Genomic DNA, 72,089 nt, shown 5'->3' with positions numbered 1-72,089 from the left:
TCTTCTACCTTCGTCATCTTTTTTCTTTTTTCACGTGTTCATAAAGTTCTATTGTTTTCTCCTTATTAGGAAAACAAAATAAAAAAAATTTATATTTAAATTAATTTTATAATTTATTTTAATCGTGTTTAATGTATGAAAAACTATTTGTATGTTTAATTTTTAATTTGTACGTAAATTTATCTTTTAATCTTAAACTATTTTGTTAATAAATTATCCAATAAAATTTTGTTTTCAAATATTTTGTTAATTATTTAATGAAGTAGTTAAAAAAATGATTTTAATTTATTGTAGTCTTTAAATTTTGATATATATTTTTTACATGTCAAATTTTTTTTTATTTTAAAATTTTTAGATAATTTAGATTCTTGATATTTACCAATTTTAGTTTTGTAAGAAATAAATATATATATATATATATATATATATATAATTTTAGTTTTTATTTGTTAATAAAATTAAAAAAAAATTATTAATAAACATCTAAAAATTTAAAAGTTAAGAATATATAATTGTATAAAATTTGAAAAAAGAAAACAAATTTATTAAAAACTGTTACCTATATTAAAAATATGTTCATATCAAATAAACCAAAAATTTTATACTTCAAAAAGTACTATTAAAACCAAGAAAATATAAGACGTAAATAAATTATTTCCCATAAACATTAATTTGGTAAATATAAAATTTAGTTTCATACCAAATAAATTTTATTATTCATTTTTTTATAAAAATATTTTTTATTATTTAACATAGTCAATAAAAATTAAATAAATTATTCTAAATCATTTATATAGCATTTTATATTACTTTCAACATTAGAAATATTTTGGTAATCTCATTTTTTTATCTATTAATTTTTTTTAATATGTCACATCACTCATTCAATCACAAATTTTCACTAATTTTACTCTCTAATTCACTCTAAAGTTACATTCTAATACCTTAAAAATAACAAAATCAATTTCACGCTCTAATCATTCCAATCTCTTTTTCTAATCCTTCGTCTCAAAAGAACACGACTTAGTATTATAATTTAAACAATTAGAGGATATCTCAAGGACTACCCTTAAAGTATTCTTACTTGTACAACCTTTAACTTATTTTATTATCTTAATAATAAGTATGAAATAGTAAAAATTAATATTATCTCATAAATTTATTTTTCATATATTTTTAAAATATAAAAATATGTTTATTTTGTTATAATTATTTATTATTTTTAACATTTAATTAAATTAATAAGTTATTAAATAATATAACATGCTTTATAAAAAGTTTTCATGAAATGTTAACCAAAATAGAATATGTAGCACAAGATAAAAGAAAGACAAAAAACTTAAAAAAATTTCATCACTTTTTCTTGAATTCAAATTTTATTTATTTACTATATTATTCTCGTATTTATCTCTCCACTTTTAAAATGCAACATTAAATTGATAGTATTGTATTAGGGCATGAGTTTTGTCCACGGGCGCGCACGTGCGACTGTAATTATTACACACCCACATTCATATACGCCATGCTCATCTCCTCTCCTGTAAAAGAAAAAAGTCAATATTAATTAAAATTAGAATATTGATATTAATAAAATAAAAAAGATACCCCAAAGAAACTTTTCACCATCTCAATTCTCAAATCAAACCCTGGGTCCCTCTCATCCCAATAACGTCATCCGTTATTTTCCCTCCCTTTCCTCAATCTTATAACGGATTTTCCCACCCTTCAAAACCTCCGTCCCCACCCTCTTCCTCAATTACTCTTTTCTCCTCCTCATTTCTTATTCTTCCCATCAATGTACAAAAACAGCGTCAAATAAATCACCTAAATTACTGCCTCATTTTCTTCTCTCCTCCTTTTTTATAAAATCAATTATTTATTTCCTTTTCAAATACAGTAATAAAACAAATAATTATGAGCTTCAAAATTTAAACACTGCTACTTCTATATGCTTCAACTGAAATTTCGAATATAATCCAATTAGTATAGAAGATAAAAAAAATAGATATTCTTTCTGTTATCTTGTTGCACGCTCTGATATTTTATTACCGTGCTAATTGATTAGTGTGAAAATTTTTAACTTAATTAATATATTAAATTTAAGTGTTAAATATTTACATAGATTTATGATTGAAATAGTCTTAATATGTGGATGATAATTATATCCTATAAAAAAATATAATAAAACGACCAAAAAAGTTAGGAAGTATTATTCTAAAATGAATATGTAATTACTGTATGATATCAGTTTTGGTTAGTACTAAAATAGAAAGATTGAGAATTCTGAATATTGGGAAGGGTGAAGTGGTAATTTAAAGTGGTGAAGTTGTTTATATATAGCTCCCGCTACGGGAATTCAGTCCTAACTCGTTCTTTCGTCACTACACGATCAAAAACAGTTTCCTTCCTCCTTCTCTTCTAACCGTAACTGGTTCCTTCTCCAATGGAAGACGAAGTTAACAGAGAACTCGACCTTCTCCCACCGTCACGCTCCGATTCCTCTCTCCTCCGCCTGCGGTCGGCGGTGTCCTCCTCCTCCACCACAGACTGCGGCGGCGCCCCGTCGCTGGACCTGCAGCTGTCGATCAGCGTGCGTCCGCCGGCGGCGATGCTGATGTGCGACGGCGTGGAGGCGCTGAAGTGGCAGGCAGCGGAGCAAATCCGGCTGGCGGCGTTGGAGAAAGCTTACGCGGAGCGTATGCGGGAGCTGACGCGGCGCGAGATGGAGATGGCGCAGTCGGAGTTCGCACGTGCGCGGCAAATGTGGGAGCGTGCAAGGGAGGAGGTAGAGCGAGCTGAGAGGATCAAGGAACGCGCGACGAGACAGGTGGATTCGACGTGCATGGAGATCACTTGCCATTCCTGTAGGCAAAGGTTCAGGCCCGCTTGATCCCACAAACACCACTCCCTTCCATCATCGCTTTCTTTTGCCTCTGTTTCCGTTTTCTGTTTCTCTAACAAACCAACCACAATAACACTTCCCTTGATGAATTAACCGTTTTTCCCTTCCTCACAATAACACTTAACTACATGCGTGTGTGTCCTCTGTAAATCGTTAATTTGATTCCATGTTTTTATTTCCAATTAGAGCAGACAGCACAATTAATACTTACGTACGCGAGTGAGGTCCCGTGAGAGGACGGAGATTGAAGACTGAGCACCCAATCCTGTTTCCTTAAATTATTTCTGCAAATCTGTTTCTTTTACCCTTTTCAGTTAAAAGGATAAATCACAGTCCAGAAATGAACCAGCGTGGTGGTAACCAGTGCCGAACCTGTAGTTTTCAACTTTTCATAAACGTCTGTTATATAATTATTGCTCTTATTACATATCTCGAGGATTGAAACCCAGTTATTACCGCAACTTCTGTGTTTCTGCTCCTAATTGAATGCACAAAAGTAATGTTGTCTAAGAAGGGCGATCTTCCCTCTAAATCATTACATTGCTGTCCATTCTATCTTATTCACCTGCGCTATAGTACAGTGCGTTACTATTGTATTGCTATTGCCATTGCCCTTTAAGGCAAAATTAACTACATTCTATATATGTTAATATCTGAGTTTGGATATGCTTAATTAATTATTGTATAAAAATATAGAGTGCTAGCTGAAACTGATCGCGAATAACGGAGTGGTGATATAAACTTGGTGAGACAAGAGCCAAGTTGGGAAGATGGATGACGATAGAACAAATGAATCGGAACAAAAAGCATAGTATAGCACCAATCACAAAGACTAGATAGCTGTATCCACTTGTATTCAACTTCTTAACTTTTGCACATCACAGACCGAACACCCACTATCCCTGTCTATTTTGGATCGGATTACTGACTAAAAGCATCAATCAGAACAGTGAACAGTAGTCCTCCTTTTCGAAGATGTTGCAAGACTGGAATTAGCTTGATATGTCGGCAACCCCTTTTTTCTCTGTACGAAAAAAAAAAAGGTTTTTAGATTAGGGAAAGTAAGGAAAGAAACACTACAATTTTTTATCTTATGAGATTTTCTATAAATATACATATCATTATCTACAATCCTGAAATCCAATTCTCAAGTTGAACTTTGCAACAAGTAATAAAGCAAGAGAGTGAATTATCGTAGTCTGCAATTGTGAAGCAACCTCTGATCTGAATAATATAACACTCAGATACGTACAGTGAAAAGGGTCAAGGGTGTCACACAATAATACAGTAGCCACTTTGATTCTATTATGAACTGAAAAAGTATCCAGTGGGCGCAAATCATAGACTTTGCGAAAAGTACGTTTGAGAAACGTTAGGGAAGGCATGAAGTCGCAATCCTGATAAGTCAAATTTGTATCTAGTCTTCCATTTATTCCCATATGATTTTATTTTATTCAGTAATAATCTAGATATTATGGGTTCATGAATTGCCTTACTAACTACTAGGGGTCTTTGTTACCAACTATTGCACGACAAGCTTCAAAAGTAAGTTACTGCCTCCGTGTCCCTTTTCTAAAACAACAATGCTATTTTCAGGTCATTTTTTTTTCAAAATAATAAAAATATTAAACATACATCCTATATTTTGATATTATGTCCCAACCTTAATTGTTCTGCCTCTTTATGGATGTTTGATTTAACAAACAAAATGGCTTCTTTTTTGCTCTAGGGTACTGAAATCAGCATTGTTTAATTCCATATTTTAGGATCAGTATCACCCGTAAACTATTTTCATCAAAATGAGATGTTTGTTTTGTTTGCAGATAGTTGCGCAACAGCCTCAATTATGAGTATATTTTTCCTTTGAAAATTCAAAATGATCGGAGAATGATGGGATATATATAATCAAAAGGGTTTCTGAAACAAAATAATTATAGTCTCCTCGTCCACGAGGAAAAGTTGGGTCCTTCTAGGTTGTTTTTGAAATTCGGAACGGGGGCAAAAACTACAATACGAACCACAGAAAAACAATAATGCTTAATTTTTGAATCCAAACTTAGATAAAACATTGATGAGCTCGGTGATGAATGATGATCAAACCGTACTCCGACATATGTCCAGCTGAATCACAGTTGCATTGTCTTATATATTTTATTTGGTTACAATCATAGAAATGCTAGAACAATCAATCAATTTCGTTCAGAAAGTCGATAGCACGGTAAAGATGTAGGACATGTTTTCCGATCCATCAAACTAGTCATCATGACAAAACCTTAACATTTGTCTTTTCAGGTTGTCCGCATATAATTGTCAAGCGATACTGTTTTGCTTGGATTGGGGAAAATTATGTGTGCATATACACGATGGTTACACATGCATGAACCATCATACACACAAGATATCTCCTTTTATTATTTCATTGTTAATATCTGGGACAACCAAATCTACATCGGCATTGCAGGGATATGCAGTGCACAGTACACAACAACCCGTACTTATGATTAGTGAATTTTTCGTAGACTGTGAGATTCATCCACCCCCGTTTTGGTGTGGATTGAGGTGCAAATAAAGGAAACCAGGTTAATAATGAATATAAGTATATATGACATTTGAGTTCAATCAACTAATAATTTGGTTTAATTATTCAGAACTACTTTAACTACTAGCTAGGAAGTTGAGAAAAATATGTAGCTACAATCCAAGCTTGTCAATTACTTTGAAGAGGAGAGGAAAATGATAATAATATAAAAATAAAAAAAGAAAATAGTGAATGTTGATGTTGTCATGTGAAGATTGAGGTTGAGCAAAGTTGATATAAAGTTGTTCCTGACATAAAGGAGAAATATTTCCAAAAATGAGGGAACCGTTTTCCATGTCTATCTAGGCAGGAAGAAGAAAAGGAAAAAAATGGAATGGAATGAGGAAGATTGTTGAATCAATCATTTAACCAATCAGGTAAAAAAGGAAGCTAGTTTTGGAAAGTATAGGAAAGTTCTGATCCTGCTAAACTAAAACGCTTGTAGAGTCACACCATGTGAGATTATTGTGGAGCACCCTTTAATATTCCATTATTGGACTTTGCGAGTATCTGCTCTACAGATGCTTGATTACCAAATTCATCAGGAAAGAGATCAACTCAAGTTCTTGTTACGCCCACGTACACATGTTGTCGTGACTTCATTTTTCTTATACAATTCATCATACAGAATAGGATCATGGGGCAGAAGAACATGATAAACAACTAAAAGCATCGCCTTCACTTTGCCCTATTAATCATACCTAAAATTTAATTATATATATATATATAGAGTATAGTTTTCCCCGTCGGTTATCAGATATCAGGTACATACTATGTATATCATCTGAGTTTCACAATTCCTTCTTCTGCCCAGAATGTCCAATTCCAATGTTGGGTGGCTGAGATTTTAAGTTGAGCAGCCATAATTTGATTATATTGATTAGATGAATCAAAAAGTTTATTAGAACAAATATATCATACTAATTACTCATTCATAAAGATTGTAAATATTTTCACCCGTGTAACATGATTATTAAGAATCGTTAATTTTTATTAGATAAATAATGTCACCCTAACTATTACCTTACATGGGGGCGAATCTGTCCTTGGCGTCTACTAATCATAGATTTTATTTTTCTTTACATATATATATATATATATATATATATATATATATATAAGATCAATGTTAAATTAATTAAGGATTCAATAATCTTCCTCTTCGATTGTATATGTAACCTTTATAATAATTTAATACTTATTTGATCACTTTTAATTAAACATAAAAATAGGTATTTTGAAAATGAATGTGATATTTTGACGATGGTTATTCGAGGCTCATCAATCTCTCTTGGTTATTCAAGGCTTATTCAAGTCTAGAGAAAATAGTAAAGGTCATCAATCTCTCTTTGTATACTTGTGTTTTTTTTTTTTTTTTGAGTATTATTTTGATTTTGTTTGAGATATTATATCAAACTTTGATAATGACATATTCTACTTTTTTTGTGTTTTGACTTGTGTTTTAATTTAAAGGTGAAATATGTTTTTATTCCCTGTACTTGGATGCGAAATTAGAATTCGTCTTTGTCTCAAATTTTGATATATTTTTGTTTCTAAACTTTCAAGATAAATGAATATAGTCATTTTAACCCAACATTATTGATTTTTTTTTTGACATATTAAACAATATTTCAGGTTGACATTTGAGCTTAAACATGTTAAAATGGTGTAAGCAACTTAAACGTAATCTTGAAACGTGTTTAACACGTTAACAAAATTTAACGCAATTAGGTTAAAAAAAAGTATATCTATTTATTTTTAAAATTTAACGCAATTAGGTTAAAAAAAAGTATATCTATTTATTTTTAAAATTTGTAGACTAACATGTATCAAAGTTTGGGACAATGAGGAATTCTAATTTCATGTCAAGTTTATAAACTAAAAACATATTTAATTATAGTTTTAATTGGATGTGTTTTAAAGTTTATGATCTAAGTTCATTTTCTTGCTTTGATCATGTTGCAAATTTTAATAATTTAAAATGGAGGCTTTAGTGATTTTAGTTGACTAAAAGCTATTTGAATTGGCTAAAATGAACTCGGAAGCAAACTAAAATATTTTTTTCACATTGCTTAATTAACTACCTTGATTTTGATTTACTAAAAATGACATATTGACTTTTTAATTAACAAAAATCTCAATAGTTGAAAATTGGTTATTTTTTATTTATATTTTTTTCTTTATTAAAGAATTTAATACCACTCCTTAATTTACTTTGCTTCCTCATCTTGATTTTTATTGGTTTGTGTTTTTACCACCACTTCTTCATTCACTTAGAAAGAGAAGGAAGAATTTTGGTCTAGACCTTAGAGAAGATTCTTTATACAAATTTTAAATTTGAAGGCTTTTGAAAATAAGGTTTACTTTCTTTTAGGTTAAATGTTTGACGAGTTTCTTATTTAGTTTGATTATATTTTATATCTTGCACTACATTAAATTTCACTACGTATTTGTTACATTGTTTAGTTATCTTATTTTCAAGTTTTATCTTCCCTTTAACTATTTTAATAAAACAACCAACTCTAGAAGGAAGAATTTAATAGAGCTGTAGACTATTTTTGCGCAATGCTAAACTGGATCATCTATTGTCAATCACAAATTAAGTACAAAAGTAGTCAACTATTGGGTTTAGGGTCAATCACCTTGCATTTGATGTATTGTCCTTAGATATCAGCCTAACGATTTCAAGTCCAAGTCCACCGAGTGACATTGTTAGGGTTAATCACCATGCATCTGAGATATTGTCTGCTTTGGAGTATGGTTTTCTCATGGTTTTGTTCTTAAAATGTGTCTCAAAGGGTGAAAGGATGAAGGGTAATTTAAACCGTCTTAGGTCTCAATCTCAAATTTAAAGAAAAAAACTCTCATCGAAAGTATAATTTAAGCTCACATGGAAAAACTTCAGAGAGTGAAAGTTCTACAAGATATTGATGGGTCTATAGAGGGGGTTTCACGGAGGAGATACAACACCAATGAGACTTGAGTCCAACCACATAAGGCATTGACATCACTCTCACCCCAAAATCTTAACACAATAGGTTTATGGGTCTTTATTCTTATATAGTGCTCTACTTTCTCATTTATAGCCAATGTGAGATTTAGACTCATACTTAGATTCTTAACCATCTCCCTCTCAAGGGTCAGTCCCTTCAACCACATTGGTACACTCTTCCTGCAATAGAAGCATTCTCAACCACGAGTACTTTTTTGTTGCCTTTTTTTGTACTGTCGTTTTTAACGGGACACGCTTACCTAGAATTCTTGTCAAGAAGACTTTTGATACAAGGATCATACGGCACTCGTCTGAACTGGTTTTAACCATCGGTTCTGATATCACTTGTTAGGTTTACAGAGAAGGAGGTTTCACTGGAAAGATACAATACCAATGAGCATGAGCCCAATCCATATATTGCGGTTTAAATCTTTATCGTAGTTTATTAAAATCACTTACATTTTAAAGGACGAGTTCTCGCTATTGTAACCGGTTAAAATGTAACTTTAATAGGTTAAAACTGTAATACCTACAACGTTATGTTTCATATTCTTTATAAATATAAATTAACTAAAAGTTTAACATCTACGAAATCTTTCAAAATATTTTTAGTTTTGCATTCTAAGAAACATCTTATTGGAGTTTTTCTATAATAATCATGGAATCAAGATCATAGATCAATCGGTATTTCTTTTCTTACTGGTTTCAGCTGAAATTTATCCAGGTAATCTTGCTGCATAATTTTCTTTTTCCTTTAAGTTTTATTGTTCTTGAATAGGGTTGTTAAGAGAGTTTCACACGAGAGATTGTAAGTGATCTTGTAGAGTTAAATTTTATGATGTGCTGTATTTCTTATTTTTCTTTTTTGTATGATGTTTGTAGAAATTTGAAATTAATGGATTGATTTAATGGAGATGATTAAGCAACAGGATATAAGTATCTTCAGATGTTGAACCAATATAATTCTGGGTGTTATTATCTTTTCCTTAAATGAAACGTACTCAAAAAGAAAGAAAGAAAAAAACTGTTTTTGAACTATTTGGTTGCACTGATGTGCATAATCAGTTCATTCTCAACCATGCCAATATTGATTAATTCACAAGTGTTTATTATCATTTTGCAAAATCAGCTCCTTCATTGATATACACACTATAAAACACTTTGAAAACATGATTTGGTGTAATTGTGGGATTCCCCTTGTACGTATGTATGAATATAGATATCGATCGGGTAACAATGGAAGATTCCTGAACCGGCACTTATGTTCAGTGTGTTTTCAATTGACAATGGAAGTCATTCTCTCGATGGTGCCAAGGTTACCACTTACTCCCACTAATAAAGCGGTGAGATCCTTTGTCTTTTTTTGTTTGTGTTTGTGATAGTGGGTAGGTATATATCTGTTAATCATCGGAATATGAATACACGAGTTTCTGCACTCCTTGGTGGGTAACTTCATATGGTCCTTTTCCTGTGTGTCTTTTTGTTAATTTTTTATGTTATGTCACCTGAATCATTGCTCTGGTTGCAAGATCAATGGATCTGAAGTTTTGCCTAAATTTTAGGTATCTAATTGCACGTCTTTCATGATCAAGGATTGTAGTTTTCTTCTTGAAATGTATGTTTGTACTTTTATATCTGTTTTTACTTCCTTTGATGTTTTCTGTTTTCTTCTATTATGTCTATCAAATCTGAGATGGTAGAATGCCAACACAGTTACCAGTTATTCAGCTTTATCTTTAATTGTAGATATATTGAATAGCAACTGATTAATAATGTTTAGATCTAACTACAATCAAGCAGAATAGGATTAGGGTGATCCAATTTGCCTATTCCATTATGATTACGTCTCCTTCATTGCTAAACACACGAGTTTTATTTGCTGGGAATCGCACGACTACTTTGAGAATAGAAGTGAAAACCTAATTCCTCAAGAAAATCAAGATCAACGAGTTCAAACAACAGATCCAATTGTGGGTTTGACACTACGTTTTGACCCTAAGCTTTTAAAACTAGGTCTGTGAAATTACTCTCAATTTTCCGTCATCAATTACCCCTCTTCCCTTGTCTCTTTTGCTTTTTGTTTTTGCTTTCATTCCTATAGCAATATAACCTGTATTTGCCTCACATTTATCATCATTTGAGGCACTAATTGTATATGTTTATGATAGATAGTCAGGGAGTTGAAATTGAAACAGAGTTTCTCCGGTGGCACGTTTAGGGTGAAAAAAGCTAATAGATTAGTGAGTTTAGTATATTCATATTTGTAACAGAGAAATAAAATGAAATTGAATACTATATCCCTGCCTGAACAGGGCAGAATGTTGTGGAATTTGAGAGACCTCTGATTCTGAAATGCCATAACTTCCCTTTAGAATACAACAAATTCTCATCACACAAGAACTCCCATGAAAACCATTTCTCTATGATACGATCTACATCATGTACTATTACATCTGAAGCATTCCCTGCTCTTGCTAGTACACTAGTAGTGTAAATGGACCCCATTCTGCCTGGTGATTCTGGTGAATCCCCACTGGGTCCATCCACCACCATAACATCCCACTTCTTCTCATACACCTGTAATGGTAAGTTTCCCAATGCAAGCTTGCATTTTGATTTTTGAAGGAATCTAGGATCTGGTACACACGCAGCTGGGTTCTGCCTTGCGTGCTTCAGCAGTTTGTAACCTGCTTTTGTTGGCATGTTATACTCAAATCTGTATATTTGAGTGTTGTTGGAGTTTATTCTTGCCTTGCTTATTTTATCAGGGTCATCATCGAGAAAGATGGTGCTACCAGCAGCATTCATGTTTGAGAGGGTGAGGTACTGGGGTTGAAATCCAAATATAAGAAGGTTGCATGGGGATTTAAGAGCAATGAGATCTGAAAGAACTCTGAATTCTTTTTCTGTCAGGGTGGTTGTGGTGTTGGGAGTGTGTGATGCGATTTTGTTGCAGGTGGACAAAGGTGAAGAAGAACAATTGTGCTGAGGAGCTGGAAACAAAGCAGATAACCCAGTTGAAAAGGGTGAAGTCTTGACATTGAGGCTCAGAAGTCTGAGGATTGATATGATAGAAAGGATCAAAACAAGGATGGGGATGAGTTTCTTTTTGGTGAGATTCATGCCTTTCCTTCCTTGCCAATATTTGTGAACACAACAAGTGTGATTTTCTTGTGCTCGAGATGTGAGTGAGGGAGAAAAATGAACTAGAGGTGATAGGAGAGGACGAAAATGAAGTACATCAGGGGGCATCTTAATTTTTTTCTGATGCTTCTCCTTTGAAAAAACTGCTGTTACATTACATCCTTCTCATAGCGTTGCGAGATTTTGGTGATGATAACTGTTCTTATGGTGGTCCTTTTCATCTTGTTGAGTAGGGAGGAAGGGATGACTTTGCTTCTGCTATAAGTGTCCTTTTTTCTTTTCATCCAGCTGCTGCTAGCTACCTAATTGTTGTGGTTGCAGGTTAAGCGTTAAGCTCTAGAAATTTAGCTACATGTCTCATTTAGAAAGAAAGTTCATTTCAATCATTTGTTAGGGTGCTGACATGCGTCCTTTATGTTTGGTTTGTGGTAATGTTTTCTTTTTGGATGCTTGTTTGGTGATCTTGAGTAAGCTTTAAGATGGCTAGCGGGTTGGTGAGGGGTCTCTGTTGAAATTTCAGCACTTGTGACTAAGGAGTTTTTCTCATTTCATATGAAATTATTTGAGGTTTGTGATGTGGAGCAATGATTGATTATTATTTACCCTTCCCTGGTTTAAGATTTTTCACTTACAGACTCAATGCATGTGAACTTTGGAACAATCAAGGTGAACTTCGTGGAAAATCCCAAACCAAAAACTATAGCACTGTAGACTGATATAATATAGCACCAAGATTTTGTAATTTCTATCCTCCAACATGAATTATAACCTTCTTTAAATTCTTTCTGGATACAACACAAATGTTTGAAGCTACTAATCCAAAGCAAACTATTTAGATTTTAAAAAATGTGTAATTTTACTTCAGATTTCAATTATATATTTTATTTCCTTCACTTTAATCCAAATAAACTATATATCCTAAAGAAATATTGTCAAACTTTATCAAAAAAAGAAAAAAAAAAAAGTAAAAAGTTGATAATAGAAGAGCCCCATCTGGAGCCTCAACATTTCCTTCAGATTCATTGAATTATGTACTTACACACAATAATTCACTCACTTGTTTCTTGTTTATGTCTTTAGTTATATTTTTATTAAACATAGGAGTTGGCATCTATATATATAAACGGCCAAATCACCTCTGTCTGACTTTATAAAGATCATAAATATTTATATATTGGGTTTGAAATTTTTATGTTTTCTTAATAATTTAGAAAGATTATCATTGGTATATTCTGAAGCGAGAAACTCGATGAAGACGAAATTGCCCCTAACAGTAACATATTACTTTGCCGGAAAAGAAAAATAGTGTTCTTTGTGGATTGTGCGCGCAACATTTAGCGCGAGACCAGGAATACTTTAATAATTTTCCCTTTCAATTTTCAATTCAATATTATACACCTCTCTTGTAAAAGTTTTTTTTTTTTTTTTCATATCACAATCATAACTCTATTGGCTTTCCTTTGATGAAGATTCTAAATAACTATCAGATTATAGTCTTATATATTAGTATGTTTCCCACCCTGGTTCTATTATTAAGTTAGGTAGAATTTTAGAATGCATATTTGTGATTATAAAAAGAGTGTATAATTTAAATTTATAAAGATATTACTTAATATGATGGTTCAAGTAAAACTAATATATATTTTTTCTAATTTAAAAGTGTTAAATACGTTAACCCAACTCATTCCTATGAAATAAGATGGGTTGAAGACTTTTTTTTGTTGGAACGAAAATCCTAACTCTACTCTTTTTTTAATTGAGTTAGGTTAGGTTAGGTTTGTTTGCCTACTAAATTTTTTATAAAAGTGTATTTAATAATTTTACTTGCCATAACGTTTTTCTAAATTATAATAAGACGCAATTAATAAAAGAGAAAAAAATTATAAAACTAGTAAGTATTTAAGAGATATCACGAATGACAGAAATATTAAATGTAGTTTAAGAAAAAATAAATAAAAAAAATTGATAGATTAAAGAGTTTGGGAACAAATATTAATTCAATCCAACCCACATCGAGTTAATAGTTCATATTATATAAGTTGGTTGAAATGTAAAACTCTACCTAGTCCATTCAAAAATATTATTTGAACCTACATAAAATAATAGCATGTTTGAAGATGAAAAATGATATTTTTTACACTCTTTGTTTTTAGATATAATTACTTGATAACCCTGTGATAATAGTATAATAATATAATATTTAAAAAGTATCTTTCTAATTTAAACATTTATATTGTCATATTATTATTCTATCAAGTAATAAAGTAATTATATACAAAATAAATATATCAAAATATCATTATTCATCGAAAATATATGACTTTATTAATATTAAAACATTGTTTCGAGAGAAGCAACAAATGTCTGCTATTACTTGAGTATCTGTTTGGTAGGTTGAGAATAAAAATTATAATCATCAAAATGATATTAAACTCATCAAATTAAATAATGGTTGTTTTAATGAAATTAAGAAAAAAAAAGCGTATTTCAATCCTAGTTTCACTCACAAAAAGTAAAAAAAAAAAAAAAAAATCAAAACTACATTGTTATAGCCCTCTTATTTTATTGAGTTCGACTATGTTATTTTGAAACTAGTCATGAATTAAATACGTGTTTGCTTATATGTTAATGATTAAAGTTTATTGAAGGCATGTTCACAAAAAACATGTATTAGTTAAATCCCGTTGAGTAGTTTCTTACATGTTTCCAAATCCATTATAATATACTCGCATAAAAAATCTTGAATTTCATGTGAAAGCAATATTTTAATGTGAAATGCAAACAGAAATTTGAGATTTCTCTTTCAAGACTAGGTTATAAATTATTGCCAAAAATTGTCTTATTGCCCAAAACAACACATTTTCATATGATTTTCTTTTGTTTTTTTTTTTTTTCCTTGCAACTCGTCAAATGGCTCTTTCGTTCCTAGCAAACCATGCAGACAGAGTAGCACAATTTTCAAAGGTGTTAGTTTCATCTCAAGAATCAATTTTGAACAACCGTTGAAAAAGTGATAATGGTTTTACTGTTTACCATAATCTCTAGAATCTTTTCCGTTCAGGTTTTTTTGCCGGGATTTCATCTTAATGTCTATCAGAAAGTTACTAAAGAGTCTCTTTCAAGTAGTTAACAGTTAACAAATTTTCCCAGTAATTAAGGAAAATTATAACAGTAACTCTGATATAATGCTTAGCAGAAAGATTGATTCACACAGTTCCCTTGGAATCACACATGACATGAAATGAAATTCCCCCATTATTGTCAAAAGGTCATTTTCCATCCAAAATATAAAATTCCCATTGTGACGTTGCTCTACCAATAAACACAAATGGTGGTGATGCCGTTGCCATTGGAAAGCCTCACCAAAAAACTCTCACTCATAACGTCTTCTTTACCTCAATTGATGGAGCTAAGAATCAAAGCAAGGTTGAAATTTTAATTAAGGCCTAGTCTGAAAACCCTAATAAAAAAGTATTATAACGGAGAATACTTTGCAAACCATGCCTACAGCAATAGAAGATGCCACCACCAGTTCATCATCACCTACTATCCTAGAGGGTTGCTATTGTCCTTGTCGGCTTAATCATTTTCTTTTAGCTTCTTTAATATTCGATCATTAGATTCACATCTTCAACAAGAAATGTCATATCAGTGAGTTTGGCTGGACCAGGTCCTCCTTTCAAATACGCTTTTTTCTTCATATTAGGACTCACTAGTCACTACCCTTAAACAGGTTTTCAATTAGTTTAACTTCAAAACTTCTGTTTATGGGTTTATGTTTGCTAGGAGAAGAAATTAAAAACTAACTACTCCCTTTTGCTTCTTTAAGGAGTGAATATTGCCATGGGAACAAACAGGGAGGAGCATGGAGGATCTGGGGTAAAGTTTTTGTTTCTTGTTAATTTGTTGTTGATTTTATTTCAATTGCAGAAGCTTGAATAATCCCACACCTTATGTCAGGTAACTTATCAGGAAATGGCAGAAGAAGATGAAGCCAAGGACATTCAGAATGTTTCTGTAGGACCTATACACAAATTAATAGCAGAGAATCCCAAGTCAAACAGTATGGTTATTAAAGTAAGTAGCAAATTCTCACTTTACTTGTTTCTTGTACAGACATATATATATATATTCCATGGAAAATTAACCATTGGTACCAAAACAGAAACCACATGTGGTGATTCCTCCTCATATAATAGCAGAAGCAATATCAAGGATCCGTGATATTGACATTAGATGGTCAGGTCCAATAACACAGAAAGAAATGGAATATGTTGAACAGTATGTGTTGGCAAAGTACCCTGAATATGCTGGCCTAATAGAAGGAGAAGGGAATGGCATAGACTTGTCTAGCTTTATCATCAATGAGGAGCCTTCAGAAGGCATGTCAGATGACAGGAAAAAGTCACCAAGAGGGACCTTTAGAGAACCTTTGTTTGGTAGTAATCTCCCTGAAATGGATAGGACCCAGTTGGAGGCATCAAGATTACTGGATATTCTCACCAAAAAATCCTCCTTTCCAGGGAGTTTCATCTCAATCCCAGAAATCCAAGCCCAAAACAAGGTTTTGAAGCATTGTGGGTTGCCTGATCATGAGTACCTGGTTCTCTTCACTCCAAGTTACAAGGATGCAATGATGTTGGTGGGGGAGAGCTACCCTTTTGTCAGGGGAAACTACTACATGACAATTCTTAGGGAAGAGGAAGACTATATCAGAGAATTTGCTTCTTTTAAGGAATCCAAGGTGATTCTGGCACCCAAAACTTGGTTGGATTTGAGGATAAGAGGGTCACAGCTGAGCCAAAATTTCAGGAGGAAGTGTAAGGTTAGCCTGAAAGGGTTGTTTGCTTATGAAGCAGATGTGAATGGGACAAATCATTGGGTCTCAGAGGCTCATAGGAACTACTGGCATGTTCTGCTTGATGCCTCTGCATTGGTGCTGGGAAAGGATAGGTTTTGCCTTGGCCTTCATAGGCCTGATTTCTTAGTGTGTTGTCTTGATAACACTCATTCCAATCCTTCAAGAATCACTTGCCTCTTGGTGAGAAAGAAATCTTTTGACACCTCCAATGCTTCTTCTCAGGCCAATTGATGGGTCAGAATCAGTAATAGTTGAACTGCATTGTCTTAACTTGTATCATGAACTCGGTTTAACAGTAAATTTTCATGGAGTATTCTGTAGATTCAATAAAACTTTTGACACATACAGAGAAAACCCACTATGATTGGTTCAGATGTAATTCGGTATTTGTGTTTGTGATTGATTCCTGATCGTTTGGGCGGTTTATATTTTACTAGAAGGTGAAATTGTGATCCATGCTTGGTTTTTGTGGCCGAACCATTTTCTTTTGTAATAGTTAATCTGTTTCAAAGAATTTTGGTGGCTACTATTTTAGCTTGTGGGAAAGTATTCTGGTGGTCAAATCAAATCTTATGAAACTGAGTAAAGACTGATTTGATTACCAGCTCGAAGATCTAGTAACTTAAAAAAATGGAGATGCAATTACCTTTGACATCACATCCAAGATTTTTGTGGAAAATGCAGGAATGTGTGATCGTGCTATGTCAAACATTAAAACATGAGAACAAAGAAATCTCCCTATATTATATAATTTAAAATGCGTATGATTTAATTTATAATATCTATTTTTATTTCAACTACTTCTACGAAAATTCAGCTTTATAAATATTTTAATATAAATATAAAAATATATTTAATTATTATTTAGATTTAGGAAATTATGATTGATATATTGTAAATATTTAATATTTTATTACATTTTGTTCTCTATATATAGAATACATTAATAAAATAAAATAAAAAGTTTTTCCATACAACATACCTCATATTTTTTTATATATGTTCAATTTATTAGGCTTCTAGGATGAAAGAAAATTTCTCACAAGTCGTTATTCCACATTTTAATAGTGAAAACTATGATATATGAATAGGAAAAATGCAAACTTGTCTAGAGGAATTAGATTTATGGAAAGTTATGGAGGAAGATAATGATTGTTTGAAAATTCCACCATGATCCAATTCAAAATGCAAAAGGAAGAAATGACAAAGAAGGCAAAGGCAAAGTCGTGCTTGTTTGCATGTGTTTCACAAATGATCCTAATCAAGATCATGATCCTAAAGTCACCTAAAGAAATTTGGAAGAAAAATATGAAGGGAACTAGAAGATTCAATGTATGAAATGATTAAACTTGGAGTTTGAACTATAAAAGATGAAATAGTATGAGACCATTAAGGGATGCTCAAAAAAATGGTTGGGTATTGCTTTCAAGATAAAATTGTTGGAAAAGGAAATTCAAAATGTGAAAATTCTAGTGACAAATGTCGGAGAAATATAAACCATCTACATATATGATCCAAACTTAATTAGGATGCAAACTTATGGAATTTTAAGAGTCATATAATTATAATATGAAATATGAGGGCCACATAATTATAGTATGGAATATTATGGATGTTAAAAATTTTATGGGTTATAAAATTGTGAGAGACATGAGATATATGATAAATATAACAGATATGTTATATCGCGGAACTTGTTATTTTATTCATATATTCTATATATACAACAAAATCTAACAGAATATAAAATATTTACAACATCTCAATATTGATGTGCTAATTCTAAAATAATAACTAATTTATAAAATTAAAATATATTTTTAAAAGCATAAATATTTGCTAAAAACTAATTTAAATAAAAAATATATTAAGTAAATATTCTCAAGAATGGATTATATAATAAACCCTTTATTTTCTACAAAAGCAACTGAAAAAATAATTTGCTTTAATGCAAAAGATGAGCATAGGCACCAAATGTGACAACCAATACTTAAGTCTAAATGATTGTCAATGCTTGGAGATTATTGCTTTGTTGGAGCAATTCAAAACGTAGTCCAGACCAAGTATTACTCAAAGAATGAAAGTCATTAAAAGAGATCGAGCAAGTCATGAATGAGGTCGTCTTACATGGGTCTGTTTTTTTCCAATGATAGTAAAGTTGAAATTGGTCTGGACGAAGTTGAAGTTGACTAACATAATGTTATCTTCAAGTCATTAGAAGGTATTATGAACCTTGATGTCGATATGAGCAAGTACCTTATTTATCATCGAGTTAGTTAAATCAAGCTAAGGGTGCGTTTTTCATCCTTTGTCGTATTTCACAAAATGGTCAATGGAAAATAGTCATCAAATGACTTTACGTGATTTTTTTTAACATAAAGCCACAATATTATTGATCCAAGAATTTTTCTTTTCCAAATGCGGATTTAGATGAAATGCAGACTTAAATAAGTGCGGACTTAAATGAATGTCTACTGTATTCTTTTGTTAGAAAAGATATGCAAATACCAAGATCCTCAAAAAGATATCAAGATTTATTACTAATTTTTCATATTTCATGGAATTTTTCTTGCAAATTTGTTATAAAATTTTGCAAGAAAAGAATTTTTTTCATTTTTCTAAAAGTTCTAATTGGTAGGTAATTCATTCATTCATAATTATTTCTTACAAAATTATAAAATTTGCAAGTATTTCCTACAAAAATTTATGTGAAAAATGTTTTGTACAAAATATTTTGCAAAAACATTGATAGCAATTTGTTGCAAATATCATTAAAAGATTTGTAAGTATTTTCTACAAAAAAAATCAAAATAAAATTGACAAGAAATATTTATTTTTTAGTAGTGATTGTAGATGATGAATTAAAGGATGAAGTACTTCTTACAACATCATATGTTTGTTGGAAAGATCTCAAAAAAATAACAGTAACCAAGCGCGGAAGCAAAACCAGATCAAATCTTCTCTAAATAAATAATATGCAAAATAATAAAATGCATAAAATAGAAAAGGGAGGAACCAACAAACACCAAAACTTTTGACGTAGAAAAATCTCAATTGGGAGGAAGAACTTACGGGACCTTGTCCAGTCAAAACTTCCACTAATAAAAATCAATGGGTACACCACAAGTTCTCTTGGAGATTCTAAGGATCAACATAGCATTATTCTCTTCACCGACAAGATGGATAACAAATCCCAATGGTTATTTTAGATAAACAATAGAGTGAGCCCCAATATATGAGAAAAGAAATAAAAAAAATTTCTCCAAGGTAGCTTCTCTGCACAGACTTACACAGAATAAACTGGTTGCTCTTTTCTTCTTCTTGACTCTCTCTGATGGCTTCTCACTAGAGACAATCACAACTTCTTTCTCTCTATCTCACTCTATTTTTCTCTCATCTCAAACTTGACGCAAGGGTTGCATATTTAAATTGCATAATAAGTCGAGAGTCCATCAAACAATATCTCCTTCTATTTTTCTTAATTAAATCAGTGTGGACCTAATAAATTGGTGACCCACCTGACAATGTTACCGCTAACAAATCTACAAAATGTTGGATTATAAATAGTGGTTATACAAACCATGACTCATGATGGAGCATTTTTCAAATAGCTCAATAAATCAGATATTTTAAAAGTAAGTATTGTGAATGGAGAATAACTTATTGTGAAAGGTATAAGAACATCATTGTTAAAACTAATTCATGTGTCATATTGTGAAAGGTACAAGAACAATTGTTGTTAAAATTATTCTACAAGATATATATGCATTTGAAAAAGTATTTATTATTTTATATAATTAAGAATGTCAATTGATTTATCATTTTCCAAACTTAAAATTCCTCTTAAGATATTTAATTTTGAAAATAAATTAAATCCATGAATATTTAACAAATTATCATGTTTTAAAGATTTTTCAAGGTTTAAGCATTTTTCTTTAAAAAATGTATAATCTAGTGGCTTTAATTTTTTAAACACTAATTAAAAAATTAAAAATATCTTCATATATTTTAAATTGTTCAAATTTATTCATACTTCATTTTTGTGATGCAATTAAAGCCTCAATTCTTCTCTTCTTTTAAATTTTTGAATAACTTGATTCAAAATTTGTACTTGACATATCTAGATATTTTTATATAGAATAAAAAATTATAATATATAAAACACTACTAAAGATAAATATATAAAATGAATAAATTAAAACGATAAAACCTGATTCTAGTTGTTGATAGTAGACTTATAGTATCTTAAAATTTTAAGTCTCTTTTTCGTTCTCAAGTCTCAACTTTTTCACAAACTTGCAGATTTATTTATTTTAAGATTAATCATTAATAAAAATAATTATTACTGGTAATAAATCTTTTTTCCATAAACTTGAATTATCTTTCTACAAAAAATTCAACTTTGAATTATGCTCCAATTAATCTACTATCCACCAAAAGATTAAACCATAATCTAATTAATAGTTTGTAGAAAAATTCACTTCCTCATCAAAATATGGAAAGAAAAACTCAATCCGAAAATTGGAAAGTACCAAAAAAACAAAATTAGACAAAAGACATACATTTCTAATTCTAATATAAATCCAAAATAGAATAAAAATAATAATACAAATATAAAGAAAATACATACTAAAAAAATGAGATGAAAAAATTGATATACACAATTTAAAGAATATAATATATCAAAACCCTGAAAAAAACTATTAAAAGAGAAGAAAGTTAAGAGACAAGAAAATTCATATAAAAATAAAAAAAGAAAATAAAATTTAACTGAATTATAAGAAAACAAAAATAATTAATCATTCTCAAACCCTAAACCTTAAACAAAATCATAACTTATTAAAAAAATATGTTAAATCATTAATTATCATTTTTATTACCAATAAAAAATTTATAGATAATAATTTAATTAAATTTTATTCTTAAAAATAAACTTATAAAAATTTAATAAAACTAATAATAAAATACTTTTTTAAAAATATTTATTTTAAATATAATTTTATAATTAATTTAATAGAAACATATTATTTTGAGATTTTTTTCTTATTGAAGCTTCTCTATTTACTTAAAACTAGTAAAATTCTTTTTGAAACCTTTTTTTTAACCTAAAGTGATTTGTTTCTTAACCTAAAGTGAATTCATAAAACTTTTTTATTTAAATCATAAAATAATAAATCTACTCGCCCTATGGTTGACTAAAATTTCGTTTTCTTACGGAACACTACATTTAATATTTTCTTCACAAACATAAAATAAACCAAACATGTACATATTCAGAAACTCGTAATAGACATATAACCACTCATCATTATCAGTAATAAAAACTGATGTCAAAGCCTAAACTCTTCGAATTTCTCCCATAATATTTGTGCCAAGAGACATTATGAACTACATTTGGAATGTGTAAAACTACAACCACGCCACCAATATCAGATGAAAGCAAAACCATAATTGGAACTTCTGAACTGTCATGTGATTCAGCAAAAACAGGAGCTGCAAATTTTCAAAGACCAAAAGTTCTTCCTCCAATTCAGCTTGTAGCCACACATTATTTTGGTCTTGTTCTTCAGCAATAGAATCAACAACCAATCGAGATCGTGGTAAATAACCCAACACTTGCAACAGCCTCAATTTGAATTCAGAAAATCAGTGACTAAGAAAGTGGTAGGTTGAACCGACCGTTATCAAATGGTACACCAGACATACTTATGTTTATAAAAGACAGTGTACTCTCAAGAACAGTGATGATAAAAAATATTTAAAAAATGAACCAAACTGCCTTGAGATGATTATTTACGGTATACAATGAGCAGATATACATAACCAGAAAGAAGCCACTCAAAACGAAGAATAATCAAAACAACTATCACTACGAGAGTATGCATCAGCAGCAACTACAATAAAGGCTTGTATTGGATTATATAAACAAGTTGTGCCTAATATACTGTGAACCAAAAGATATGCAATTTCCCCAGCAGGCTGCTAGAACTTTTCTGACTAAACTTCGTCTTGACCATGACTGGTACTTTTCAAGATATTGTACTTGCAGAGGGGGCAAGTAGCATTGATATGCAGCCATTTGTCCACACAGGAACAGTGAAAATGGTGGCCACAAGGAAGTTGCCTAAGTTCAACCCCATCATCATAAGCAGAAAGACAGATGCAACATTCCTACAGTTTGCAAACCAAAATTTTTCAGATTAGCCGCACAACAGAGGGTGTAATCAGTTTTTCTAACGCAAACTATTAATCTCATCAAAATTATCTCCCATTTTCTGGAACCACTTTGTCGAAAAATTAGATTGAAAAGCAAGGCCAAAACGGAAGAGATGGAAGGCGGAATAAATACATAACGGATTCTCCGATCTGGGAATGTGTTCACAAAACAACTGTGCTATGGCTTATAACAAGGCCATTGTTTTGGAACAAACATGGATTTCCCTTTGAAATATATTGAAAAAGACAGACAGAACAAAAAGAATACAAGGGAAAGGGAGAAAAAGGCCAAGCCAACGAATAACAAAAAAGAACAGCATACCGCATCCTCGTCAGAAAGAACATGTTCAATGGGAGAATCAGTATCGCATTCAGTCATTATTCCTCCAGCAGTTCCTTGTGTATTCCCATCAAGTTTCTCATTAGTTTCAGTTCTCTGGAACTTGAATTTTGACAATTGCTCAATATCTTCTTTTGATGCCCCTTCCTGCTTTTTCGTAATCCCGAACAAATGAGAAAAAAGAGATTAGACAAGGAACAGTACAATTACTAGATTACAACAATTATCACAATTAAATACTCAAGAATCAATAATATATTCACAATGCACCAAGTTGTAGGAAAGTAATCATATGACAAATTTCACTCCTCACAAATCCTAAAAGGCCAACAATGTCAACCTGAATGAAGCACACAAATCACAGGATAAAATGTTATCTAAAAAAAATATATATACAGGACGTGCCATTTTGTTGTGAGTATATGATGTTATAATTCACTTCATCTTCAACACTAAAAAGTCTCAGGGACATTCATTTAACAGTCTCCATTTACTCATCACAGTTGGTAAAACCAACTTTCATATCATACATATGCAAGTATCAAAAATTAGTTCCACCTCATCAAAAGTCACTTTTGCGTGACAAGCTTCAGAGTTTATCGCAATATTTCTCGTACTTGTACTAAACATTGATTCCTTCAATGGTTACCCAGTGTATTTATTATGATAGAAAAACATTTCCTTTCATCGTATATGTATTCACAAGACTGTTTTATTTTATTCAGAAAGGCAAAACGTAGTAAGTAAAAGAGACAAAAATTAGTGTCTAGAAGATCAGGTAAGAGACACAACTGAGTCAAATAGCATTATCAACCTAAAAATACTCTGGGTTAGCCTAGGTTATTCACCTTAAACAGTAGAACAAACAAAATACTTCCTTTGTAACAATTCATGGGACTCGCTGAATACAAGGTATAATAGATCAATCTTTATCCATCCCAATCATATTCCATTCCAAATTTCTGCTAAGAATCTTATACACTACAAGTCCTATTAAAGTCGCACCACAACTAGCAACAATAATGAAAATTAAAAATTTCACATATTTTGCCCGCACAAGACAGCTTTTCCTTCACATCCAACACGGTTTGATCCACAAAAAATAGATCCTACAAGCTAACATATGTGTCTCTTTCTACCAAATGGCAAGTCTATATTTATTCTGAGTGCATCCCTCCATTTCATTTAGCTTCAATAAATTCAAAAACTCAAACATTTGGAGCCACAAATATCACCAATTTTCTTTAAAGACTCGGCAGATAAATGTGGATAAGTAGAGGGAAATTTAAGGACACGAACACTTGAGGCGCTAGATTCATACATCCATACTAACTCATACAAGAACCAGTAATGACACCATAATGTACCTGGTCTGCAACTGCATACAGGAGTGCAATGATACATGGTAGACAACAGCAAACAGCTATACCAATGATGCATGCTAGTGCAATGCAGAAAACGACAAAGAAAACATCAAAACCCAGGAAGGCTATACATAACCTGCAAAGCAAGTAGAATTTGTCAACGGTAATCAAGTAAAATAACTGTAGGTTTTCCAAAAAGGAAAATAAATTACACATAAATACAGTTACAGAAGTATGAGCAAGTTGCACAAGCACGAGTCAGATACAGGACAAGAGAGAGAGAGAGAGAGAGAGAGAGAGAGAGAGAGAGAAACAAACCAGTAAAGCAGAGGAGAATGTTGGACCAAAGCTTCACTGTCAGCTGATATCCAGTAGAATCCAACAACCCACCAAATGAAAGAAAACATTGTGTTGGCTGATTCCAAATGCTTGGCCATACTGTTTGGGTAAAATGATGAATGAATCAATAATTGATCGTACTATTTCCCGATCTAAATAAATATTGGACATTGTATTACTTTTCCAACCCTTAGCTTCTGATTATTTTGAAGAGATGAAACATATGCACAGAAAATGGAAAAAAAAATGCAACAAACTGACCCACATATAACTTTGTTGGAAATTATATCAGGCGAATAGAGAATTTTTCCCTAATCATCCATCATTAAGATTTCCAGACTTAGCCACCATACTACTGTGCTAAAAAATCATGTGTTACTAATTTGTCTATACTTAAAACATACACATTTACACCCCTGTTTTAAGAGAGTGAATAGAAAATAACTTTACTATCTAACAATTCAGCCAATTATTAGATGAGAGAGCCTTTTATATCACCTATTCCTACAAAGTTACATCATCCGTTTCACTCGCTCAAAGCAATTTGAGAGAGATTTTAGAGATCCCAGAGTATTACAAAAGTTGGAAAATCAGAGCATTTGATATATTTTGAACTGACAAAATTCTTTTTTTAACTAAGCATCGAGAAACCCAAAATCTCCCCGCGGTTTCTCTGAAGCATGAAGTGAAGGTTTGGCAGAGTTTTCAATTAAACCACGTATCTCTGAAATTTAAATTAGTTAAACGACTTTCAGTTACATCATAGCAAACACTTAAAAGCATGCTGGTTCCTTAAATTCATTTGGCAAACTCAATTCATTATAGTCCAGCGCTATAGTAATAAATGCATATGAGATGTAAAAAGAAGGGAAAAGTACTCATAAATTCAAAGCGCAACCTTGGTTACTGATAAGAAATTTACCTTATACCATCGTCCTCGAGCTGCGGCAACGACACGTAGTGTCCAGAGCCTTCCATCGAAGCCGAACTCAAATCCCCGCTGCCGCCAACAGCAACGGCGGCGCTGGACTGTTCACGGCGGCGCTGCCGCCTCCGGTACTCAAAGCACACACACGCGACGTGAAGAACGCACTGCATAGCGTAGCCTACTATCCACAACCTCAGGGGCATATTCGGATTCTCGTCGCGACTAAGAATCAAGACGGTGGCGGCCGCGGCGACGAACGCGAAGTTCCAGAGAATATCCAAGACTACAACGGGCTTCGAATAGGCCCAATCGCTCTGTCTTTCTTCCAATTGCTCCGCCGCCGCCTCCCGCACGACCATCGACGGCTCGCGCATCAATCGGCGGCCGCTCGCCTGCCTCAGGAAGCGTGCCGCCTCGCGTAGGCTGGGGCGGCGGAGGAGACGGCGGCCGGAGTTAGAGTCGTCGGAAGAAGCGCCGAGGAACGGCGTGGGATCGGCGCCTTCCTCGGAAGAATGGTTAGGTGACCTTGTGGTGGCCATGTGAGGCGCTTTAGGACATCTGAATCTGAATCTTGCTGGGATTGCTGGGACAGTGTCAGAAGAACAAGGGATTCCAGAAATCAACGATTCAACGGGGGTGAATATGGAAATACCTATTATCTGAAATCGGAAATTAAATCATCATTATTTTTCTCTGAGTTCAATGAGGAGATATCACAACGGTGCCGTTTTGATCTTCGTCACGCGCATTCGTCTTTTACCCGCTGAAACATAACAAATTCGGCTTTTATTTCTTTTTTTACGAGGGAATTTCTTGAAACTTCTCAAGTCTCAAATGTCGGCGTCGTTTTGTTTAATTAATAGATAAATATGGCAGTTGTTTGGTAGAAGAGAAGAGTGAAAATAGAAGAAAAATAAATAAATAAAGATATTTAATAATAGAAAAATCTATTTTATGAAATTTATTTCTTTTAGGATTTTATTTTCTATAGGAGTAAGTTTGACAGTTTTGTTTTATAAACTTCTCTGTTTCCATGTAATTATCATGAAAATACTTGATAAAATCCACATACTTTTCTATAAAACTCGTCATCTTTCTTTATGACTAAAGTTACACTTTCATTCCTTTTTTTATAAAATTTGTTATCATAAAGTATTCACACTCATATTTGTTACTACTTTCCAGTTTCGCATTTATTCTTTTTTTCTTATTATAAATCTTTCATAGTTTCTGCTTTTATCTATGTACTGGATTGATGCCGTGTTGTATCCATAAAAAAATAATTTAAACATAATGGTATAAATTATATTTAATGTACAATCATTATAGATTTTAAAATATTTCATGGTAAATCTTATTAAAATATGATAAATTAAGAATACTTCGATGTTATAAATTAATATGTAATATTTGTTTCGAGTCATTCAGTACACTTTCATATGAAATTTGATATTTAAAAGCATGAATTCTTATATTGTTTACTCATAACATGGTCTTAGAATAACTTCAAGACTTCAAGTTGATATTGTTTGAAGTCAAGAAAATAAAACTATCATTGTACAGCAAACAATATATATAATATGTATCCTTAAACGTTATTGTTGTAGTATTTTGAAAATGTTGACAACCCTTATTAAGTGGAAGTGGTAATTAATACTAATTTTTTATTATTGATGAAAATATTTTATTAAAAATATAAAAGAATATGAAAAAAAAATATCATTAATCTAAATATCAATCATTACTATTGTTAACCCTTATTAAGTGGAAGTGGTAATTAATACTAATTTTTTATTATTGATGAAAATATTTGATTAAAAATATAAAAGAATATGAAAAAAAAAATCATGAATCTAAATATCAATATTACTATTGTTAAGAGGTAAATTTTAAGTCAAAGTAACAACAGTGGAATAAAAACAAATGTTCAAAAAACAATAAATTTTTTAATAGCAAGTAATACAATAGATCAGACAAATAAATCTTATCAAGATAACTCATAGTTCTGATATTATGTTAAGAAATGAACTTTAAACATAACTTAATCCTATAAATCTGACTTGTAAAATAAAGTTAGCATCCATATATATAGTATAAAATCGTCTTATTTTTAACCAACATAAAACTTTTAACAACATTTTTTTTTATAAAAAATCATTATTTTGATTCATAATAAATAAAACTACTAACAATGAAAAAGAAATACAAGTAGTCAAACTTATACATTTGTCTCATAAAATAACTTGGGAGTGTTTAATCCAGAAAAGTATGGCCATGATGATTAATGACACCTATTATGAAGAATTTGAGCAAAAGATTATTATTCGACAAAGATTAATAAAGTAGTGTTTAGTTATTCTGGAAGCTAATAATCAGTGGATAATATGTTTTCTTACATGAATGTAAACCGGGTCTTAACATCGAGAATAAATTTGAATGAGGTGTACCTTGGATATTAAACTCTATTGTGTAATGATTATTAATAGAAACTAATTTATATGTTAACTTAATCTCTTTTTTGGTGATTATTTTGGATATCACTTTTCATAACTAATAAAATTATATATTAATTTTGATGGGACAAATTATATATTTTGGATTAGAATTATTAATATGGAGATTATTTTTCAATTAGCTAATTTGTTTTGCAGAATCAAAGTAATTAAACAGCAAATTAATTAATTTCAAATTAAACAATTAAAGTATGGATTATGGACACTAATTTTCTAACTATCCAATTTAACTATACATTAATTCACAATTAAGTAATTTTATAAAATCCAATTAGTCTGACCTAATAAAATAGTACTATTTTAACATAGACAATAACAACTTATCATACACTCATCTCACATACATCACTGAGTGAGCACTTATGGATATGGATGACTAATGATTTCATAGCTGTTGATATTATTTGCATCCAAAATAATTTTGAAGGAAAATTTGTGACTTGAAATAGGTAATGCTTCACTTTTTAACTTGGGTATAAGACCAGAATAAATACATGCATATTTGTCTCATTTCAATCTTCTTGTACATCTCATTATCATGTTCATCAGTTATGTGTTTATTTTTATTTAATTTGAATTTAATAACTCAATTTTATATATACATTTCATTATTTTTATCATTTTATATCATTACTTTTAATTTTATCAAATTGTTATTTAATATTTTATAATTATAATTTATTTTCATATTTGATATTAAAGAAAATCATATATTTTCTTATATTAAATATTTGATGATGTAATATCTTTTTAATATAGTTTTTTGTAAAAAATATTATTTTGTTAATATTTATAATAGTAAAAGAACAATACATAGGTTGATACGAACACACTTTTTTTTAAATGAAAATAAAATAAAATATTATTTTAGTTGAATATAAAAATAAAAATAAAGAAAAAATTAAATTTTCACTAAAAAATAAAGATAAAATGTTCAAAATTCCCTTGTTATTAATTCTATCACAGTAATGAAAATGTAGTTTGCAAGTGGAATGGACACGGTATATAATAATAAAATGACTTTTTATTATTAAATTTTGATAATTTTTTATTATAATTTTAGGTGTTATTTTTTAAGTAATTTTTTATTTTATTTTTAATATTTTGAATTTATTTATAAATTATAAAAAAATTATCAAAATTTAGTATTAAAAGGATCATCATCCTATATAATATATTCTTAAATAAAACATACTTTATTCCTTTTCCTTTTACATTAATATTCTATTGTTATTTATTATATTTTTTCTTGAATCCATCACACTAAATTGCAAACAGTGTCTTTATCACTCTTGGTCAACAACTTTTTACTCAGTCACTCTACATTTATATTGTGCTTAAAGTGACATAATAATATCTTTGTTCTTTTAACCTTATCATTAAGCTCCTATTTCAACCAAATTGTGTCATATTTCATTTTTATGTATTTATGTAAATCTTTATGTCGATAAAGTACACCTGTTACTCTGCTATCAAATAAAATAGTGCACAACTTACATCACCGATATTTTTTCTTTATGTTACTCTCCTTCTGCAACACCACTTTTACAATTGCAACGTATCATCGATGATACTCATTTTGCACCGCTAAAACAATCATGTATAATAATTCTATTAACTATTTCAAATATAACCTTAAAAAGCAACTTTTAAATCTTTTTTAAAAATATATTTTTAGATTTTAAATTTTGTGGTGAAGTTCATTTATATTCTAAAATTTCATATAGTTTAATTCAAAATAGATATAATTTGTATAATTCAACAACTTTAATCTTTTAGGTTTATTAAACAATATTGAAGATTTATATTGTTATTTGAGTCAGAACTAGACAAACACATTTGAGTTATGAAAGTTATATATATTCATTAAAATTTTAGAAATCAAATTATATTAAAAAAAAAATTTATATTAAAATTCATAATTAAAAATATATTTAACATTTTTTAATTAAATAATATTGTAAAATTCTTTAGATCCGTATTTTAAGTCTTACGTTTGCAAGGAATCTATTATAATTATTATCTTTATTATTGTAAATTTTAATTTATAAAGTTTTTATGATGAAAAATTAAATATAGAAAACATTATATATGGACAAAAAGAAAGCAAAACTGAATACATAAATACTAAAACAAATAATTTTAAAGCAAAGAAGTAAATTATAATTTTGTATAAGTATATAAAAAAATAAACATGTAAGCTATGTTTTTAGAAAAAAAATATTCCTTTGGGATTTTCCCTCACACAAATCAATCCCTGGCATGGGATTTTCCCTCTAAAACTGGGACACATTTCTTCAAAGTTTGAAGGGGTTTGGGATATAGGGTTTTGAGGGTTTTCTCTTCTCATTTGCAACCGTAAACTGAAATCCTTGTTTATTGGTGGCGAAGCATGTCATCGTCTTCCTCAAGCAACATCTATGACATGCCATGGGTAGAGAAGTATCGTCCCAGCAAGATCGCTGATATCGTCGGCAACGAGGACGCTGTCTCCAGATTGCAAGTCATTGCTCGCGATGGCAACATGCCCAATCTCATCTTATCAGTGAGTTTTTTTCTTTCATTACGCTTCTTGAACTGACTTCTTACATTGACGCTTTCCCTTTCTCGCTCTTTCATTCTATGTCTCATCTTAGGGTCCTCCTGGGACCGGAAAAACCACTAGCATACTAGCCCTCGCTAACGAGCTTATCGGGCCAAATTGCAAGGAAGGTGTTCTTGAACTTAATGCTTCTGATGATAGGTTTGTTTAGTGATTTCACATTTCGCTTCCCTGATTGCAACACGTTTTATCTTTTTTTCTTTTTCAAATTATCCTTTTCCTTCTTGTTGCAGAGGAATTGATGTTGTGAGGAACAAGATCAAGATGTTTGCTCAGAAGAAAGTGACCCTCCCCCCTGGGAGGCACAAGATTGTAATACTGGATGAAGCTGATAGGTGAGTTTTGATGATAGTCTAATTTAAGTCCAATTGATACCAATTTTTGCATGTTTCAACACCAACACTATGTTCGCCCTTGTGAAACTTACCCGGGATTGCTTGAACGGAGGTGTGAGTTTGTTGGAGTCCTGCATTGATTGTAAATGGATAAGAAAAGTTGTGAGTTGGTGTCTTAATTTTTTAGTGTCAAATCTCTCCATTTTCCATGCATGAAACAGTTCAATAAGTGGTATCGGAGCCATTGGTTCATCATCATATGGACTGACTTATATGAGTATAATATAAAGTAGGCGAATAATTTTGAATTATGGACCTTTGTATCGACAGACATATCCCATTTTGGTAAGCAATTGTACAAGTAAGAGAGATTGTTGGAGTCAAGTGTGACAAGAGACCAACAGATCTATTGTTTTAATACACAAATTTGATTATAAAAAATGAAAATGTGGGGGAAGATTACAGATTACACTAATAATAATCAGTTAGGTTTTTTAATAGAAATTGGTTATGGGAAAGGGCGGTGGACATTTTTGCATTTGTAACATGATAATGAAGAAATTTGTCTGCTCTTATTCTGTTTGCCCTCTAATTTTGTTCATTTTTTCAATTCAGTATGACCACAGGGGCACAACAAGCATTGAGGAGGACGATGGAGATATATTCTAACTCTACTCGTTTTGCTCTTGCTTGCAATACCTCGGCTAAGATTATTGAGCCCATTCAGAGTAGATGTGCCATAGTGCGGTTTTCACGATTGTCTGATCAAGAGATACTTGGTCGACTCATGATTGTGGTTCAAGCCGAGAAGGTACCTCAAAATTCATTCTGCCTTCAACTATCATAAGACATGCTTGTAGTATTCCTACTTGTGACAGGAGCATAGGTTTGACTATCTGTCATTATTGGAAATGTCACAGTTTATGAATAATAATACAATCACCACTGTCATCTTCTGTTTCTTTATAATTATTTTTTGGTGTCAAAAGCGGGGTTCTTGATTTAGAAGAAATTTCTTTTCTGTTTTGTTTCTCTTTGCTTGTTTTCTTTTCTAAGTTAAGCTTTTTTTTTTGCACAAGTCTATCTTGTCTTTTGATTGTTTGTATATGTATCCATCGTTTTAACTTTGATTCTTTGACCTGTTTAGTGTTTCTCAACTATTGATTTGCATTCCTTCCTTTCTGGGAAATTTTCATCCTGTATTGTATAATGATTATTGATGCATAGTTGGGAAGAAAGTGAAAAGAAAAGAATTTGGAAGCTTTGTTGATTAGGATTATTGTATGTATTTGCTGCACACTGTTAACTAAGAACGATGATCTTAAATATTTGATCACTTGCTTTTGCTGTCGTTATGTGATATAGTAGTGAAAGGGTTGCAAAAAATTTATGGCAACTAAATCTTATAGGGACATGTGCATGCATTCTTAGTTTTTTTATAAGGCGGCCTAATATACTACGCTTCCACCATTTTGATTATAAAACTGTTGTTATTTGCCACAATTATTGATGGTTGACGGGCATCGCATAATATATAGCTTAAGCAGGGTTGCAATGACAAGAATAATACATATACGTTTTAGTAACTACTGTTGTTATATTTCATTGTTTTCTTTTATTTCTAAATTTATTATTAGTCTCACTAATGAGACCTGTTAGAGTGTTTCGTCATAGCTGCCATGAGCCACCATGAGATCAGTACCATGCCATAACATTGTGCATCACCATGGCTGCTATTTGATAATACTGGTTGCCATCTATTTTGGCTTCGATAGTATTGATGAAATGTATAACTGAGTCGTGCTCTTGTTGAAGGTTCCCTACGTTCCTGAAGGACTTGAAGCCATCATTTTCACTGCCGATGGTGATATGAGGCAGGCATTGAATAACTTGCAAGCAACATACAGTGGGTTCCAATTTGTTAACCAAGCAAATGTTTTTAAGGTTAGAATCAACTATGATTTGTATTTTCCACAGTTTGTCATTGGTTTTGTTGAAATCTATGGTTGGTTTCAGGTTTGTGACCAGCCACATCCACTGCATGTGAAGAATATGGTGCGTAATGTGATTGAAGGGAACTTTGATGAGGCTTGTTCGGGCCTCAAGCAACTATATGATTTAGGATATTCTCCCACTGATATCATCACGACCCTTTTTCGTATCATAAAAAGCTATGATATGGCTGAGTATCTGAAATTGGAATTCATGAAGGTAGCTACTAATCTATTCGCTTATACACACACACACACTCACACGTGCATAAAGTATCTGACTGACACAGTCTTCAAATTGCAGGAAACTGGGTTTGCTCATATGAGAATTTGTGATGGTGTTGGATCTTATCTTCAATTGTGTGGTTTATTGGCTAAGCTTTCCCTAGTTCGAGAGACGGCTAAAGCTGTATGAGCTTGTCTCGAGTGCAACTGAGTTGTCACGGTTTTCATATTTCCGATAGTGTAAAATGTTCTAATGATGTACCCATATTTTCTTATGTTCAGATGCCAATTGATACATCAATGTATCAATTGATGTATCAATTGATACATTGATAAAATGTTTTTAGCTTGGATGAACTGTGTTACCTTTGAACATGTTTTATCTGTATAGAGTTCTTATTTATGACATCAATGGTAAAAGAATGTGGGGGTTAGTTACTTTTAACAATGGGTTTGTGGGAAGGGAAAAAGAAGGAACAGCGTTTGTTGCAGTCAATAAATCTGTACTGTTAGATTAATTCAAAGCTTTATGCTATGCCACATCTATACTTAGATCTAATAACTAGTACCTACAAATGTTTAGGTTTGACACATAAATTTCCCTCCCACTTTCATCAACATGGCTTGTTCATCACATCTGAAAGAGACACTGGAGTCTCCCTAATCCAAAGGACCTGAAAGTTATATGTAGAAATACAATACTCCACCAAATATATAAAAGAAACTGGAAGACCAATATCATGAGGGGTGTCCACAACAAAATCCCATTTTAACAAATGGTAAGATTTTTCTACATCCACATATATCGCAATCCAACCCAACATTCCCTTTCTTATTTTTCACAGAGCATGTTTATCTCATCAGTTGGTAGTTTAGGGAAAGCACATTGCATACAAAATGCTGAATAAGGAATGTCCATAGTAAAAATAGTAGTTTTATATTTGTATTTTTGTTCCCATGGAAAGAAAAGCACCAATCGTATTGGTTTGTATCCGTTGGAGTTGATTTTTGTACACCTACAATTGTGAGTAAACATAAGTAGTAAGTAAACTAGACTTCAATTACATCGAGTCCAGGGTAAATATAATAAAAATAAACTAATAAGAACAGTAATAAACATAATAAAATATTAAAATAATAATGAGAATAAATTAATAATAATAATAACTACAATAATATTAACAATAAAATAAAATTGTAAAATAACTTTGAATTCTCTAATTTTCTTATTGTGTTGTTTCTTTAATGGGTGAATTACACTAATTTTAATATCTTAAAATATATTAAAATATTTTAAAACATTAAAACATTAAAATTAACCTAATTTGGAGGCAGAAAATTTTAACATAAAATAAATTTAAAGAAGTCAAATTCTAATTTTCTCATTTCTTCATATTTTTCACTCTTTTTTTTCATTTAATCCAAACAATCACATTTTTCTTGTCATTTTTTTTCATTCTCTAATTTCTACTCCTCAATTCAAATAACATATCGAAAACATTACCATCATTATCTTGTCCAACATCGTAAGCGAGAAGTCGACACATAAATATGCAAATTAAACATAAATAACAAGACATCAATGCGGAAACAAGTCACAGCAAACAAGAACAACGTATATCATTGTTGTTACACAATAACAATACACTCTTATAGTAAAATGAAAGGAATAAACTAAAATATTAATCTTGTTTTAGCTGCAATTTTTTCGTCGTTGGAGTGTGTGCTACACCAATCTACATGTCCTCAGTATTTTTTTTTATTAAATAGGTAAATCTTCTTCCTAAAATAGTAACGCAAAAAAGTACCTAAAAGAATGAAAAAAAAAGTTTTATCATTGGCGTCGCCCGGACTTGAACCGGAGACCTTCAGTGTGTTAGACTGACGTGATAACCAACTACACCACGACACCCTCATGTTCGTCAACTATTAATATTAGAATTTATTCATTGCATTTTCTTAGTAGTGTTATTTATGAAAATTATGTGAATATACTGAGCACTTCAAATATTGAATTATATAATGTCATATTAAGAGTAATTGAGTTAATTTATAAATCCTTTTAAGACTGCAATAGAAGCTTTCTTGAATATTATTTGTTATCAAACCAAAATCTTAACATGCTAAAAATTAGTTCACACTCAGCCCCCAAATCCAAGCATTTCATGACACTTTTTAGTATATTTTAGAATAAAACAAAGATTTAGAAAATAGTTTGATTGTATTTAAAACGTGTTTTGTTCAGTTGCATATTAAACCATCTCAATTCAAATTTAGCGAAATTGAGTGCATTTGATTCCATATTAATTTAATGATTCATTTAACAATGTTAGCCCCATCTCTAGTAAAAGAAACCACTATGAATAGATCAAGCGTGCAAGGTAAAACTGAAAAGCTAAGATAATAATTCCTTTGAACAGTCCATCCAAGTCAGAAAATGACTTGACACTTAGCAGCAGCATGCACTGAAATTTCGAAATAGATTTCTAATGCTAACACTTAAAACTGCAATGGAAGCCTAAAGTAGAAGAAGTTAGCAAAATCAGATGCTAAGACTATAAAAAAGAAGACACATAATCTTAAACATTAACACAACTCAGAATCTGTACCCGACAGGCATACCAAGCTTGTCCAAACGACCAGAACCGGGATATGCCTTGTTGGTGAAGCTTGCATGCATTGCCCTTTGTGTGGCCAATCTTGACATGTCAAATCCATTAAGAGAGTATCTATTTGATGAACCAGGTCTCTCAGAATTTGGCCTTTGTTTTGGGGCACTCAAAGATCTCACCTTTGCTTTCGAAGACTCAGTGCATGCCATGTAACTTGGGTAGTCAGCATAACCACGAATGTAGCTTCTAGACCCATCACTCCTTGCGGGGGTAAAAGGGCTTCTATTGAAGCCATCGTCTTTGGAAGTGGCTGATAAGAATTGTGGACTGTTGTCAGCAGTGCAGAACGGACTCTCCTCTATCTCGTTGACTTTTTGTGAGCTGCAACTGTATGACTGAACTTCACCACATGGACTTTGACCAGATTGAAGAGATGTTGACTCCTTTGTGCTGTTCAAACTCTTGCTGTAATGATCAGAAACCGTGGAGTAAGAGAGGTTTCTACGCTTTGTAAAGTGTGGTTTTCCAGAATCAACTTCAAGAACCCTGTCATTTCTTTCATCATTGGAACTGTATGTTCTTATCAATGATCTTGCTGAGCTCCATGGTTGATCAGTTACTTGATTCTCCAATCTGCTACCACATATCTCTTGATAGCCATTGATCTGAACACAGGATTTGGAGCCATTTCTCTGCAATGGCACAGATGCTTCTATAAGAATTTACAACTTCATAAATTCAGGGTAAATTCTGGCTGAAATTAAAGTACCTTGAATATAGGTGATTGCTCATATTTCATGCTTTTAGAGCTGATAGGGCTCTCAAATTTTTCTGGTGTTTCTGGACCCTGCAGATGGTAATTTGAAAACCACATGATCATATCAAGATTAACAAGAGAATGAGGTGCAAACCAATAAAAGATAAAAATGGTTTTGAATCTCCAATAAAAGGATAGGAATTTAGTAATACTAACATGGAGGTGGGTAGAAAACTTTGAGCTTGAAGGTGAGGCATGCAGAACCAAGCCTGCAGAGACTTGTGCCTGTGTATGCAAGAGTGCTTGCACTCTTTTCAGCCATTGTGCTGTACGCTTCCTCTCAATGTGACCTCTCACTAATGCTTGCAGCTTCACCAACCCTTTTAATGCTCTCAGTGCTCTCCTTGCCTAAACATTGCAACAAGTACATCACCACAAGAAGGTTACATTCCAAGTTATAGCAGGCAATGGAAAACTTCAGTGAACAACGACAAATATTTGAATCACATACGAAACAAAAAATGAACGACTTTTTATTTTAATATAGAATTTATCTCTTTCATAATTTTTAACACTATTATATGTCCATAGTCACTAACCAAAAAGCTCGCATTAATTATGGTGAAGAAGAAGGAAGGAAGAACAGGGTTGCAATTTGTCTTGGAAAAATGATAAAAGCATATAAAATTCAAGTGTATTACGTCTCCTCAATCTGAAGACACAAGTCTGTCCCCACATAACCAAAAGACCAAAAGGCCAAAGACATTGTTTCACCAAAAAGACAGTATCTTTATGGGCCATGGCAGAAGAACTGAACCGTGTGGACACAATTTGGCCGCTAGTGGGAAATCAAACATTGAAAAAGGGTAAAAACCACCAACTCATGCAATGCGCCACTACTCGTGTCCTTATACATCAAACCTAGGTACAATGCGAAGCCATCACCCCTAGATTTGTAAATACTTTCTACCCGAAACAAACCATGTGAATCACCCATCACATGTTTTAACTATTAACTAATTCCTTCCAAATGATTATCGTTATTAGTAGTAGTATTATTTAATACCATTAAGTATGAAACAAAGGCTTTAATTTTTCAAGTAATATTTCAGTTTTGAGCTTTTACAAAACAAGAAATGATTGAGATTCTCCACTAAAGATGGTTCCCAAAATCAGTGAACCATTTAACTGTGAAAAGGAACTACAATAATGCCGGTACTACTAAGAAAAGAAGATTTCACAAATGCATTTTGGAGATAAAAAATTTCAGGCAGCTAGTTTGGAGCAAAAGGACAAAACAGAACAGCTCGGTAACACAACGAACTAACTACGAAGAATCACCTCAACAACAACAAAAGAAAAAAAAACAGAAGATTAAAGAATGATGGCAGAGAAACAAAAAAAAATAATGTTGTTAAAAATGGTGAGAATAATAATAGAGAAGGATACGAACCAGACAGCCCCGAAAAGCGGCTTGGATCTTAACGGCGGCCCAGTGCTGGCGAATCCTTGTGGGCCCCACGTCGGTGCATCTGCCGCTGCTGCTTGTTAGTCTGACAACAACGGCAGCAGCTTCGGCGGCAGCCACCGCCGCTTCCGCCACCGCAGCAGTGGCTGCTGCCACTGCCATGGCGTGCTTGCTGCCGTCGTTTCCTTGTGGTGGACACGTGGCAGCAGTGTTGTTGTCCTTTTCTGTGTTTGATTTAACGAAGCTCCATCGGCGTTTCTCTTTGGGTGGCTTCGCAGGTGAGGTGCTACGCTCTGTTTTTTTGAGACCCAGAAGCCCGCGAAACCACTTTGACGCCTTGCCCATTGCTTATCACAAGTTTTGGGTTTCGAGAAAGAACAAAACTTGCGTAAAAAAAAATAGCAACAGTTACGAGGGAGAGAGGAAGAAAAGAGGAAGAAGAAAAAAACAGAGCTTACTAGTGACCAAAGGAAGAGGAGGTGTGGGTTTTTTGAGTGAAAGGAAGAAACTTTTGTGCACCTTTGTGACGTGACTTTAAGCCAAACCAACTTTTACCCTCTTTTTTTAATCATTCCAGACTTAAAATACGTGTTCATTATATGTTCTGTGTCTCATGTGTTAATTATATTGTATTAGGATAATTTACATTTATTATTCCAATCTCAGGTTTATATCCATTCTTTATAAGATGAGAACTTCAATTAAAACACATTTTCTACTTTTTTTTTTTTTAATTAAGTGCTAAATTTTAATAGAAAAAACAGTTTTTGCAAATAAAATGGGTGAAAGACAAAATAAAGTGAGTGGTGGCGACTATTTAAGCTATTGTGTTATATTTTTAATGAAGCGTGAAATGTGTGTGTGACCTTAAAATAAACTTCTTCAATACTTGTTTTTTGCATGGCGTACTCTTATTTCTTCTCGCGTTCTAACTTTGATGAAGATTCTTTTGACTTCTAACTCCACACTTTGAAAATTTTGGTTTGTGTTTGTTTGATTCTATTATTTGCCGGGCTATTATCACTCATAAGTATGGTATAAAATAATTTATATGTCAGTTTACTGTGTTTGTTTCGATATATATGAAAATAAGTAAAAGAGAAAAAGGAAATAAGAGCCTAAATGACCTAACTCTAAAATTAGAAATGTTTTAGCTATGAAGTATTTTTCATTCTACTTTAAAATTTTGATACTAGTTTTAAAGGTGAAAGAGAAGAAAAATGAGTAAACTGAGGTTGAAGCAGGGAAGTGAATGAAAGCAATAAAAGATGCAGGAAAGTAAATATATTAAAAGTGTGAGGAAATTTGATAATTGATGATGGTGAATGGTGGTGGAGAGATAATTTGATTTGATTCGGAAATCGAGGAGAAGCAAAGAAGGAAAGTGGAAAAGACGTATCTTGAGGAGATGCAGAGTGAAATGGCAGAAGAAGAGTAAGATAATAATAAAATTTCGTCATAACCGGAGCTCGCGATCCCACCAAGGATGGATGAAACGTGCTCTGAGACCACTATATAGCAGTACCTCCCGCACATACCAGAGAATAAATTTAGGTGAATTTCAATAAAAATGAAAGTGATAATATAATAATGTTTGGATTAAAGAAAAGTAGATCGTGACGAACGAATTTGAGGCGAAAATTTATATAGTTTAATTTGGTAGATTAAAAAATATTTTAATTAATAAAGTGAAATGATTATGATTTTATTGTTGAGGATAAATAAAATTTGAATTTAAATGTAATTATTATTATTATTATTTTATAACTCTTTTTTCTCAGGAGTTGTTCCTCTTCATCACATTATTTCTGTCACAAGATCACTAATGCAGGAATACCACGACACTGATGATACCACCTGATCATGTCACTAGCAACACCGTGAAAATGACATCAAATGGATACAAGAATAATAGTGAAAATTGTACAAAATTGTGCAAAATTGAGACGAGAATTGATTCTGGAAAAAATTAGGATTGATTTTGCTTAAGAGACATACATGAGAATCGATTCTCTTAAAAAAAAAAATAGAGTAACTTGCATATTATGAGGTGGCTTTTTCTCTTTCTCCTCATTTCAGTGGATTGCCTTTTCGAACATCTTAATACAAATTTGTTCTCATTTTTCTTTTCAAATCATGAAACAAACGAAACTCACTCGTTTTTAAATTTGTTTTTCTTTTTGTGGAAAATGACTATAGTTGTGTGTCTTGATAGATAAGGTAATTTTTTTCTTGTAAAAGTTGAATGTTGAGTTGAGAGAGTTTGTAAACTTTTCCTTGAAAGAAAATAAGTATGTAGTGCTATAATAAAATTTTGGTGGCCGCTTCTAGATATAGGATTTGATGTGTCAAACGTTAAATTTGACTGTGTGTTTTTATTTGTTTTTTGTTATGTGTTTTTGTTAGAAGGTATATTTTTTATTATGTATTTTTCAACAATAAATACAAATCTCCTTCAACTTCTTACCACACAATGTTTTAATCTATGTGATGTAGATCATCACTAGAGTATGGATATCTCATTTTTGTATTAGGTTCATGTACTTTATACTACGAGTGTTAGTTAGAATCACAATATCATCCAAATATTTCTCATTACACACTCGTACAAAAATCACGATACAACAATAGGTATTAATATGTTCAACTACTTTAGGTCATATAATGACACAAATATAAACATACAATATACAACATTATGTATATTAGACTATCACCTATATAAGATGCATCCAAAAATTGTTTTAACGAATTCATGTTGCTTAAACAAACTTTTTCTTTTCAAAGAAAATTTTTCTTTCTTAATAATGATGGAGCTTGTTACTCTTAGAAGAAAGAAGATTGGTTTGATATTTCACTCACTCAAGTGTCCTATCATCGTTTGAGCAATCATTATTTCTCTTGTATCACTTAATCATAACGTTGAAGTAAAAAAGACTTATTGTATGATTTGACAAATTTCATAAACATCATATACCACATTTTTACTAACTCTTAAGCAACCATTTATCAATTGAACAAGACTACTCGTTACATGGTCTAATAAAGAAATACCATGTATCATCATCACATCTTAATGTTTGATTACTTAAGTGATGAAAGTACAAATGAAGAGAAAATTGTCTATATCTCTTCCTTACTCCAGCCTTAAGCCATCAATAATAAATTGAATATATGCAACTTTATCAACTCTCCTTATTTGAACCACTTTTAAAATATCACAAAGGTCCAAATTAAATTACGGAAAATGTTTAAATCTACTTTATGAATATTTTTCCTTATTCATATCACTATCACATTTTTTATCAATGTCGTTGAAAAATATAAGAATAGATCGAATTAGTGAAAGATAAATGAGCCCTTATTATCATTAATAATGTGTTTATTGTGACCAATAACGTGTTTCGACCATCTTACCATCTTAATTGATCAATAACTATTTTATTAGATATATCATTTATTTAAAGAGCATGAAACTTTTAAACTCAGCCTAAAAGGAGTATAAGGAGAGAGAATTTTAAATAAATTACATTCTTACAAAATTAAAAAAAAAAAAAGAATTTATTACAATATGTTTATAAAATTTTCATTTTACTCGTTAAAATTTATATCTACAAATACAGGTCTTATAATTGTAATTTTAATAATAAAAAATCAATATTTATTATTTGTCATATAAGTGGTGGATCTCACGTAAAGGAATTTCGTCTGGTAGTTATTCTTTGATCCTTCTAATAATGTGTAATGAAGACAAAATTTATTTACGTGTCACTTCATAAATAGTTATAAAAATAAAATAAGAATTTGATTCAAGAAAAGTAGAAAAGAGATTAAGATAAAAATTGAAAGATAAGTACATACTAATGGTAAACAGTATAGAAGCGTTCACAATTTTCTTAAAATTATTTATCCTCTGCTTCCTTCTTACGAAACACCACAAATTATATATTTTTTAATTTAAAATCATGCATGTTGACAACGAGTTACATGTATTCATACACATTGGTCATATCTTATTATGTAATAAAAAAATAAATTTTACTATTTACTGAAAAATATGTTTTAGATTATATATGTTACGACAATAGTCATGCAATGAAATCAAATTAACAAGTCTTTACAACTCAGTATACTACTTCTTTTTCTAAGTTTACATTTCAATTATCTAGACCAATGTTAGATTCTCATAACAACGTAAAACAATTAAGAAAAAACAAAAGTATAAGAATTTGAAAAAAATAAATATAGTTGTTAATGTATTTCGAACGTTGTTATATATCGTTCATAATAATATATAGGTTATTTTATTGAAATAAATCAATAAGTATTACAAGAAAATATTCTATTAGTAACTAATTTTAGTGATTAAAAATTGTTAGTTAGTGATTAATTTAGATACCAATTTACAAAGTAAAAATTTATTGTTTATTAAAATAGTCACTATTATAAATAAAAAATTATAATTGTCCACTATTTATTTAAATTTATCTTTTTTTTTTTAATTTTATGTACAATAAAAAAGAATATACATATTTCCTTTCCAATTGTATAATCTAAATAATCATTATTTTAAATTAAAAATATTATATATATATATATATATATATATATATATATACTTAATCTTTAAATCACAATTAATTTAGATCTAATTATTTTTAGATTAAAATAATTAATTTATATTTACTATTTTAGATAATTGTTTATTTTATTTTAATTTTAATTTTTATCTATAATAATATATAAAGAAAATTATCTTGTGTTCATATTTTATAATATCAATTCTGTTATTTAATATATAAAGAAAATTCTTTATGTATCTATATTTTATAATATCAATTCTATCCTTTATAATATAATTATTTATTAAATTTTTTAAAATTAATTATTATTTTTACATATGTTCTATAAAACTGTTTATTTATTTTTATTCATCAACAATTAATTTCTCTATTAATTTTACTTTATTTTTAATAAAAATAAATTTATTTTATAAATTAATTTAATAATATCACATTATTATCGGTATTAATATACTATCAATTTAAAAAATTTATATAGACAAACACTATCAGACTATCGCACGTATGTGTTTTCACCCTAACGAACCCAGGCCAGGCCCACCCTAAGCTAGTTTCGTTCCCTGACACAACCATCGAATGGGACAACAACCGTAGTTCCAAATCTTTTCCATCTCATATACGCACCGCAGAAACGTGAAAATGAGTTTAAGTGAATTTTATAACATAAAAAAGAAAGGTTTAATTAGTCGTAAGGTACCCAGTTTGGTACTATTGTGTCAAATTGGTATCCGCTTTTAAAAAAGTGTCTATTGTATCCCAACTTTTGAAAATTGCTTCAATTAGGTACCTTTCAGACAGAGTTGACTAACGCCGTTAGTCAATGTGCCACGTGTCAATCTGTGATTTTTTTGATTTTTTTAAAAAAATATTTAATTTTTTTTATTTTTAAAAATTTTTTTAATTTAAAAAAAAATTATAAATGCCACGTGTCAAGTCCTGGTGTGTGACACGTGACATTGTCAGTGCCACGTGGCATTGTAATGTCATGTGTCAGTGTCACTATTAGATGCCATTGTGATGATTTCGATTTAGTCCCCATTTATGTTTTTTCGTTTCAATTTAGTACCTACTTATGTGTATTTGATTCAATTTTGACCTAATAATTTTTAATAATTAAAATTTTTTTTAATAAAATTAAAAGTAATTAAGTATAAAAGTTTTAAAAAAATTAAGTATTTGATATTTATATTAAAATTTAGTGGTAAAAGTCATTTTATTAAGTCATTTTTAATAAAAAAAAATAGCATAACATTTATACAAATAATAAATTTGGTCTGAGATTGAGAGAAACATTATAAATATTAGTACTTAATTTTGTAAAAATATTTATACTTAATTATTTTTAATCTTATAAAAAATGGATTACAAAAATATTTTAATTATTAAAAAACAATTGGGACAAAATTGAATCATATACACCTACTTAGGTACTAAATTGAAACAAAAAGAAATATGTGGGGACTAAATCGAAATCAACACAATGACATCTAATAGTGACACTGACACGTGGCATTACAATGCCACGTGGCACTGACAATGCCACGTGTCACACGTGGCATTTTTATTTTTTATTTTTTAAAAATTTTAAAAAAAAATTAAAATTAAAAAAAAAATTAAAATTTTTTTTAAAAAGAAATCAAAAAATCCACAGATTGACACGTGGCACGTTGACTAACGGCGTTAGTCAATCTGAAAGGGACCTAATTGAAGCAATTTTCAAAAGTTGGGATGCAATTGACACTTTTTTAAAAGCGGGTATTAATTTGACACACTAGTACCAAACTGGGTACCTTACGATTAATTAAACCAAAAAGAAATTATGTCTGATTAAGAAGAAAAAGAAGAAAAAGAAGAAAAAAATGGGATTATTCTTTTATAATGTTTAGTTTAATAGGAAAGAGAGAGGAAGAAAAAGCGAAATTACATTAAATTAAAATTAAACATAAAAAAGAGAAATTACCTGCAATATATTTGAACGAAAGAAACATAAAATTTTTCATTCTGGAACATTCTTTTTTCTTCCTTTCTTGCTTGACTACCCATGCTTGGTTGGTAATATTTCCATTTAGAAGGAAACAAAAGAGATGATTTGGTATTGATTGTCATTGGAGCAAGAGAATGGTGAAGATGGTCGTTGCTGGTGCAGTTGTTGGAACAGTAGAGGGAGGATGGATTGATGATAAAATTTTGTTTGATATTAAGAAACAGGCATCATAATATTGGTTTTAGAGAAAAGGAAAGAAAAGATAGGGTTAGGGTTAGGGTTAGGGTTAGGGTTAGTGGTTAAAGATGATAGACACAGAAAAAAGGAGAATAAGGTTATTGATTGGTAGTGTATGAAGGAAGCAGTGTAGCAGTGTAGATGGTAGGTAGGCAGGAAGATAGAGAAGAGAGTGGTATGGTAGATCACGTGACTGACATTATATATAAACCAGTTCCTGTTATTGGTGAAATAGCCTCACCACTTCTGAACAACAAAACAATGCTCCATTCCACGCTGTTTCTTCACGTGTCTTCAACTTTCTTAACATCTCACTTATGCTAATCAAAAATTACTTTTATATATTCTAAATAATAAACTGCAAGATCTGTAACACGGATTTCTTTCTTACATGCTGCTTAAATACCTACGTCATTACTATATATATCATTTCTAATATTCAGTTAGTGAAACCTGAAACCTGTAAAAAAAAAAAAGATTAAATTTGAGCTCAAGTTTTAAAAGAATCGATTTTCTTTTTAGAATTCTTGTATCCTCTCATTATACCATTATATTATAAGATACTAAGTTTCTGTAAAATAGATTAGATAAGAGTATCTAACTTCCATATTAATTCACTAATTCTCACTACATAATCTTTAATATCTATAAATAATTAACCCACACCAATCACCATTTAAATTCCATTATACATTTATTAATTTCCACATTGAGAAATATAAATAATTTACTTCATGATATTTTTTATCTTTACATATATGACCGATCAATCTTCTAATATAAAAAATATAATTTATACTTAAGATTTTCTATTTTGGTTGTTTTCCATTCTTATTCTTTAAATTATTGTTTTTCTAAATTAAAATGATTAGTTTGTCAATTTTACTAAATGACTGTTTTTTAAAATTAATATTTTTTAAATAATTATTTTTAAATTAAACTGAAAATCTATAATAAATTGTAAAAATTATTTATATTTATTTTATAATTATAAAATAAAGTAAACACACATATTTTTACTAATAAAAATATAAAAGTAAAATAAAATTATGGTACACATCTAGGTCATATCACTATTGGTAGGCATTAGGCATATATAGACGGGCAAGGGTGGGGGACTACATCTCCCTACACCACTTAATCAGTTTTTCACCTTTAACTATATACACAATGTCCAAAAAATTATATAAAATAATTTGTTTGATTGAGATAGGTACACAAAAGTACCATACGCATTTAAGTACTGCAAAACCAACACGCCCATGGAGTAAATTTACGGCGTCTGGGGTGAGTAAATTTGATTCACATGGATTAAGTTAAAAATTATATAATCTCACTTTATTATGATGAGTTAGTGGACTAGTAAGTTGATTAATATTTTTTTATAATTTATTTTATATATTTATTGTATTGTAATGAGAATAAATTAATTTAATTTATTTTTTATAATAATAAAATTAAAATGTTCATTTAATTTTTAAAATATTATTATAAAAATAACAGTTAAAAATTAAAGTATTAACATATATAATTTATAATTTGATAAAGAAATTAATTAAGTATTTAAAATATTTAAATATTATTGATCAATATTATAACATTTAAAAAAAATAAAATTATGAACAGAAATAGTAAATAGTTATAACCCACCGATATTATAAATAATATGGACTATTAAAACAGTTTTGGATTTACTTCTTATTAAAAGAAGTTTCATTTTCTTCAAAGTCAACTGAATCACAAGCAAAATAAAGGGAACATTGCTTGCAGTTTCAAGAAAATAACATCGTCTTTCATTTAAAATGAAAATCTTTTATAATTTTTTCTTATTAACAAAAATAGTATTTTAAATGGGAATTGTACAAGATAAAATAATAAAAGAGATTTATAATGGTCAGTTCTGTCAGTAGTTGTCGTTCACTGTTCATTGATGAGTGTCGTAGTTGAGCTTCTGATGTTTTTTTGAATAACAATCATACCAATTTTATTTATAGGAGCATTTGTTACAATAAAAAGTTTTAGATTAATACAAATCCTGGGAAAGTAATAACAACTGGAAATAAGTTTTCCAAAATGTATTTTAGCTATCTTCCCTACAAGATATTTTCATGAGAAGTTGAAAATTTAAGTTTCTTATGTTAAGATAAAAGTTTATTTAATGTGATAAAAGAAATTAAAATTTATCTTAGATTACCAGGACACTAATATCTTTTACTATTCAAACGTATTGTTATGACAAGATGAAAAAAAAAAAACAGAGAAAAAAAAGACACACAAAAATTTACGTGGCTCGGTCAATGTGACATATGTTCACGGGACAGTTTAAGAATTTTTTATCTCTGAATAATAATAGAAAGATACATGATACAGATGTCTTTTAGCTTTATAAAAGAGTAAAAAATAACAACTTCTTTAAACCTCATTACAACCCATAACTATATTATAAATATATGAAGTAAGGAAGATGAAGGGACAACAAACATTCATATAAATCTTAATTTTTAATTTCAATATTTTTACATTTATTATTTTTATGTACCCAAATTAGTTTCTTATACCAAACTTGCTAAACAGGGTTGTTATATATATATATATATATATATATATATATATATATATATATGATTATTGGGATGCTATTAAGAATATGAGGATCTCCAATCTTGCGATAAAAGATTCAGTGTAATATCTCCAGATTTTTTTTTTTCGTTGAAGGAAGAAGAAAAAACAACCTTAAATAACGTTTCTTTTTGTTTTGTCGTACATATTACTATTACAATAATATTATCATACTTATTTACAAAGTTGTGGTTGACAATGGAAAATGGGACAAGTTAAATATTTAATTAGTTTTATCTGGTTATATTTAGAAAAATATATATTACCGTAACAAACAATAGAACAGTCGATTTGAGGAAACCAGAAGAAGACAAAAAAGTGACACAATGGAAAAAAAATTATTTGATATCTTAAGTGATGTTTTTCATGATAAAATATATATATATATATATATATATATATATATATATATATATATATATATTTATTTATTTATTTATTTATTGAAAATTGATCCTTTCATTGTCAAGGCTTATGCTTGTTTTCATCCATTCATTTTCTCATTCTACCGAAGAACCTCTATGCACCATCTACCATATCTCTCAAATCTCTGCTTTTTTCATCCGCATAAATATCCTTTCAGTGAAGACAAACATAGTGAACTCTTTATAGATAAGAGTTGCACCAAAACTCCTCGTTAAGAAGAAAGATTCCCAACTAAACCCCAAACTAAGGGTTTTTAAGCTGTTAATTTTTCCAAGACAAAATTCTTGTTTTTTTTTTCTTTCAAAATAAGTGAAAAAAGAAACACTTTATACTTTAAACATAACAAAGAAGAAATACTGTGGAGTTTTAATTCTTTAAAGGAGTAATATTTAGATACCAAAAGGTTTAAGAAAAATGAAAAAAGAAGCACAAGGCATGAAAGGTCATGGTCATGAAATGCACTCCTTGACAAACCATGTGTTGTTATTTCATTCAATTTAATAAGTAATGCTGACATACAGTAGATGCTATACTTTTAAAAGAAAATCCTTTAAATATATCTTGATCAGAAAAAGTTCTTGGTTCGTATTTTAGAGTTCAATCTATCACTAACCAGGTAAACTCATCTATCTGTAAGGTGTCACATGGAGCTGTCTTCTTTGTAATGACATCACACTGGTTTGCCTGGCAAACATTACATCACATTTGGAAGCATGTCGTGTAATTTAAATTCCATTTATGCCAAGGCGGAAAGCACATTCTTTGGTTTCACTTCACATCGAAGTTCTTGTTTTTCACTCGATGCAGACCAAAAGGTAAGTACGACAGAAACATCGTTGACCGTTGTTGTCTAACACCTATCTTTAAATTGTGCATGTGAAAAGCCTTACATGTTGCAGGGAGAAGGCGCATTTTACGGGTGTTTGTTCTTGCATACGACAAGCCTAATTGCTTTATGCATATCTATATTTGTTTCACATGTAAGAATGTTAAAAGAAAGGCATGGAATGAGTCAAAGTAGCATGTGAAATGCACTGCGCAAGTTGATGGGTGAAGTGATTAGAGTAGGTGGAGTGTGCGTATAACAGCCCAAACAACGTATGAATCAAGCAATTGTCAGCAATGACAATGGACTCAAACGGAGGAAAAGCATCGATAAAGGGGTGTTGCAGAATTGTAATAATCACACTAGATAGACGATAATAATGTGAGATATGCTCCAGATGTTGGTGTCATTACATATGGTCCATTCCTATAGACACGCTCCAGATATTCCAGATATTCCGACCAACAAGTGCATTCATTATAGTAACATGAGTTTATAACAAAATAAAACAAACATGTGCCGCATTCTAGTTGCATTTGAAGAACAAAGCAATTGAAACATACTGAATGGTACACCAAGAACAAAAGAGCTCTAAGAACCATAACACATAACCATGAACTTTTTTTTCCTTTTTAACCGGCATTCAGCATCAACATTGCAGAGTCTTGCATCCAGATACTAATCAGGGTGAAAAATGCTTACATCAAAATAAATGCAGCTATTTGATAAGTAATTGAAGGGGCAGCACCAAAATGGTACCTGGAACCGAGAACTAATTCACGTGAAAAGCTCATGATTACCATGGATGCATAGAATCATACTTCAAAGTTCTCAAGATTTGACGTTTTGAAAAGCTGCAGTACATAGCTTTGTCTTTGTCAGCGTTCTGTCATGATTTAGCATGGCACTGACACTCTCAACCACCAGAATGATCTGAGAAGTAAGAAGCATGCATAAGTTTACAGGATAACATACAAAAAGTTTAATTTTTTATTAGAAAACTTATTATAGCACAGTTCATATAAGAGCCAAAGTGTTCACAAAAGACCTATGGACAACAAGAACCATCCATGGGTTCATATATTTAAAAAAAAAAAAAAACAAACTCCTTTAAGAATGAAAGTTTCAATTTTTATTTGTTTCGAAAGAGTCTCATACACAAATAAAAACATTAATTTGCTTAAAATTAATATAAATTCCAAGATTGTTTAAAATTTCAAAAATAAATAATATTTATGATAAAAAAGAATATTTGAAATTACAAATTATATCAATTTTAAAAGGTGAGATAATTTATTTTATAAAGATCAAAATTATTCATTACAAAGGAAGCAAAAAACAATAATTTGAACTTTTAAAGATGTCCACGCCAACTTTTACTGTTATATTTGTAAATTTTATTATTTTGTCTTCTGAGATATTTAAAAAAAAAATACTAAGATATTTTAAATTTTGCAAAAAAGTAATTGATAACTGAATAAAAAGAATGAAATATACACTACAAAATCAACTTATAAATGATAATAGTGGTTGATTTAAATTGAGAAAGCTTAATTTGCTTACTAACTAAATTTACAATTTTTGTAAGTTATACTTATACAATATATATATATATATATATATATATATATATATATAAAATTTCATAATTATAAAAAACATGAAATAGTATAAAAATATATAATAATAAAAAGATTACTCTAGTATTTTTCAAACCATATTTATTTTACACCAATTCTTTTTTATTTTAGTTATTACGTAGCATACAAATATAAATAAAGAAAAAGAAAATAATTTGCTTCACATCAAATAAAAAAGAAATGAAAATTTATTATAAATTTAACTCAAATCATTTTGCATTATATGCTCTTAGTTATAATATACAAATTAATGAGATTTTGATAAGCAAAGAGTAATAATAGTTCATTATTTCTTAATCTTTTTCTTAAAATTTTACTGTAATGTTGTAATTGCTCAAACTCACTTTGAGCTTGACCTTAACCCCTTATAGGGTCTTTGGAAGGTAGGTATAAAAAGGGATTTATTTTAAAAGTGAGCTGAGGTTGTCCTCGGGTTAAATTCATAGGTATAATTTTGATACAACTTGCCGATCTCAAATCAATTGACTCAATTTTTTAAGACATTCATTTTCAATAGCAATGAAGTACACCACCAGAATCTAACTAAGTTGGTTTTGAAGTGTGGACATTGAGGAAAGTGAAAAGGGTCAAGATTTTACTACGGGACCCTTGTCCTAGACAGAGGCTGGGGCATGTGTTGATGAGTTAGCATCAATCTTTGGCCTCACAATGTGATAAATATACAAGAAAATACAAATAACTTCAACTAGCATTATTTGATAAACATTGTCTAAAAAAGAATGTCAATAAATTAAATGCAATTCTGATCATGATAAAATGGTTGGTAGATGTAAATTGACGAAGATCTCCATTTGTATATAAACTTAATAGCTAGAAAAAGTTGTGAAGAAAAGAGATACAGCAACAATGACTAGGTGAGGAGAACCGAATATCAGAATGAGTAGAGATAACGCACCTGAAAGCACGCATAAGTAATTGCAGTCGCAAAGTAAAAATTTGCATTACCAGTACCCTGCCCATTTTATTACAAAGATGAGGAACTGCAGATAGACACAAAAATCTATTTGAAATTGAAGGTAAACACAACTCCATACCCTCCATATCCATAAATTGTGCATCACAGGGCTAAGAAGTGAAACCCCAACATAACCAGATAATAGGAAGAAAGAAAACTGCATATCTGAAAATCAAGGAAGTTGATTATTCAAAAGGAGATTATGCGCAGTATTATAAAAGGTTAAAAAAGAAAGAGAAATAACCTTTGAGTTCATAAGCAAATAACCCAAGTAAACCCAAATACAGAGCTGAATCACCAACCTAGTCATAATGAAAACAAAATGGTTACAGGGATTAATCCAGTTTGAAACATGACACAAATTCACAAAAAATTAACACATCAGTGATGGATTTATTTAATGTCTGAGTACTGACAAGTTAGATAAGACAAAATGGTATATAGATCAATCACATTGCAACCTGATGCAAATTCACACAAAACACAATACATATGGACTTCTCAAAGTAGATTGGAGATAGATGCATAGATGAATGACAGATCAATCAGATACCAGCATGATGAAAATTCACCACAAATATCAGTGCTGGACATCTATGTTTAAGTTCGTTGCTCAATATTTACAACTGCACTGATAATATTTTCCCTTCTAAGCGTGTATATGTGAATGTGCTAAGTGTGAACATACTTATTTGCATAATTTCTATTTTGGACGATGTAATCATACAATATCATGCATTTAACATTTAACAGGATACAGCGTCTCTTTCATTCTAAATTATAAAAATATTTTCAGCAACACCCAGATGGACCATCATGCTTAAATTCTAAGAGCTAATTTGGTAAAAATAGGAACTGGTGAAAAAAAAAACAACTTACTGAAGGATAAGATTTCAACATAGAAGATATTGCAATGTATACAAAAGCTAGAAAGCATGGCCGGTGATTAAGCCGCAAGGCTAATGGTGCTAGCATCAACAGAATATTCCCATGAAATACTATCAGGAAGAAATTTCTGAAAAAATCAAAAACTTCTGCAAAGAAGTACCTGTAATGCAAATACCACCAGAACAAAATAAGTGCCAAAGTTCATGAGAGGAATAAAATATTCAAGTCTACACTAAAAGTGGTAGTTTCCCTTCCTATAGCACATACCACAAAACACCAATGTTTGGAGACAGATCTTGTATTGTAAGAATGAAGCCATAGGTTCTGCACAAACAACCTAGAAGTTTATTTACAAGATATAGAAAAACTTGTCATTCCCATGAAAAAAGAAATTGTGACAGTTGACTTTCAACAGTTCTTGATAAAGATAATAACAAAAGAGAATAAAAAAAAATAATATAAATTTCATAATCACAAACAGTGTTCTTCAACAGAGATAATACAGTAAAATCTACCTCCCTCAACACATGGTAAACATATTAATTGTCCCCACACTAAGTTCATTTACTTTTTAAACAATGATGTTGAAAAATGTGCATAGTTTCTTTTATAATAGAATAAAAAGCAATTATTTGATTATTTGAGTGGGAAATGAGTTATTTGAGTTCCCAAAGGGTTTTACTTCAGAGTTTCACACCAACAGTAATACAGTATGACATGAACAAACAACAGTAATATGGACCTAAAATTTTCTAAATCTTACGAGGCTTCAAGGTTGCTTATGTGGTGACTCCAAAAGTCCATAATGGCAGCAGTTACAAACCCAGTACTTCTGTAATTATTTTGGAGTTATCATAATGGTGTTTTCACTTGATATTTTGGATTTTTCATGGACTCTTTAGTTGACCCGGTAACAACTAAGCCCGAATTCTTGCAATTACTATAATAATGAACAAATATGCATATTTATTTCGTTGCTTGCAAAATTGTTTTCAGAAATGAATAATGGTAAAAGTATTTAAGCAAAACCTCTTGAATAACTCCTGTAGACCGCCATACTGCTGGACATAAATACTACAAAGGACTAAGATGTAGGATGACCAAAGCAAAGTCCATAATAGAAAAGACACAACTGGCCTCCATGAGAATACATTTGCAACCTTTAGCTGATTCTTTGCTTTCTCTTCTGAATAACTATCACTTGAGGAGGAATTGCCAACTTCAAGCCTATTCTTTTGGCAGAATAATTTCCTAGGAGGAGCATCAGGACCATATCCCAATAACAATATCACCTGGAAAAGAGGATAATATTAGTATCTACAGATAAATAAATGCAAATTACAGAGAACAAAGATTTGCAGATTATGCTGAAAATGTTATACAACGAGTTCAAGCAACGTCATACTGGGATAATAAGGATAGCAGGGTACAGAGACAAGTGTGTAGCCATGACCCATCCGAAAGCTGCTAATGGAGCTAGTCCTGTTGTACATCAGTACAGTTTCAACATTACACAAAATATTAAATGAAGATCACAAGACCACATATATAAGGTGATAATGATCTTTCTTCCTCAGTTCTCACAACTACTTCCAAAATCTAATAAGCTAGCTGAATATAGCAATAGGGAACCTCTACACAGAAGTGGATATCAAATGGACAAAGACATGTAAATTCAATGGTAATAATAACAAACGAAATATTGCCCTTGTATCTGAAAGAAAATATGAAAAAAAAAAAGGTTAAAGAAGACGAATATTGGACATAAAAATTGATAGTCAGGGCTCAATAGTCAGCAAACTTACAGAAAAAGGTATACCAGACATAAAATTTGATAGAAAACACAAAAGCAATGCTACCTAAAGAAAAATTATTCCTCAAATTGGCTTGGGGCATTCAGTCTTAGTAATTACTAAACTATTATATGTACCCAAGTTCAACCGCCTTTAGTAGTAGCCATGTTTTATTGGTTTAATTGCTCAAATAAGAATATATATACACACACACACACACATATATATTCCTTTCTATTCAACACAAAAATAAGACCAAGAAACATTTCAGGAAAACAGAAATATAATAAAAATAAATGGAAAACCGTTTATCAAAGTCCTTTTGCATAAAAGTAACCTTTCAGCTAAAAATTGAGATTTCCCACTGTACTTCCCACAAGAACTTCCCCAAGAAGCTAGAACTACGAGTACTTTTCATCACACAACAACGCCAAGCAAAATTCATGTTTCAATATTAGAAAGCAAATAAATCTTAACCAGAAAACAACTAACAAATACCAATTAAACATGGTAGGAGTGAGTCAGTAGAATCTAAAAGTTCAGAAATTATAACCATAGGTTATTAGCTACTTACGCGAACATGCTCCATAAAGAGATAACACAACCATCAAATTCTCAATTGCAGATGTGGATAGACCAACGCATGCAACTATTGTGAAAGGATTCCATAAGTATACAAGAGCAGCAAAATCTCCTGAAGGAAGACGCTCTGGAAACAGTAAAGATACAATCAAAAGGGATGAAAAGAATTTGCATAGTTTCAAAAAGATCCACAACCAGAAGGGAAAATTTTAACATTAAATTTTAAAATATGACCATCACCTGCCCTTCACAACAATAGTTGCAAATACCCTGTTTTATTCTCATTCAGTAAAACACATTATCTTTTTCCTGGAAAGGGAAGCATAGTGTTTGTTATGATACAAACACTAGACAGACACAGACCTCACCATCAGTTTGTTCACAGAAACCACACAGACGTGTGATGATCAACAAGGTGTTTCATTTCCTACCTTTATTTTTTCACATTCAACATAATATCCCAAAAGAGGAAAGAAAAGCAAGCCAAGAGTCAAAAGGGGCACTCCTTGCATATCTAATTAATAGTACCAGTAATCTTCATCAAGTACCATGTTACAATTTTCTTATAATGCAGCATGCACAGAATAAAATTTCTCTCTTTGATTGCACAATATATCTTTATCTGAAAAGGATCTTCAAACTTATACACTAGTTTTATATATCACTTTAAAATAACAAATAAAAATGGGAGAAGCACATACAACCATAATCATATGAAATTTGAACAGAAGGATCATACTAGAAGCACATGCTAACAACCTGAATTTTCTGACAAATCACGAAGGCCAAGTAATTGTAAGCTTGAACTGTATGCCACCTGGAGTTTTTCACCAGCAGCACAAATAAGCATTGCACTAACCACATCTGCAATAACAAAAACCAAACTATATCCGGAAATGAGTTGATTATTTACTGTTTAACAAAGACTGCAGCAAAGATAAGTGAACACAGGGGTAAAGAACTGCATATACAAGATTCAAAGGCAAACAGCATTACAATTATAGATACGAATTATTGAGCACCGAAGGTCACAACAAGTATGATTCATGAGCTGTTGAAAATAGAAATAAACAACTGAATAGATACTACTAATACTCATCAGTAAAAGGCGGAGAAAGTTACCCGCATAAAAGATGATCAGGCTGTCCTTCAATTCTGAAGCATCAATAAGGTAAGTCGAAGTCATTACAACATAGGAATTTCAAACTTAGTAAGTCAGTCCATTTAAATAAAGCAACGGAACAAAATCTGACACAATTGAGAACAGGTACCTTTTAACTGTAAGCGGGCCGAGAAGTGTCAATAACAAAGGGGAACCATGGTACATTGATCCTGGAAACACGAAAAAGAGTCTAAGATTTTTTACACAGCACTAAACAATAATATAAATTGATCCAATGAACGAATCTGGAAATGGAAATACCAGCATAGGGTGAAACTGACGACTGCTTCAACCAGTAACCCTCAGCCACTGCGAAAAGAGAAGTTGAAGTTGATAAGAAAGCATGGATATAGGAATTAAAGGTAGTTCAGGAAGAAGAAGAAGAAAAACATACGACGGCGGATGCTGGTGAGGGGGGTGGAGACTTCAGGGCGAGAAGAGAGGTTGAGGTTTTTGGGAAAGTAAAGGAGAATAAGCCTGAACACGACGGAACCTATGACCCAAGTCCAGAACCATGGAACCTTCTTCTTCTTCGTCATCTTCGTCTACCTTTACGTGCTGCGTCTTCAGATCGGAACTTTGCAACTGCTTCTTCCCCTTGCCTCTGGCTTTTTCGGAGGAGGTATTCAACCAAAACGACTTTTACCGCTGTCGTTACGCTTTTTTATTTAGGCTTAATTACTCTAGGATGATATTTTGACAGGAGTATATCAATTTGGTTTAGTTTTAAAAAAAAATTGAATGTCTTTGGAATTTTTGGAAATATGTTTCAATTATGATCCTTTAAAAAAATATATTATTAAGATATTTTATGTGTTAATTTGTATTTTTTTTATTTTTTTTAATTATTATCACATGTAAGGTATCTGTGTGACACATAACACGATTTGATGTTACTTCATTATCATGTATAGGGATATAAAAAAGTGGGTACGGTATGGGTAATAGTTCTCTCATATTCTACCGAGATAAATATATATCATATCTCGTACCTGTACCTAGATCCGTACGAATATTTGTTATGCAGATATCCACATAATGTTTTAATATACACGGGTATCCGCAAAGATTTACAAAAGAAAAATTTAATATTTAACAATATATTTTAACCATAAATTCAAATAAAAATACAATGTAAAATATTTATAAATTTCAAACAAAGTGCAAATAACACATTTAAATAGTGTTGAATTACAATTTACAAAAAAAATGAATTTTTTTAAAACCAAATGATAAAAAATAACCCATTCAACTTCAATGTGTTAATGTTTTTTAATTAAAATTAAAATATAACGGGTACAGGTATCATGGGTACGAATAATATGATACTCGTACACACTCTATTAACATGCGGATATTACAAATAATCGTACTCGTTATCCGCTGGTATCCATTTACAATATTCATTTTTTACTCGTTGCGGATTTGATCCGTGGATACATATTTTTTTGACATCCCTAACCATATGTCATTGTATTGCTTTCAATTTAGTCTTTATATATGTTTTCTTCCATTCAATTTAAGATTTAGGCTCCTACTATCGTCTCTTTGATCCAATTTTTTTTTTCTTCAAAATATAGTAATATTGTTCCTCTTTAGACCAAGTTTATTATTTATATAAATATTATACTAATATATTTTACTAAAAAAAAAATTAACATATTATATTATTGCATATTATTAACTCATGTTTTGTTTATTATTGATTTTTTTTTTCAAAATAGAACAATATTATCTTTCTCAAATTTGAGACCAAATATATTATATGTATGAATATTATACTAATAATTTTTATTAAAAATGACTTTTTAACATATTACATTATTGTATATTATTAACTCATATTTTGTTAATAATTTATTTTACTACTAAATTTTAATTTGAAAATCACTACTTAATTTTGTAAAAATATTTATACTTAATTAATTTTAATTTTATAAAAAAACAAATTTCGATTATAAAAAAAACTGTAAAAAATTGAATTAAAAGAGACAGACCAAATATATTATTTGTATGAATATTATACTAATATTTTTTATTAAAAATGAATTTTTAACATATTATATTATTGTATATTATAAACTCATATTTTGATTAATCATTTCTTTAACCACTAAAATTTAATATGAAAAACAATACTTAATTTTGTTCAAATATTTATACTTAATTAGTTTTAATCTGTTAACAAAACCTGGATTAAAAAAAAATTCGATTATTAAAAAAAACTGCAATAAAATTGAATCAAAGAAACATAAGTAGAGATTAAATTATATCAAATAGACATATATAGACACAAAACTGAAATCAAGACACTGACACTTACACGTGACATTGCCCTAACACGTGGCAACAATTTTTTTGTAAATATATATATATATATATATATATATATATATATAATTAAAAAATTTTAAAACAAATTAAAAACCCACACATGACACGTGGCGTGTTGTTAACATGTTGGTAACTTTTTTCTTAAAGTGGACTTAATTGAGACATTTTTAAAAAAATTGTGGTGTAATTGAAACTTTTTTAAAAGCAGGACCAAATTGAAACACCTTTGTCAAAGTAGAGACCATTTAAGTAATTAAACTTAGTAAAAACATATCCACCAAAATATAAAGGTTAGAATATTGTTACTCATTTTAGTATCAAAAACTTAAATAGGTTCCCTCAGTATCTATAACAATACATAAAGATGATTCATTGTTTTGTGTCCACATTTCAAAATACCAATTTTACTCTTTAACATATAATTATTTATTACATTATTGAGAATTGACAGTTACTTTTACAAGTTTTTTTACACAATCGTCTATCTCTGATTCTTCTCTTTTTCTCTATTTATCAATTATTCTTTCATATTTTCTGATATATTTCACTTTATTTTTAATAAATATAATTTAATTTTATATATTAACTTAAAAATAGTACATTATAATCACGCATATTTAGATGCGTACACACAGGCACAACATTACATAGTTCTCAATTGACATTAAATAAAAGTAATCATAGTTCATACCAACAAATAACATTAGACAACAAAATAAATCTTAATAATCTATTCACAAATAATAATATTGGTGTGATGATTAAAAAATAACCCCGACAAACACACACACATACACATACACACATATATATATATATATATATATATATATATATATATATATATATATATATAATTCATATTCACTAAAAAATATTTTTCCCAACATTGGCTTCAAAAATCCTAACTAATATTGAAAAAGAAATAACAACAACTACAGAAATATTCAAATAGTTTAAATAAAGAAAAAAATGGTATCACTTACAATAAAGAAAATAACAATTTACATAAATTAAGCTAAATTAAGAGATAAGTTATTCATATTCATTTGTCACACGTTATAACACTTTTCGATCAATATAATATAATATTATTAAACAACAGAGTTTTACATTGTGCAAAACTTACAATTTTTCATAATTTTCTAAAATCAATTCACAAACTAAAATTTATCCTTCCACCACTCAAATCTCACTGATACTCACAAAATGGTCATCAATTTCCTAATTGTATCTATGCTCTACAAAGAAGATATAATTTTAGTCATCCAACCTGAGGTAATGTTGACTCACATTTGCTCGAACAACATGATACCATGTTGACCAAGACGTAACATAAGCGATAACCAATTAAATTAAGATCATGATTAAAACACATTAGCATGATATTAAGTTAATTAAAGTGATTAATCATGTAGACCATACCCATCTATGTAAAAGTCTATAAACACAATATAAATAACACACACGGTCAATTAATTATGTTTTATTATTACATTTACTATCATATGATGCACTTAGTTGACTTAAGCCATTGAGTGTCTTTTGCAAGCATTAGTGGTGATAATGTGGGTTTGGTCTGGTGGGTCGACCCGCAAAAAAAAATGCGGGACAAGTTTAGACATTAAGCTCAATGGTCCCCAAAAGTCTAATCCGCATAACTCGTAGTCCGTGCAGACTGGCCTACGACCTGTATTAAAAAAATAACTTGTACTTATGTATATTGATTACTTTCCTTCGAGACTTTTGCATGAACTTTCCCAATTTTTGCATGAGTGGAAAAGTGTTATGTATGTTTAAATGTGCTAAAAATTTGAAGAATACATCGTGTATGTCAAAATACAAATATGAATATGATGAAAATGTTGAATTATCATTTTGTCATTCAACTCCCAAAAGTCTTTGCTTAACTTTGTGAACTTGTTAAAGTTTTCAAATTTGTTGAACATTAAACATTTTATCATAAGAATTTAAAAAAAAGGTTAGTTTGCAGGTCAAAACTTATGCAGATGAACCAGACTTTTCAGCCGAATTTTCAACGCAGAACAAGCCTAAATAAACTGGGTCGGCCAACCCTAACACACAGACTCCTTTCAATCCTAAGGACACGTGGACCTAAAACATCTCTACTAGGGATGTCAACGGGGCGGGTAGGGTACGGGTAGTAGCTCCCCCGTACCCTACCCGCTGGATAAATATTCGCCCCGTACCCGTACCCATATCCGTCGGGTATCCGTTATGCGGGTACCCGTCTATTTTTTCATATCCGTGGGTATCCACGGGTACCCGCGGGTATTTACAATAATATTTAAAAAAATAAATATTTAACCATAATTAGTGTTTGGATTAACAAGTCCCCTTTCTCCGATTGATTCTTGAAAAACAAACAAATAAAAAATCAACTACCAATTTATATTGTAGTTTATTTTTGAATAAAATATTAAAGAAATTACTAACTTACCAATTTCCACCTCTTGCAACATTGTATAAAGTTTCATGTTGTCCAATTTTAATCTAGAAGAGCCTTAAAACATAAGAAGTTACATAAGAAGTTCAGTAAAAATTTCTAACAATCACTTAATTAAAATATCTAAGTAAACGTGTTAATTTCATTACGTTCCATGTTGGTCCATAACAGATATTGGAGACACATCAATGCCTCCACAGTATCTGGAAGTAATTTATTCTGTTGTGGGGTAAGAATCTGACCACCATTATTGAATAAAGACTCATAATATTTTCTACTAATATATATATATATATATATATATATATATATATATATATATATATACATATATATATATATATATATAATGGGTATTTTTCTGAATTAAAGTTTAACGGGTACGGGTATCCACGAATACGGATACTATGATACCCGTACCCGCCCCGTTAACATGCGGGTATCAAAAATATCCGTACTCGCGGATATCTATTTTTAATATTCATTTCCTACCCGTTGTAGGTTTTATCAGCGGATACCCGCAGGTATGGATTTTTTTGACATCCCTATTCTCTACCTAAACATAAAGTTAGAGATTATGATACATTTGAAGAATTTTCTACTAAGATCTTTACATGATATATTTGATCTTGTACGAACAATATTTATACACAAATCTAGTAATTAAATATTCTATTAAACCTTGAACATAATTGTGTTACAATAACAACAAAAAATATATATTAAATTAAACACATCAATTTGATCTCTGCACAATATTTCAAGTTTTAAGAACTGTTTTTTTTTTTTTTAAAAAAACTTATTTCTTCAAACATAATTTACCTTAGAATTTTAGTGTTCTCCAACACACAACTGTACCACCTCAAACAACATAATTATAAAATGTTCATAGAACCTAACATTTAAATCTCAACTGATCTATACATAAAATTCTTCCATGGAATTAAATGTCAAGAAAACTTTCATATGCAACCAACACAAAAGAAAAGAAGAATTGAAATTTATGAAAAAATAAAAAATTCATTTTAGTTAGAATTAATTATTGTGATGACGTTATCACAAATTACTTAAAAATTACAGTAACCAAAGAGGTATAACTCATCTTTTTAATTTTAAAATATAATTAAAGATAAAATAACAAATAAATAAATATATATATATATATATATATATATATATATATTATTAAGTAAGGAAAGAGGTATTTTTTGTTTTTCTTTACAAAAATAAAATAAGGTAATCTACTAAAATTATATTACGTTGTTCAAATACGAGTGCTTTAGAGTATGCTTTATAGTATGTTTTATCGTTTGAAATGTGTCTGTAATTGTTCTCAATATTTGGATAACTCATCTTTTTAATTTTAAAATATAACTAAAGATAAAATAACTATATATATATATATATAATATGGATTAGTTTTATTTGTATACTGTTATAAAAATAATATTTTTAAGTGTTAAAAATGAATATTTTTAAGTATTGAAAATGGTTTTAGTTTATGTGTGATTTTTAAATTTTAAAAATTATTTGTTAAATAATGTTTCAAACTAGTATTTAAAAACTAGTATTTAAATTGTGTAATATCTAAGAAAAATTTAACCCCGTAGGTCGAAAATAGTAGATCTATTTATTTATTAAACTTAAAAAGTACATCTTTTGATTTTAAAATTAATGATTAGATAAAAATAAAGCTATAAATTATATATATATATATATATATATATATATATATATATATATATATATATATATATATATATATATATATTAAAAATACTTGCGTGCATTCTTGTAAAAAATAATAAAATTAATAATAATATTTTTATTATTATAATTTAATTATAAAGAGTTTAATTTATTTTGTTGAAAAATGTTTATTTAAAAATTATAAAATTAAATAAAATGTCAAATTGATAAAAACAATTAAATTAAAGAAATTATTATTTGAAGAGTAAAATTGATAAAAATAATAATTTTAATTTAAAAAAATTTATTTAAAAGATAAAATTAGAAATAAAATATAGACATCAATCAGAAATTTTTTTTATATATAGGTATATTTAGATGTAATACACGATGAATACAAGTTAACCTAATTAGTAAAATATTAAATAGGATTTACAGATAGATTTCGATTACAAATAACAGGAATCCGTTGCATAGATATCTTTCCTAAACTATTGATTACAAAACTAGTTTTAATCATACAGAATCCATGATAGAAAATAGAATAAGTCATTTTATTTGATACATTGAAATATTTTTTAAATAAATTAATAAATAAATTATAAAATAGTTGATTAAAAACCGAATAATTAAAAATTTAAAAAATATGATTTAGAAACACAAGAAAAATACTAGAATTAGGTGATAAATTGACATATCTTCAAATAACCAATATATTAATATTTTAATCATATTTCTTTTATATTTCAATACCATGTAAAATAAAATACATTCAATTTATAACTTATGATAATAATATAATAATATATTAATAATTTATATTACAATATAGTGCCAGTATATCATTTTTCTTGAATGATCATATATATATTATAGGCAAGTCTTAGGCATCTGTTGTAATTTAATCTCTCTCTCTCTCTCTCTCTCTCTCTATATATATATATATATATATATATTAAATAAATTACAGTTTTAAAAATGATTTAAAAATATGAGTTTTTGTTAATTTATAAATTAAAAAAAGTATATAAAATAGTAATTTAAAAGAGTGATTTATTATTAGGTAGTTTTAAGAATGGTTTGAAAGAGTGATTTATGATTAAAAAAATAAATTTAAACACATACTAAAATGGATAGTTTTCAAAATAATTGATTAAACTTTAGTAACAGAAGATTAGAATATAATAACGGTTTGCCTCTACAACAAAGATTGAGATAAAAGAATAATAGAATAGTATATCCAAACATAAAACACAAAAATAAAACAGATTTATCTCAACTGAATACAAGAAACAGAAAACAAATAAAAAACAAATTTCAAACAATAAAATCAAAAGATAAAAAACAGGAAAAAAAATAGATAACAAACAAAAAACAAATCAAGCTCTATTATAAATCGAATTTAATTCATTGATTGATTAATATAGAGATTTGCATGTTATCAAATAATGAAAAAGTACGGTTTAACAAATAAAAAATAATTAGTACAAAGATAATAATTTAGTAATGTTTGAATTGATAATAATTAGGCAAATTAAAATCTTGAAAAATGTGGTAACTATATTTGATTTTTTTATTTTATTTTATTGAAACGTAGTTACAAAGTAATAAATTGGATGCGTGGAGGCATTTTGAGAGCATACTTGTCGAACAAGAGAAGAGTTGCAAAGAGATAGAAATAGCGAAAGCAAAGCAATTCCAAACACTTTCACCCTATTACGCACTCCAGAGGAAACTCTCACTCTAGAGGCCCACCCACCCCTTCTCACTCTCTCTCTCTCTATCTCTCACAGCACCTAATTTCTTTTTCTTTTTTCTTTTATTCAAAAACAAGACAAGGAATAAAAGCTCTGAATTTTGGATTGTCTTCTGTTTCATACAATTTCGATTGCAATGGCACGGCCTAATCAAGAGGCGGTTGAGACTTTCGTCAGCATCACTGGCTTGCCTGAGGCAGTAGCGTTGCAAAAACTCGAGGTATTTTCTCCTCTCTCTGTTTTTTTTTCTTCCAATTGTGAAAGTGCTTAATAGGTTTTGATTGGGATCCAAAAGCACAAATTTTGACATAATTTGTAATAGTTGTTTAATTGATTAAAGTTAGGGTTTTGGGCATTGCTTGATCACTTTAGTTATTTTTTAATTGTTTATCAATGTTTATTACTTTTTGCTTTCAAATTATGTCAATGGGACTCGTTTGCATATCTATGTGTTTTTTAGGTGAAATCTGCTGTTATTCGGTTTTTTGTTTTTTTTTTCTCTCTAGCTCAAATATATAGATGGATTGTCTAATGTCTGATACTTTTTGGAGTCCTCCTTATATCCAGTTCATGGATATCGGCATAGAGGTGTAACTTTAGAACTTTAGTGAATGAACACATAAGTCCTCTTGTGAATAGGGTGCAAGCATTATTCTAGAAATATAGGAAATATGTTTTCTTTTGTTATTTTCATTTGTTTTTTTTTATCATTATATGAAGTTAAAAGTGGGGTTCAGTGTGCAGAAAAAACTTAAGTACTAGGACGACATGTTTCATCACTAATGAAAATGTTAGAAATCTGCTTTAGAGTAGCGAGTTCTGGTAAACGAACAATGAGGACCAATGACCCCAATGACCGAACTGATCTATTTTAGCCATTTGTCTGACCTCAGATGATTTTATTTCTATTAGATGCTTATACATGAGATTGAAATCTTCTTATTGCAATAATTTATTTTTTCATAAGTGATCAATTACTCTTCTGTGAGCTTTTTCTTTTCATTGCTCTACACAGATGATCTGATTGTTATCCTATAAAAGGATCGAGTGACCGGTTTATTTGTAGTTAACAAGTTATGTTTACTTTATGTAACTAAAGACTGAACAAGTTATCTTTACTTTATGTAACTAAAGACTGAATATATTTTCAGTGGGCTCAAGTGGTTATTTTTGTATATATCCTCTTCATTGTTTAAATATTATTTTATGTCAGGAGCATGGAGGTAATCTCAATGAAGCAGTCAATGCACATTTTAGTGAAGGAGACAGAAATTTAACGACTGGGTATACTCTCTTTTCCATTAGTAAGCAAGTGATCATTGAGAATATAACCCATTTTACTGGTATTACTGTTTAATGGTTGCATTTTAATTCTTTATTTTTGGAGTTTGATATTTTTTTAATTCCTTCGTGGCCAGCTCTCACAACAGCTCTGCTGCATTTCCTCAAGATGATTTCATGGATATAGATGATCAACACGATGCGGATGTTCAGAGAATTCCATCACTTCCAGCTTTAGCAGCAAATCTCAATCCGTTTTCTCTTCTTGATCCTACAATTGGGAGAGGTATATTTGGTACTCCTCTTGATTCAACTGTCCAGGCACCCTTTGTTACACATCCTAGAGAGGTGAGGGAGATTCCTATAGAGGTTAAGGATGGTAACCAATCCTCTACTCAATCTGGTCATCCATCCATTGAAGATGTCACTGGAACAGTTGATGCCGATGGTCCGGATATCCATGGGACTGTCATAATTGACAATGACGATGATGACACTCCACCTGCCCAGAGTGCACATCGAGATGAGCAAAACCATAAGATCTTGGCTGATACCTCACTCAATAGCAGTGCTAGACCTAGTGCTCCTGAATCTGAGAATTTACCAGATTATAACAATGAGATAGAAGAAGAAATGCTTCGAGCAGCCATTGAGGCTTCTAAACGGGAGGCTGAGGAAAATTACAGAAGTCACAAACTAGGCAGACAAACTGTATGTGTTTTTCTTGATGGATTTTCTTATGCTTTGGTAAACATGATGTCTGTGTTGGTATTTATTCTTCTCTTGGTGCAGGACTCAACTGAATCAGGATCACAGTCTAGGCAATCGTATTTGGAGGATCCCGAGCTTGCCCATGCAGTTTCATTGTCTCTGAAGGTATCCCTCTAATTTGTATTTTCTACATCATAACAGAGTTTTGAATTTTTTTTATCATTAGAAATTTCAAACCTGGATTGCTTCTAACAAATGAGTTTTCAGACAGCTGAGCAAGAAAAAGCATGGCGTGTACAGGGAGGAGATTCTGAATCTCCACCAGCCGGGCCATCTAAGTCATCAGAGGCTGGACTAGGGGAAGTGGCATCTAATGGAAGGTATGTTATCTCTTCTACTATGCTTGCTGTGCACCTGTAGCTGTTGCACACTGCTGCAATAAACTAAGTATTTCCTTCAAGGTATATTCTCTTAGATTGTCAAATTTGAAATGGGCAATTGTGGTCATTCTAGGTTGCAGGCAGGAAGCTTGTCCTTTCATGATGAAGCTGAAGATGTAGAGGAGCAGCCACTCGTTAGGAACAGATCTAGGCATATATCTTCAGGATCCACAGGATCAGTCAAAGATGTTGAATTTGCGGAGGCTAGCACACTACCAAGCACAGAGCCACAGGAGACCAGTAATCCTCCTCATAACAGAAATTCCTTCCCCTCTGATGAGGTATAGCCTTTAAAATTTTCCTTTTCAAAAAGAATTACTATGTTATTACTTGCCACGGCATTTCAACTTGTCCCTGCCTCTCAATTTCCAATGTCTGACTACAATGAGATTGCAGTGGGGTGGCATATCTTCAGAGGAGCATGATGAAGCAGTAATGCTTGAAGCTGCAATGTTTGGTGGAATCCCGGAAGGTACTGGATACCAGTATGCTTATGCACCACATGAGTTTATGCACGGTAGGGGTTCTAATCCTCGTCCCTCATATCCCTCATATCGCCCACCTTCTCCAACACTGGCAGCACAGCGTTTGATAAGGGAACAACAGGTATGTCTTGTTTCTCAAATAGTTTGGAGTTGTTGGTTGTTGATGGTCTAATTGTAGCTCTTGCTGTCTGTTTGTTCATGCAGGATGATGAATATCTTGCATCATTACGAGCAGACAGAGAAAAAGAATTGAAGGCCAGAGAAGAAGCTGAGGCTGCTCTTGAAGAGGAAAGGCGGAGAGCAGAAGAAACTCGCAGGAAATTGCAGGAAGAGCAGGTAGTGCAATTATAACTGATAGCACTTTTTTCTCTTGCCCCATGCTTCAATCCTCCTACCCGGTTGCTGATTGGAGTCTGGTTTTAGTCTTCACACTCACTAGAAATGGCCTTTATAGCTAACTTGCTAGAGTTACAATATCGATTTTGAGGCATATTTTCCAATATTGTATCGCCTATAGAATGGGTTATCTCCACTTAATTGAAGGAGTGAATGTTAACAGAACTTAGAGACTCTTTAACTAGTATTCAAAAATAAAAATTCTGGTATAAATATCTCAGTTAAGAATCGGTCCATACTTGGTCCCAGAAAAAAATCTGTATTTCGTATTATGTACTTGTTCTGTATCCTGGATGTGTAGCCTTGGGCAGTTCCTTGCTATAAATTGATTCTGTCTTAGGTAAAAAGAAAACAAACATTTTCAAATTGCTTACTATTGCATTTTGCATAAATTGTCAGGAATTGGAAACTCAATTAGCCGCCAAAGAAGTTTCCCTGCCCCCAGAACCATCATCAGATGATGATAACGCTGTTAATTTGCTGGTAAAAATGCCAGATGGCAACCGTCGTGGACGCCGATTCCTAAGATCTAATAGGCTACAGGTGATGTTCTGTTAGGAAGTTTCGTTCTCCCCCTTTTTTTTTGTGCACAATTGTTCTAATCTTGCTTTCCTTCCGGAAATTTTCAGTCTCTGTTCGACTTCATAGACATTGGTAGGGTGGTGAAACCGGGAAGTTACAGACTGGTAAGAAATACCATTACCTTTCAGTATTATTATTGATACTAATTTTTCTGGGAGATGGTTGATGTGTACTGTAATTTTAATGTGATTGTCTTGGATGTTATTGTTGGGACAGGTGAGACCATATCCTAGGCGTGCTTTTAGTGATGAAGAAAGTGCTGCAACCCTGGCTGAACTTGGCCTAACCAACAAGCAAGAAGCTTTGTTTTTGGAGTTAATCTGATGCATTGTTGGAATTTGCTACAAAACAAACTATTTGAGTTTTTAGTTTATTAAAACTAAAATATGAACCCCACAATTCACAGACGGATGTGACATTTTAGTTTAATCTGGGTTTGTACTGTCCGGGTGATGCAATTTATAAATTTACAGATCTACATGAAATACAGTACTGTCAGTTTTACTTGTGATTACTAAATCCTTATTTCCATTATTTGTATGTTTTGCGGTAAGATTGAAATAATTCATGATTAATGAAATTGCAGATGTTCCATTATGTGCCCACCTTCTTTTTCAAAGAATTCTAACTCCAATTTAAAGGCTACTTGTGCTCTATTCATATTTTTAGTACATATAAAAAAAAAAGTCAAGCTTACTTGTACCATAAGATCACTTAAGAGATATAATGAATTATTGTACAAAGCACCTAATACTTAATAGACTTTTAATTATAGGTTATTCTTTAAAGGTCAGCTCTTAGAGGTGTCTCCATAATTTTGTTTTGGTTCAACTAAGGGAAAAATACCTAAATAGAAAGCATTCATTTTACTTTTATTTTTGGCTAAATCTAGAACAAACTAATTCAATCAAGAATTAGGTAGCTTGGTTTTGTTAATAACATTTATAATATTTTTCCATTGATAAATAAATGGATAAGGGATTCGTACTGCTTAATTCAAATAATTTCTTTTAACTAATATATCTATATATCTATATATATATATATATATATATATATATATATATATATTCGATCAGTAAAAATTGGTAGTATTTTGTTCATAATTTTATTTTAGCTACACATGTTCTGTTCATAAGATTCTTTAGTTAAACATGAACTATAAACTAAGGAATAATTAGGTAGCTTGATTTGGTTAATCTCATTTTATATGTATCAATATAGATTCATTTCCTTTAACCAATATATCCAAACGAATCAGAGTGGATTGTACTCCGTCCATAATTTTCTTAGCTGATCATAAACCAAACCAACGAAAATTAGGTAGCTTGATTTGATTCATCTCATTTTACATGTATCAAATCAAAATACAGATACAAAATTTGTTCAAAATCTAATTTTTTTTAAGCAAACCAATATTTAGTGCAAATATATACAATGAATATAAAACTAAAGTCGATTAGTTTCAATCAATGTTTTAAAATCCTACTGGTCAATGAACGGACATCAACGAAATTATTTTAGGATTTTAAAATATATAATTAAAATTAAATTAAATCTCGGTCTTAACATTCATAATACATATAAAAGTTGAAATAAAATTTATGTATCATACTTTAATTGAAATTTATATATATATATATATATATATATATATATATATATATATATATATATATATATTCATTCTAGTGTGTGTGTTTTTTTTAAATAATATGAATTATATTTTCATTTTGTGATGATGATGAGATGAGTTGTGAAAGAGGTGGAGAATTAAACTTTAATGTTTTTTTAGTGTGTTTTTTAAATAATATGATGAATTATAATTATTCTTAGCTTAGTACGAGTTATTTGATCTCTTTTAATTTTGTGAGGATGGTGATGAGGTAAATTGTGAAAGTGGTGAGCAATTAAACTTTGATGGCATGACTATTGAGTATGGGTAAAATGACTATTGAGTATGGATAAAATGAGTGGATCGTGTTTGGTGTGTTCAAATTTGTGCATTGATGTATTTGAGGCTTTTTTTTTTCTAAAAAGAATAAGTTTATATGACATAAGGAAGTCCTTAAATAACTGAGATATAGTTAATGGACCATTTTTATACACATTAAAACTTTTATATTTTTGCAATAACACTAGGCTGAACCACGAAACCATTGGAAGCCACTTTAAAAATGAATTCTAGATAGTTTTAGGGGTTTGGAGTGTCGGGCATTTAGCTAAATAGTGTTGGGTGCTATTCAAAAAATGAAGTACAAAGAGCTTCAGGGACTATAGCGCTGGGTGCCAATCAACCACGGATAGGTGCGACCTTGAATTTTAGTTCCAATAAGCTCTTGTGATATTTTCACTCGGTGAGAATGGGTGTTTGAGAGTGTTATTTTTATTTTTTGGTGTGTTTTAAATTAATTTGGAATAATAGATGTATAACATGAGTTTTGTGTGAATGAAGTGTATATAATAGTTCCTAGGGAGGGAGTATTACTTTAATGTGATATGATGATAGGTGGTGTATGAATTCTTTATGGACACTTTCTTGACTTTAATAGTATCAAACTCAATTAAGATGATTTATAGTGATGAGAGTTGAAGAAAATTTCTTGTCTCTCAGTGTTTAAGTAATGATTAAATTAGTAGTATGATGTTAAGTAGAATGTTACAATTGACATTAGCTAAAAACATTCTCAATAAATGTAAATAAACTTTATTAATACCAATTAAAAAATCTCATCATTTGACCAAAAAAATAATATCTACTAAAAATATATTTTATTAATAATAATAAATTTAAATTAACTTTAACATTTAACTATTTTTTAATATTTAATAATAATTACAATACTTCGTTTAAATAATAAAATTAAATTTTAATAAATTTAATTTGTCTTATCAAATGTAAAACAATTGAAAAATTAAACAATTTTAAATGAGACAATTTAAGTTCAATATATTCGAATATATTAGAAATGGTAAAATTTTCTATATAAACAAGTAATTATATTAAATAAAAAAATTAAACTTTCGAAGTTATTTTTTTGTATTTAATAATGTTTTTAAAAATGTTCATTTAAGTAATAAAATAATGCTTATAACAATTTTTAAAAATATTAAAAATAAAAATAAAATGGTAAATTATTATATTAATTATTAATTAATTTTTATTCACATATTAAATACTTTCATGTTTATACTAGTAAAAAAAATAATTATTAACATAAGAAATATAATCATGTACTAAAATAGTTTATTTATGTAACAATCCTATTGTTTAATCATTCTCAATTGTAATTAAGATCGTAACTCAATAATAACATCAATAATTATAATTATATTGAGTTACAATTTTGTTCTTAAACTCAATAAGTGAAATATCATGTGTACTTCAAGATAGAAACTAAAAGCTTGATACAAATACAATCTCTGAAGAGACTAACATATATCCTCTAACTCATTTTTATACTATTCATTTAGTGGCTAGTTTTTGCTCTATTGCTACTATCCCCATCAATCCTAACTCTGCTCTCCTAAATATGCTCTCCTAACTTGCTCTCATATATACATAATATATTATCATCGTAAGAGTAGGAGAAACAAAAATAAGTTCTAGTGGAAAGATATCATAATTTTGACCAAAATCTTAAATTAAGGTCAGTTATCTAAAGTCCAAACATCAAACTACAGAAAAATTTCTAGACTCTTGCTTCCAGAAGGCTAGTATATTGAATAAACTCGTGAGACTATGTCTCTGATCCTCATATGCTCCTTCTATACAAGGATAATTCAAGTGGAACATCACATATCTCATATATCTCATCCAATACTGAAAGGGTTAACTTGACGAGCTCTCTATGATCCTCTCTTGTATCATATGGTCTGCTCTGTGAAGCCTCCTTTGATTCTCGCATCTTATAGCATCCTATCCTCTACATGAGTTTGATACTAGTAGAGACATGATAGTCCCACATTACAAGTCTCATCCACTATATTTGACTTCATCCTAATTAGCATTTTCTCAGAAAATAACTAAGAACCATAACACATTTAACTTTTACAAGTAATCC

General features: G+C 30.4%; 7 protein-coding genes and 1 non-coding gene across 13 annotated transcripts; 4 read left to right on the top strand and 4 right to left on the bottom strand.

Annotated features, from left to right (window-relative positions):
- The first annotated feature begins 2,375 nt into the window (after positions 1-2,375).
- Positions 2,376-3,575, top strand: LOC114177471 (SHOOT GRAVITROPISM-like protein). The gene has a single exon (XM_028062840.2). It carries the CDS (start codon positions 2,444-2,446, stop codon positions 2,888-2,890), a length of 447 nt encoding a protein of 148 aa, XP_027918641.1. The 5' UTR covers positions 2,376-2,443; the 3' UTR covers positions 2,891-3,575.
- Positions 3,576-14,952: 11,377 nt separating this feature from the next.
- On the top strand, positions 14,953-16,931 carry LOC114176671 (uncharacterized). 3 transcript variants are annotated; one of them, XM_028061780.2, is made up of 4 exons: positions 14,953-15,174; positions 15,446-15,495; positions 15,577-15,693; positions 15,782-16,931. In XM_028061780.2, the coding sequence occupies exons 1-4, from the start codon at positions 15,117-15,119 to the stop codon at positions 16,706-16,708; spliced, it is 1,152 nt and encodes a 383-aa protein (XP_027917581.1). In that variant the 5' UTR covers positions 14,953-15,116; the 3' UTR covers positions 16,709-16,931. The 3 variants fall into 3 exon arrangements, with proteins under 3 accessions (XP_027917581.1, XP_027917583.1, XP_027917582.1); XM_028061782.2 differs by having other exon boundaries at positions 14,959-15,267; XM_028061781.2 differs by having other exon boundaries at positions 14,959-15,349.
- Positions 16,932-21,764: 4,833 nt separating this feature from the next.
- Positions 21,765-26,422, bottom strand: LOC114178391 (E3 ubiquitin-protein ligase At1g12760-like). The gene is made up of 5 exons (XM_028064256.2): positions 25,659-26,422; positions 24,716-24,835; positions 24,401-24,533; positions 23,016-23,180; positions 21,765-22,648 (listed from the first exon to the last, which is right to left on the bottom strand). Exons 1-5 carry the CDS (start codon positions 26,201-26,203, stop codon positions 22,475-22,477), a joined length of 1,137 nt encoding a protein of 378 aa, XP_027920057.1. The 5' UTR covers positions 26,204-26,422; the 3' UTR covers positions 21,765-22,474.
- A 4,005-nt stretch (positions 26,423-30,427) lies between these two features.
- On the top strand, positions 30,428-33,753 carry RFC2 (replication factor C 2). The gene is made up of 7 exons (XM_028061383.2): positions 30,428-30,722; positions 30,814-30,920; positions 31,013-31,114; positions 31,730-31,925; positions 32,930-33,058; positions 33,131-33,325; positions 33,410-33,753. Exons 1-7 carry the CDS (start codon positions 30,570-30,572, stop codon positions 33,518-33,520), a joined length of 993 nt encoding a protein of 330 aa, XP_027917184.1. The 5' UTR covers positions 30,428-30,569; the 3' UTR covers positions 33,521-33,753.
- A 1,415-nt stretch (positions 33,754-35,168) lies between these two features.
- On the bottom strand, positions 35,169-35,242 carry TRNAV-AAC (transfer RNA valine (anticodon AAC)). The gene has a single exon. It is a non-coding gene; the product is annotated as a tRNA-Val (tRNA).
- Positions 35,243-35,705: 463 nt separating this feature from the next.
- Positions 35,706-38,714, bottom strand: LOC114176825 (protein IQ-DOMAIN 22-like). 2 transcript variants are annotated; one of them, XM_028062004.2, is made up of 5 exons: positions 38,626-38,666; positions 38,153-38,550; positions 36,916-37,107; positions 36,712-36,789; positions 35,706-36,634 (listed from the first exon to the last, which is right to left on the bottom strand). In XM_028062004.2, the coding sequence occupies exons 2-5, from the start codon at positions 38,510-38,512 to the stop codon at positions 35,927-35,929; spliced, it is 1,338 nt and encodes a 445-aa protein (XP_027917805.1). In that variant the 5' UTR covers positions 38,513-38,550; positions 38,626-38,666; the 3' UTR covers positions 35,706-35,926. The 2 variants fall into 2 exon arrangements, with proteins under 2 accessions (XP_027917805.1, XP_027917804.1); XM_028062003.2 differs by having other exon boundaries at positions 38,153-38,714.
- Positions 38,715-49,182: 10,468 nt separating this feature from the next.
- LOC114179440 (GPI transamidase subunit PIG-U) lies at positions 49,183-56,535 on the bottom strand. 2 transcript variants are annotated; one of them, XR_003603468.2, is made up of 15 exons: positions 56,278-56,535; positions 56,145-56,192; positions 55,993-56,053; positions 55,844-55,876; positions 55,481-55,605; positions 54,714-54,848; positions 53,752-53,828; positions 53,376-53,638; positions 52,614-52,670; positions 52,338-52,506; positions 51,703-51,760; positions 51,538-51,623; positions 51,399-51,455; positions 49,602-49,775; positions 49,183-49,520 (listed from the first exon to the last, which is right to left on the bottom strand). XR_003603468.2 is itself a non-coding variant. In XM_028065783.2 (14 exons), the coding sequence occupies exons 1-14, from the start codon at positions 56,420-56,422 to the stop codon at positions 49,674-49,676; spliced, it is 1,416 nt and encodes a 471-aa protein (XP_027921584.1). In that variant the 5' UTR covers positions 56,423-56,535; the 3' UTR covers positions 49,183-49,673. The 2 variants fall into 2 exon arrangements, 1 of the variants encoding a protein (XP_027921584.1); XM_028065783.2 differs by having other exon boundaries at positions 49,183-49,775.
- A 7,505-nt stretch (positions 56,536-64,040) lies between these two features.
- Positions 64,041-68,559, top strand: LOC114178876 (plant UBX domain-containing protein 8-like). Of its 2 annotated transcripts, XM_028065011.2 has the most exons (11): positions 64,041-64,350; positions 65,344-65,414; positions 65,549-66,122; positions 66,204-66,287; positions 66,390-66,502; positions 66,636-66,843; positions 66,959-67,168; positions 67,252-67,383; positions 67,843-67,986; positions 68,073-68,129; positions 68,242-68,559. In XM_028065011.2, the coding sequence occupies exons 1-11, from the start codon at positions 64,267-64,269 to the stop codon at positions 68,347-68,349; spliced, it is 1,785 nt and encodes a 594-aa protein (XP_027920812.1). In that variant the 5' UTR covers positions 64,041-64,266; the 3' UTR covers positions 68,350-68,559. The 2 variants fall into 2 exon arrangements, with proteins under 2 accessions (XP_027920812.1, XP_085526372.1); XM_085670246.1 differs by having other exon boundaries at positions 65,549-66,287.
- The last annotated feature ends 3,530 nt before the right edge of the window (positions 68,560-72,089 follow it).

Source organism: Vigna unguiculata, chromosome 3 (assembly GCF_037176805.1).
Source record: "Vigna unguiculata cultivar grain cowpea cultivar isolate G323 ecotype 2 chromosome 3, ASM3717680v1, whole genome shotgun sequence".
Lineage (NCBI taxonomy): Eukaryota > Viridiplantae > Streptophyta > Magnoliopsida > Fabales > Fabaceae > Vigna > Vigna unguiculata.
The sequence above is the reverse complement of the archived record's forward strand: the minus strand, read 5'-3'. Positions and strand labels throughout refer to the sequence as shown.

Coding starts and splice junctions, on each gene's coding strand:
- LOC114176825 (XM_028062003.2), bottom strand. CDS start 38,512: ATGGGCAAGGCGTCAAAGTGGTTTCGCGGGCTTCTGGGTCTCAAAAAA. Junction 37,108..38,152: donor CCGCTTTTCGGGGCTGTCTG/GTTCGTATCCTT, acceptor TGCAATGTTTAG/GCAAGGAGAGCACTGAGAGC. Junction 36,635..36,711: donor AGCAATCACCTATATTCAAG/GTACTTTAATTT, acceptor GTGCCATTGCAG/AGAAATGGCTCCAAATCCTG.
- RFC2 (XM_028061383.2), top strand. CDS start 30,570: ATGTCATCGTCTTCCTCAAGCAACATCTATGACATGCCATGGGTAGAG. Junction 30,723..30,813: donor TGCCCAATCTCATCTTATCA/GTGAGTTTTTTT, acceptor GTCTCATCTTAG/GGTCCTCCTGGGACCGGAAA. Junction 30,921..31,012: donor CTTAATGCTTCTGATGATAG/GTTTGTTTAGTG, acceptor TTCTTGTTGCAG/AGGAATTGATGTTGTGAGGA.
- LOC114178876 (XM_085670246.1), top strand. CDS start 64,267: ATGGCACGGCCTAATCAAGAGGCGGTTGAGACTTTCGTCAGCATCACT. Junction 66,288..66,389: donor CAGTTTCATTGTCTCTGAAG/GTATCCCTCTAA, acceptor ATGAGTTTTCAG/ACAGCTGAGCAAGAAAAAGC. Junction 67,987..68,072: donor TAAGATCTAATAGGCTACAG/GTGATGTTCTGT, acceptor GGAAATTTTCAG/TCTCTGTTCGACTTCATAGA.
- LOC114179440 (XM_028065783.2), bottom strand. CDS start 56,422: ATGACGAAGAAGAAGAAGGTTCCATGGTTCTGGACTTGGGTCATAGGT. Junction 56,054..56,144: donor GTCAGTTTCACCCTATGCTG/GTATTTCCATTT, acceptor TCGTGTTTCCAG/GATCAATGTACCATGGTTCC. Junction 52,671..53,375: donor CTACAGGAGTTATTCAAGAG/GTTTTGCTTAAA, acceptor TTGTTTGTGCAG/AACCTATGGCTTCATTCTTA.
- LOC114178391 (XM_028064256.2), bottom strand. CDS start 26,203: ATGGCCACCACAAGGTCACCTAACCATTCTTCCGAGGAAGGCGCCGAT. Junction 24,534..24,715: donor CATTCTCCTCTGCTTTACTG/GTTTGTTTCTCT, acceptor CTTGCTTTGCAG/GTTATGTATAGCCTTCCTGG. Junction 23,181..24,400: donor TGTATGCAGTTGCAGACCAG/GTACATTATGGT, acceptor ACGAAAAAGCAG/GAAGGGGCATCAAAAGAAGA.
- LOC114176671 (XM_028061780.2), top strand. CDS start 15,117: ATGCCTACAGCAATAGAAGATGCCACCACCAGTTCATCATCACCTACT. Junction 15,496..15,576: donor AGGAGCATGGAGGATCTGGG/GTAAAGTTTTTG, acceptor ACCTTATGTCAG/GTAACTTATCAGGAAATGGC. Junction 15,694..15,781: donor CAAACAGTATGGTTATTAAA/GTAAGTAGCAAA, acceptor GTACCAAAACAG/AAACCACATGTGGTGATTCC.
- LOC114177471 (XM_028062840.2), top strand. CDS start 2,444: ATGGAAGACGAAGTTAACAGAGAACTCGACCTTCTCCCACCGTCACGC.